Source organism: Myotis yumanensis, unplaced genomic scaffold (genome assembly GCF_028538775.1).
Source record: "Myotis yumanensis isolate MYYU_CA2020_CCGP unplaced genomic scaffold, mMyoYum1.0.hap1 SCAF_2, whole genome shotgun sequence".
Taxonomy (NCBI): domain Eukaryota; kingdom Metazoa; phylum Chordata; class Mammalia; order Chiroptera; family Vespertilionidae; genus Myotis; species Myotis yumanensis.
The window spans coordinates 65764297-65836385 of record NW_027223753.1 but is presented as its reverse complement, the minus strand read 5'-3'; the positions used below and the strand labels follow the sequence as shown (position 1 = coordinate 65836385).

Below are 72089 nucleotides of genomic sequence, written 5' to 3'. Positions count from 1 at the left end.
GGCTTCCTTTGTGGTCTAATGGGGTGGTCAATTTTCAAATTCAATTGTTAGATGCTATATTTTATATAAGTCTTTTAGACAAAGCTTACTAGGTTTGGTTTTCAAATCTATATTCTTATTCATTTTTGTCTGCAAATTTAGCAATTGCCAAAAGAGTTGTGTTAAAATAGCCACCAATGAAATCATATTTAGCAGTTTCTTAATCTACTTCTTTCAATTTCTGCTTTATATATTTTTAGACTGTGTTAATAGACACATTTAGAAGTTTACATCTTCCAGATATATTAAACCTTCTCAAATAATGATCTTTTTAATATCTCATTATACTTTAATGTTAAAGTATATTTTGAAATACTTGAATTATCTCATTATAATATGCTAACGCTTTTTATTAGTATTCCTTCTATTTTATCCTTTTATTTCAAGTACTTTTTAGTCTTATATTTTAGACATTTTTTTTCTAATATATATACATGGATGATTTTTAAAATTCTAACATCTAATATTTGTCTTTTATTTCCAATATTTGTCTTTTAAATGAAGTGTTTATTTTATTTAAATGTATTGTGGCTACCAGTTTCTCAATTTTATTTTGTACATTTTGTTCAATATTATTTTTGATAGACCTTTATCTTGGGAAATCTCTTGAGATGTCATTTCTTGGGGCTTTCATCTATATAGGATATTTATTACTTACTATTTAGAGCTTATAAACCATAATATCTCTTAAAATACTTTGTGCATTTGCCCCCCACCTTTTTTTTTGCCAAGGTATGTAGAGTGAATATATATAGACTACAATCCTGAGTGAGGGTTGGTTTATGAATTAACAGGAAAAACATTTCCCTCTACCAAAATATAAAGTTGGTTTTTGTTAGTCTTTATTTTTTGTTGTGTTGTTTTGTGCGTTTTTTTCCTGTTCTCCTATAAAACATGTTTTGAGTGAAGACCTTTATGCTTTTGGTATTATGTGATGCTATCCTACCAGATTCCCCAAGAGGTGGTCTCTAACATTTGCCACTTATTTTTGCCCCTCAAATTCATCAAAACCAAACTTCACATGCCCAAGGAATAGCATTGCTTCTCAGTTATTTTGGTTTTGTTTGTTTTTGTTTAGGACTTCAAAGCCCTTACTACTCTGGATTCTTGTTCTTGCTCATGTTTGGTGCTTGAGGAATTCCTTCACCTGTTTTCCAACTCAGTTAAACATTTCTTTTTTAATTTTACCATATATTTACATATAATTTTTCTAGCAGGATAATTATTTAAGATATCTAGTTTCTCACACTGATAATTCTGAAAGTTCTTTCTCCTTCTTTATTAAGTATTTATATTAAATTTGAATATTGAAAAAATATAAAGTTCATTAACTCATAAAATTTTAGTTCTAATTCATGACAGAACTACCCAAAGAGGGTAGTAGATGTGAGAGTATCCATAGATTATGAAATTAAAAGTAATCTGTTGTAAGTTTATTAGTCTGCAAACATACAGTGTTAGAAGAGAGAAACACAGGGAAATGAAGGTAGAAGCCAGATATTCACGCATGTATTCATTCAGTCAGCAGATAGTCATTCTGTACTTGCTCTAGGTTAGAAATTGGGCTGGGCACTGAGGGAAGAATTGGGCACAAGACAGATAGCATGCTCACCTTCACAGCATTTCATGTTTGATTTACATAACAAGCTGAAGGGGTCTGAATGGAGAAAAGCCAACACGTGAACAAGAGCAGGTGAGCACTAATAGGAAAGCCATAGACTTTAAGAGGAATGGCTGTTCAAGTAAAAGAAGGCTAAGGAAATATCAGTCTTGCACATGGCAGTGACATTGCATGCTAATCCTACACTCTTCAAAGGCAAATAAGATCTCTCAAAGAGATCATGATGTCTATGTAAAGATGAGCATTTAGAGAAATGGCTTTACTAGGTCTTCAGAGTTTTTAAATATCTGTAATAGGACTTTTGCATCTGTTGTGTATGCCAAATTACAATAGATAAAGTATTGTGAAATAGTAATGAATGAACTAGAACTAAGATCCCAGATGTCACTTTTGTTTTAGGTAGACAAAAAGTCTTGCATTGAACTTGAATCGTATGTGGGTATTACACATCTCTTATCATTGGTCACTTTTTAGATGTCAAAGAATCTCCTTTTTTCACATTTTGTGCTACCAGAACTGTAATCCAATAATAATTTTCCTGGGAAGTGCTTCTCCCATGCCACGAGGGAGCAATTGCTTTGCTGCACTGCACTTAAAGGAGTTTAAACTAAAAAGACACAAATTTCACTTTCCTATCTAGTAGGGTTGTGAATATGCTAAGAAAAAACATTAATTTAAATTATTGAATTTTTACTCCTTTGAGACATCAACATAATTGCAGAGGGGGCACCTTGAATTTTTTATATACTTATTTATTAATAAAGAAGAACTTTCTATTCATACGCCAAAAGACTGGTCCAGTGGAACAAAACAATAATGCAATGAAACCTCTGGTTCATTAAATTGGAATGCCACGATTGAATTACTAATTTACATTGTTTTTAATTTCGTGTTTTAAAATATACTGTTTTAAAATATAGGAGGAAACCTTTCCCTGGGAGCCAACTTACCTCCAACTCTGACTAGGAAAGTTTTATCTGTCCCTGGGGAACCAGGAAGTAGGGGAATCCATGCAGTTTCACAGGAGCATACCATGAAACATTCACAGACATGTTCTTACATTGCAGGAGGCTTACTAAACATAGCCAGTCACTGAAGAATACACATAGCATTCTAAGGCTTTTCAAAGGCATTTTCATAAAGAAAAAGATAGATTTTGAAAATCTGACTTTAGTGGTGTCTCAGATATGTTTGCCCAGAATGTATACTCTGAGACAGGGCATATGTGAATGATTTATAGGGGATCAGCACTTTGGAATGAAGGGAAGGGAAGGGAAGGGAAGGGAAGGGAAGGGAAGGGAAGGGAAGAGGGAAGGAGAGGGGAGGAGGAGGGGAGGGGAGGGGAGGAAGAGAGGAAGAGGAGGGAAACAAGGAAGGGAGGATGAGGGGGTGGGGGAGGGGGAAAGGGAGGGGAGGGTGAGAGGTCAGGAATGGGAGGATGATGGGATTGATGGAGAGGCCAGCTGTACTGCACTCTCAGAGAAGGCCTCAAGTAAGCTCCTGGCCGCTCTAGAACTGGACTGACCTTCAGAGTTGGGAAAAATCACCCTTTGACCTCTGGGTGGACTGACCCTGAAATGCAGACTGTCCCTGGGAATGGGCATGAGCTGGGGTGAGGTAAGAATGCAATCGTGGCCATTTCAGAGGAGGGCTGCAGCTGAGGACTGTCCACTGGTAGTGCTGACAGCACCCACACAGTAACAAGTGTTTCAGTCCTGAAGGTAGATCTGGGTGCTGCATCATAGGATCCACAGTTAAAAAGAATTTAAACAAAATCAGACAAAATTTGTCCAAAATTAATGAAGGAAAAATATCTGACTTGCGAGATTTTAGACCATTAAACATTATCCTTCATTCATTTAGCAACCAAGCCTTTAGTACTCAACCATGTGCAGACATTTTAACCGATGCTGTGGAACTGTGGGCATGAATCAATCACAGCAGGAAGGAAGCACTGAGCATCCACCACAGGCCAAGTGTTTTATGTAGGTTTTTCATCCAATCTTCACATAACCCTTATGAAGTGGATATTAATTCTGAAAAGGAAATGGAGCTTTTATGAGTGTTAAAAATTTGTCCAGAACCCCAAAGTAAGTAGGTGGCAGATCAGGGAGGCAGTGCATTCTGCGTGAGTCCAAAGCAAAGGCCCTTTCCAGAGGAAAGCATTGTGCTGTCACCAGGTCAGGTCTGACGGCCATGACAAAATAAAGCTAAGCACACTCCATGCACAGGCAAAGTGCCCAGAGACATGGAGGAAGAGACGACCAATTCTCCCTGGGAGACTGTCATGGGAGTACCTGGAAGACCGAGTAGGGTTCTCCTGGTTGGAGTAAAAGGGATAAGGGGATGGTAAATGAAGGAGACTCATGATGATTAGAGACATAAACTAATTCATTCTTCACACGGGATTCATTATAATCGTTCTGAAACTAAACCACATCCTGCTTAAAACACTCATTCTACACCTCAGTCCTTCATCTTTCAGCTAGAGGTCCTTAATGTGTCACACAAGACATAAGGCCATTAACATAATCCCGTCCTTGCTCCCTTTGCAGCCCCCAGCTTTTAACTTTCCTGGGTTTAAAATCTATACTTCACTCAGGCTGAACTACTGCCATTTCCCTCGGGCCTTGCTTTGTGTCTTCTTTGCTGTATCTCTGTCACTGCCCATCTCTCTTTTTGTTTCTTTCTCAGACTCTCTCAACACCTCTCTCTTTGAGTTGTCACTGCTTACTCTTGGGATACTCTCCACCTCACTGCTTGTCACCTGGCTAATCCACATGTCTCTCTGGGAAGACTTATCTGGGTTTGGTGCTTCCTACGTGTCCCCCACAGCACCCTGTGCCCAGTCACCATCACAGTGTTTCTCATGCTCTATTGACACAGTAGGTCAATGGTGCCTGCTCCTCACTAGACTGCTAGCTAGAGGGAAGGAACCATGTCATATTTATATTCTACTACTTGCCTCAAGCACAGCATCTAGTGCATGGTAAGTATTTAATTGTATTATGAAGAAGGAAGGAAGGGAGGTAGAGAGGGAAAAAGGAAGGAAAGAAAGAAAGAAATTGGTCAGTTAAACAAAGAGAGAATTATATCTGGTAATTCAGATTTATAAAATATCTCTTGTAACTGGCTATTGTGCGGTTTATTAATAGCTTTTAGATTAAAAATACAAATATAGGTCATTCCAATTTCAGAATATTTTAAAGGGAATGCTAAAACGTACCTCTTAGACTAAAGAATGTTTGGTAGTAATTTTGAGAGAGAAAAATAAAAAGTTTTAATATATTCAGTCCTTCATAATGTGTGTGTTGCTATGGTCTTGACATTTTATATCCCTAATAAAAAGTAGATATTTTTAGATTTTCTCTTTGTTGTCATTTTTTAACTTTCTATGTCATTCAAATCTACCTTCTCCCCCATAATTTGGTAACTCTTCAATTATAAAACTATTATATGCTTATTATAGAAATTTTAGAAACTATAGAAATATATAAAGCAAAAACTCACCCCAAATGTTTCTACAGATTTTTCAATTATAAATTTTTCTCCCCCTTTTCCTTCTATTTCTTCTGTACTTTAAAACAAAACTGAGTTATATATTAAATTTTACATTCTGCTTTTTCCTCCAGAAAGCTAATAAAAACTACTCCCCAAGTCATTAAAAATTTCTCAAAAGAGGATTTTTAGTTGGTGTGAGTTATTTAATTTCATAAGCACATCATAATATATTTAACAATTCCCTTGTGCTAGGACATTTAGTTAGATTCTATTTTTTTATAGAAATATAACTAAAAAATAAATTCAGTATAGCTTGGATAATGATTTTACTGGCAGTTGTACCAGCCTCTCTATTTTAGCTGCAGTTATTTTGACTACTATTAATTAAAAAAAAAAAAAAGCTTCTCTTTACTATCCTGAAACTTATTTCCAGTTAAGGAAATTCTGAGACTAATATGATATTCCTTACAAGAAAAAAAATACATTTATTTATTTATCAGACATCAATTTCTATTCTGTTACTTAGGTCTAAAACTATAGAGGCCTTCAGAGAGAGGACTTTTGAGAGCTTATAGTTTGCTGTGGCAACCAGTCGTGCATACGAATATACTGGTGGAAGACTGTGGGCTCAAAGTCATGAGAGCTCGGACTATTAATATTATAGGATGTCTGAAGGGAGAGAGCTTTTCTATTGAGGTGATATAAAAGGCTCTAAAGTAATTACAACATTCTAGAATAACTTGCTTGTCATTTGTTTATGTATGTACAGATGTCAAAAGGTAAAATATAATTATTTTGTTCCAAATTCTCAATTAGCCAATTTAAAAGCCATAATTAATAACTAGTAATATTCATTCAAAAATACTACTCAGAAAATAAATTTTAGTTCTCAAAGATTATACCAGTTTTAAAAAAAATAAATTGTAAGAGAAATTATGACTTGAAGATGTCTATAAGGAAAATGGGTACTTTATAAAATATACAATGGTTTATAATATTAAAGTTTATCTCTCTACCATATTTAATTTCTGAAAAGTTGTTAGGTTTTATATGCATTTTTTAAAATATCATGTAATGATTCAAATTTCTCCACTGATATATAAAGGAACATATTTCTCCAAGAAGAGAAATTCTCCTACTTTTGCAAATGTTTGTATATTTAGTTTACTTTGGAGTTGCCCTTTGTTTGTCTTCATCTCAGGTAAGAGCTCACTTTTTCATTTCTCTTAAGGTCCAACTCATTGTTAGGTTGTCGAGTTGGAAGGAAGTGTCAGTGCCTGCGCTTTCCTCCTTCAAGTGTGCCCTGGTTTTAGTTTTGGAGGTCATGCTCCTGGAACACACTAATTTGCCTCTCATGTCATGACCACTTAAAAAAAGCCACCCGTGCTGCATAATACATAGGCTCTCTCAGGAGGAGGTCCCATACCTTAACTACTTCTGAAGGTTTAAAGAGGGTCCCAGGTCTGAGTGCCACTCTGAACTCAGTGTCCATGGTATTTTCATGAATTACCTTTTCACGCCTTGTTGGCTGGAACACCAAAAGTTTATTTCCATAAGATGATAACTATAAATGCGAAGAGGATGCCAACTATAAAATATGAACCAGATTTCTAAATAATACAGCATACACTTTTCATTACCCTTTTAGCTCTGTTATTTCCATCTTCTGCTTGCATGGGGGAAAGCAGGCTGGATGCTAATGTGTTTTATATTCATCTTTCTGGAACATATAATTTTTAAGGTAGTCTTCTTACTAAGAACAATTTCTTCTAAGAGGATCCTGTTCAGAAAGAGAGACCAAAATGAAGAGTCATACTGCTGAGGTAAGAAACACAGCTGTTCTTCTTGCCATGATTTGTTCAAAGACGAGCTCCATTAATGGTAAGCAAATGATTTATAACCCATGAGTTCACATGTGAAAGTCATTGTGCTCTGCGTAATTGGCTGTAGGTACAGTAGAGCTAATGTGCTATACCTGTGAGCATTGCTCATACAGGGTTAATACTTGGGGTCATCATTAGGCAGATAGACATCATGGCATACAGTTCTCTCTCTTGCCTGTTTTACCAAAGAATATTATTTTAAAATTTTTATGTCCTTGACCCCATTTCTCTTCTATAACCATAATTTCCACCCAAATATCTTGTTTCTTGGCTTTACTATTTTCTTATACTGTCCTATGTTTTCCAAAGCTAAGAGTAAGTAGTTTGATTGCTCTCATCAATCAGCTCCCCTCAGAACTCTGAACAGATTCATCCTCAGCCATTCTAGCATCCAGGAGATTGTAATGCATCTGTGAGACATAGCTTACAGTGGTTAACAGACACCAACGAAAGGGTGGCCAGGCAAGGAAGAGGGGGGAGCCATCTTTACACAGCAAACCCTAGGTTTCTGCACAAAGAAATGACCCCATGTTGGACTTTCAGAAATAAAATAATCACTCACAGATGAAACAACTGTAATAATTAATCCACATAAGAATTTCCTCATCGGTAAATTAATCATATTCAACATTGATTAAAACCAAGAAGAATCACATGAGATTCACAAAACACATGGTGACCATTTCAGTCAATAACATACACACTGCAACCAAATTATTTGTAAGCAAGATATGTTTAACACTGAGTAGTGATGATATTTGGTGGCCTGACAAGAGGAAAGGATGTTAGTTTAGTGTTTCCTGGGGTGAAAAGGTTTTTTCTTTCATTTTGTTTTTAAACATATAACTTGCCTCTGTTTACCATTCTATTCAGAAATGTGAAAATATGTATATTTTAAGAGGTTTTGAGGAGTGGTAAATAAAACAACAGGTTGTTGCAAGTTTCTAGAAGAGCATTATATGCCCATGTCTTTTTACAGTTTATTTAAACCTGGATTCTGTTCCCTCTTAATTAACTGAGTGCATTTTCACCAGAATAAAATAATGTTGTTATAAGCACTGCTCCTCCTTTATATGGAAAATTTATGGGTAGGCCACTATCCCAAACACCAGAGAAGTGAACAGATCTACCTTTAGAGCAACAGTTCTCAACCCATGGATTGCGACCCCTTGGGCAGTTGAACAACCCTTTCACAGGGGTCGCCTAAGACCATCCTGCATATCAGATATTTACATTACGATTCATAACAGTAGCAACATTACAGTTATGAAGTAGCAACGAAAATAATTTTATGGTTGGGTCACAACATGAGGAACTATATTTAAAGGGCCAGAAGGTTGAGAACCACTGCTTTAGAGGAAATTGAACCTGACATGTCTTGGAAAACACCACACACAGTCTTTTACAATGTAGTGGTGGGATCCACAAAACTTATGATTTGAAAATCTAAGGAGTGACTCCATTATCCTATCTAATAAAAGGGAATATGCAAATTAACCATCACTTCAGTCACAAAGATGGTGGTGCCCATAGCCACAAGATGGTGGCGCCCAGTTCTTTCAGCCCTGCCAGAGTCCTCCAGTCCCGGGGGGGTGGCTGCTGAGAGCGGGCAGCATGAGTAGCCTGGTGGAATGCTTGCTTCATCACCATGGTGATGAGGCAAGTGTTCCACCCTGGCCACAGAGGGCTTCTGGTACCGAATGCTTGCATTGTTGCAGGCCAGGCTGAGGGATCCCCCCTACCCCATGCATGAATTTCGTACACCAGCCTCTAGTAATGGTATAAAGCACATTACTTTTGATAGAAGGACTCTGAAATCTGCAATTCTCTTCACTGGTGCTCTTCCCTATGCTATGCTGTACAGAACATGTGCAGTACTATTCTGAGTTTTCCGGAAGTGAAACAACTTTATGGAAATCATATGCAAAATGTTTCTCAAGTTTTTTGCAGTTTACTTTTTTATGAGTCTGTTAAAAATTTAAGAGGAGCCTTGTTGACATTTTATATGCTTATTTTTCTTTCAAAACAAAATTGGAGGATTTTTAATTTTTCATATCTAAGATGATAAAAGGTGAAATAACATCATAATTCTTGTTCAATTTGATATTTGGTTGTTTTCTTTTCTTTTATGAGTTTTATTTATCTTGTAACCAGTTTTGAATGTCTCATCTAAAAAAAAAGTTTATTTCACTTTTTCTGCTTTGGGGAATTTGCCTAGACTTACATGTCCAGAGAGAAAACCTGATATAAAAAAATATCTAAATTCTTAAAATACTACCTCTGAAAATTTTCATAAATGATGCAAATATTTTAAATAGTATCAATAAAGTATTTTAAGTACCCCAATAAGTGATTTTGGTGAATGCTTTGAAAATAAAGAAATGAACATAGTGTCTTGAATATATTTGAATATTACATTAATATTGTTTCCCTCCCAATGTATTTATGAAATGGAATACTTTTAATGGAAGAATATGGCTACAGCCACTTATTACTTTGTATAATGTTTTATTCATCAAAATGACACTAAGATTTTTATACTTCACCAAATACTTTACTAATCCAAGTACTTCAAAGTCCCTTTGTGATCTCTAAAGAGAGAAACGTTATGACATTTGTAGATACAACAATTCATTAGGTTTAACACAACTTTTAGTTCTTTAATTAAATATTGACTTGAACTGCCAGCTTCTACTTCAAGTGAAAGAGTGATCTTTTATCAGCAAATGGTTGGACTGATTGACTGCATTTACTCAACCAACTTCACATAATTGAGTGCCTCCTATATGCAACTCAACACTTTGGCACTTTGTGTATACATAGTGATGTGGCAGGAGTTGGAAATAAATGTTTTATTTGATTTTGTTATTATTACAAAAATAAGAATTAAAATGCCATCAAAAAAGGCTGATAAAGGTTTCTAGTCAAGATGGCAAAATAGGTAAATACAGTACTTACATCTTCCTACAGCCACATCAAAATTACAACTACACTACAGAACAACCATCATTCAGAACTGTCTGAAATATAGCTGAACAGGAGTCCTACAACTAAGGATATAAAGAAGAGCCACACTGAGACTGTTAAGAAGGCCAGAGACATGCAAAACAGGCTGCTCCCACGCCCACATCTGGCAGATAAAAATCAGGAGGGGTATCTCAGCTTTGGAAGTTTCCTCTAAAGAGTGAGGGATCTGAGCCCTACACCAGGCCCCTAGCCCAGGGTTTCAGTGCCAAGAAAAGAAGTTCCCATAACTTTTGGTTGTAAAAACCAGTGAGGATTGTGGCTAAGACTAAGGGCTGCTGGAGTACCAAGCATTCCTCTTAGAAGGCCCATGCATGGACTTACTTGGACTCACTCTCTCTGAGCTCCAACACTGGAGCAACAGTTGAAAAGCACCAGGGACATACGTGGAGGAACTGAATTATCTGGCATCAGAGTGAGAGCTGGCTGGGAGGGAGGCAGCTTTCTCTGAGACTAAAGTGCTGGCAGAGGTCACCATTCCTTTTCTGAGCCTTTCTACCATAGAGCCAGCAGGCAAGTATCGTATTTGAGTCTCCATAGCATGGCTAACACTATTTGCCCCACCCTGGTGATTCCATGAGGCCCTACCCCACCCAACTTCAGGGCCCACCCAATCTGTTTTCAGTGACTTGTCCATACAAATGGCTTCTCTTGGATCATGCTCCAGACTTTCCTAAAATCTCTCAAACAAGCAACATCTGGCCTCAGCATGCCCCATACCTGTCACTAAGTGGCCCCAGGTCTGGCACTAGCAATATCCAACCTTGGTTCACATCTTGAGCTCTCCTGGGCATCTCCAAACCCAGCACAAGTATAGTTATCTGCAGATCACTTTATAGTTCATGCTGGGAGGCCCTGGAAGAAGAAATGCAGCAGGTGACCATGGCCTGCATCTCCTGGGAAACCCCAGAGCCAGCACACCCTGTGAACAGCTTCAGACCATGTCTCCCCAAGCAACATACTCAAGGAGAGGACTCAGCAGACACCAGAGCCCCACTGAAGTAAGTCCTACTCCATGGGGTGGGTCCTTGCACAGCTGATCCTCCACAATGGTCACAGCCACTCCTTGTAGCCCAAAGGCCTGCGGTAAATACCTCCCATTGATCTGTCAATATCAATCAAGGCTCAACTGTAATAGGAGGGTATACACATCCCGGGGGAGTAGCGATCTGGAGTGCCTAGCTTAAGTGGGGGGGCTGTGCCACTGGACCCTACAGTGCACCTACCACATAACAGGCCACTCTACCAAGCCTGGGATATGTAGCAATTCTACCTAATGCATAGAAACAAATACAGGAAGGCTGCCAAAATGAGGAGACAGAGAAACATTTCCTAAATGAAAGAACAAAGCAAGAAAAGAACTAAACAAAATAGAGATAAGCAATCTACTAAATGCAGAGTTCAAAACACTGATTATAAGGATGTCCAATGAACTTAGAGGAAGGATAGATAAACTTAGTGAAAACTGCAATAACATTAAAAAGGACATGGTAACCTTAAAAAAATCAATCAGAAATGAAAGATACACTAACTAAAATGAAGAATACATTACAGGAAGTCAACGGTGGAGTAGATGAAGCAGAGGATTAAGTCACAGATTTGGAAGATAAAAAAACAGCCCTGGTCAGAGTGTCTCAGTTGGCTGGAGCATCTTGCTATGCACTGGAAGGAAGGCTGTGAGTTCTATTCCAAGTCATGGCACATACGTAGGTTGTGGTTTGATCCCCATTCGGGGCACATTCAAGAGGCAACCAATCAATATATCTCTCTCACATCAATGTTTCTCTCTCTCTCTCTCTCTCTCTCTCTCTCTCTTTCTCTCCCTCTCTCCCTCTCTCTCTCTGAAATGAATTTAAAAAAATAAAGCAGCCTGGCCAGTGTTGCCCAGTGGTTGAGTGTTGACCTATGAACCAAGAGATCACAGTTTGATTCTCAATCAGGACACATGCCCAGGTTGTGGGCTTGATCCCCAATAGGGGGCATGCAGGAGGCAGAAGATCGATGATTCTCTCTCATCATTGATGTTTCTATCTCTCTCTTCCTCTCCCTCTCTGAAATCAATAAAAATATATTTTTAAAAAATAATTTTAAAAAAGGCAAAAAATACCCATCAGAACAGCAAAAAATGAGGATAGTGCAAGAAGCCTCTAGGACAGCTTCAAGTGTACCAATATTCACATCATGGGGTGCTGAAAGGAGAAGAATGAGAAATAAATTGAAAAGCTATTTTAAAATATATTGGCAAAAAACTTCCCTAACCTGATGGAAAAAAAAATAGACATATAAGTCCAGGAAGCATGGAGAGTCCCAAATAAGGTGAACCCAAAGAGGCTCACATCAAGACACATCATAATCAAAATGCAAAAGTTTAAAGACAAAGACAGAACCATAAAAAAAGCAAGAGAAAAGCAGTTAGCCACAAGAAAGCTCATAAGACTGTTAGCTGTTTTTGCAACAGAAACTTTGCAGGCCAGAAATGATTAGAAAGAAATATTCCAAGTGATGAAAAGCAAGAAACTACAACCAAGATTGCTCTACCCAGCAAAGCTGTCATTTAGGATTGAAGGACATATAAAAAGGTCCCCTGAGAAGAAAAAGCTAAAGAAGTTCATCACCACCAAACCAGTATTACATGAAATGAATAATAAAAAGGATAAAAAATATGAACAATAAAAAGGCAATAAATACATATCTATCAACAATTGAATTAAAAAAATAAATGAGCAGGCAGAACAGAAACAGATTCATAGATACAGAGAACATTTTGACTGTTGCCAGGTGGGAGGGGGGTTGAGGGCATCGGTGAAAAAGGTGAAGGGATTAAGAAATACAAATTGGCAGTTACAGAATAGTCATGGGGATGTAAACTATAGCATAGGGAATACTACTATAGTCAATAATATTCTAATAACTATATATGGTGTCAGATGGGTATGAGATTTATCAGGATGATCACTTAGTAAGCTATAAAATGTCTAATCACTGAGTTGTACACCTGAAACTAATATGATATTGTATGTCAACTGTAATTGAAAAATAAAAAATGATATTTAAAAAGGCTGATGAGCTCTTCCTAAATAGGCAAGCATGTACAGCTGTGGGAGGAGGAGATAGAATGGTGGCATTTTTAAAAATGGGCATGTGGTTTTACAGATTGATTCATGAAAAATAAAAACAAGGATGAACTATTGAGTCAACAAATTATTATTATAGTTATTTTTATGAAATGATCTTGCTCTGCTTTTGAATTAAGTTGCAAATTTCAGTCACTCATTAACATTCCTTCTTTGAAATGCCTTTAATATGGTTATATATTAATTCTATTGCTGCTAGTTTCCTGAAATAGAAGATTGACTTGACCTGTGGCTGGTGCTAGAGAGATTGTGTCCTGTGTCACATCAGTAAAGTAACACTGAGTTTAACCCTCATAGAGGAAAGACTAGCACAGGCAAAACAACATCATTGCTATTTTTCTAACTTCCAGCACTTCATTAACTATGGCACCTCATAGGGGTTATATAACTGTGAGCATAACTTTGTAAAGTTTATAAACATAACAGAGAGCCTTCTCACGGGTGTCCTGGGCCAGGCCGCATGCGTCGCTCCTTGAGGTCACCCAAAGTTCCTTCTCCAGACACAGCTTACCCTTTAGTTGCAAACGGAGGCAGGCTGCCCACATTGGCTGTCCCAGCGCTAACCCCTCAGAGATCGTACTCGGCAGCCCTGTACTTCTGCCAGCATGTCGCCAGAGGAAGATTGATTGCCTCTTAATAATGTTTCTCGTAAGTTTCACCAATCTGGGTCTTTTTCCAGTTCCCAGGTTCTTAGCACTTGACCCCCACAATGGGGCATTCCTTGAGGCCCTGGCCTGACAAGACCGTGGAGAGAAAACCGGAATTTTAGTCAGCAGTGCCGTCAGAATCTTGGACCTTCCTCTAGGTCTATGAGCACCCACTATTGTAGACAATCACAACTACCTGCTGCAGGACACTGCAGCCGCACCTCCAAGCTTGGGTAAGGCTTAAAAAATGTCCCCTACGTTCACCATGCCCAGCCATTAGGCAGAGTGTCGTGATAAGCCAAGGCTGCTCCTTAATCATCATGACTTTCCCGGTTTTTAACATCCCTTACTATGGAAACACACACATACAGAATTTTAAGATTATAAGAAGTAGAGACCACCAGGGATTTCTTCTTAGGAATTATCCCTCCCAGGGCCTTGATGTTAAGATTTCATATCCTGGACTACAGTCTTAGCCACAATCATTTTTTGGCATTGTTATTACATGATCCTAAAATATGAAATATTAAAGTGTAGTGGGTGCTAATGCATGTCTGTGTGTGTACGCACTGATGAGTAGAAAGTCCTAGCCCTTTATAAGTGTGGGGCCACCCTAGCTGGCTTGGCTCAGTGGATAGAGTGTCGGCCTGCAGACTCAAGGGTCCTGGGTTCAATTCTGGTCAAGGACATGTGCAACGGGTTACAGGCTCGATCCCCAGTGGGGGGTGTGCAGGAGGCAGCCAATCAATGATTCTCTTTTTCATCATTGATGTTTCTATCTCTCTCTCTCTCCCTCTCCCTTCCTCTCTGAAATTATATATATATATATATATATATATATATATATATATATATGGCCAGTGGATAGGACCACCACCCACCTTACAGGATAATCATTCTACATTAAGCTATTACTCTTTGACATTACATTTTAGGGTTATTATTTGAACCAGTTGATTCAAATGGCCACAACTGTGCTTTAAAGAACTTCCCTGGGTTCCCTTCTTACTTCATCCTTTTAATTTTGGAATCATTAGGAATGGTTCCTCCCCCCCAAATTTCTGTGCTATTTAATGAAACATGGTAAATGATGTTTCCCTTTTAAATCTCTTTTTCCCTCTCAACATTATTTTATAGGCCATTTATAAACAAACACATATACAGATCACCCTACCTCCCTTTGTCCAAACCCAGCCTGCTGATAGCCCTGTTTGATTGAAGGGAAATGGTTTATTCCTTCAACAGCCTTTAAAACAGGGAATCTTCTTAATTAAAAACTCACCCTGCCTGAGATCCTCTAGGAAAATTTCTTCCAAAAAGAATGTGGGAACCTAGGAGCCAAGGGCTTTGGTAGTAATCAGACTGGAGTTTGAATCCTGGATCCGGCATTTAATTACTCAGTGGCCCTGGACAAGTTACTTAATCCTTTAAGCTTCAATTGCATCAATAAAATGAAGGTCATATGAATTACTTGACTTAAGGATTTAGCAAGTTAAGATATGTGTAATAATACTTAGAAATGGACAGCATGCAGTAAGTGCTTAATAAGTAGCAGTAAGGATTTGGAGGACCATTTCAAACTTTTATTCCCCAAACTTTTATTCCTATACAATCATACTTTACTCATTGTCTATTTTTTCCCTTTTTTTAACAGCAAAAATATCTTTTTTTAACCCACCCCCGTGTTCCACTTACCATCTCCTTTCCTATGCCCATCTCTACAGTCCAGAATCTGTTAGTTCAGATGTGATTTAAGAAGACTTTTAGTCACAGGCATCTCCTCTGCCACTTCCTCTTTCCATCTTCTGACACTGCCCCAAAGAGAAGGAGCAACAACTGCATCGAAGAAACTCTCTGTTGGTTTTATCTTTCCACCTGGGCCCCACGTGCAGGCTGAGTTATTTTCGCTCAATGTGGCGTAGAGACATGAACCCTAAAAAGAAAACGGGAAACATTTATTTTCACATGAAATAATGTTTCTTTGTCATGAAAATTAAGGAAGAGATGATGAACTCTTCAGATTCTTTTTTAGTGGGTTTCCAAGTGATGGTTGCTCCTTCTGACAGTCAGCTCTGTAGCTGTTGCCCAAGCAGCATTGTGCTACTTACTTATAGAACAATGAATATCCAATTAAAATGCAGTCTTTAAAGGTATAAATAGGCAGAAAAGGCCACTTAGAAACAAAAAAGTCAGCAAAAATGCCATGGTATAAAGTTGTATCCTTAGAGTCTTTCCTCTCATAATGCTTTTGATAACAAACCATGAAGTTAAAGTAAAACCTGCTCAGCAGCAAAGAGTTCTGTTTTTCTATACTGACACTGTGACCTACAATACCACAAGTAGTCACAGAGTGAAACAGAGTCAGAGTTATAACCCAGAATTACTTATTCTTTCACACAATAAGCACTTTTGAGCACCTAAGCTCTGCAAAGCATTAAGAGACATTCAGGTGAACATTGGTGAAGAAAATGGTCATAGTTTTACTTCATGGAGCTTAGAGTTGACGAGTCAGACAACAAACCATCAGCAAACAAGTGACATAATGATATACATACATACAGTGATAAATTCCACCAAAGAGAGAGGTTGGTGTGGGCAACATACTTAGATCGGATGTTCCAAAAAGGCCTCTCTGAGCAGGGGCTGGGTCAGCCAATGACTGTAAAATAACGGGTCAGCCCGGGGGAGAGTCAGAGGAACAGAGATCTAGGTAGAGGAGAAACCAAGTACAAAGGCTTTGAGACAGAACAGACTTGGTGTGTAAACAGACAGGAAGGAAGAGGATACAGTAATCTGACAGATTTACCTCCAAATCTTGGCTTTGCTGTATATTTGTTGAGCAAGTTATTTTGAAGTAGTGAATATTATGGTTAGAAGTCTGAACTATAGAGTCAAGTCAACAGGGATCACTTGGCTTAACCACTTTTCAGATGTGTGTTCTTTAATTACTTAACTTCTCTGTTACTTAATTTCCTTCTCTGTAAAATTGGGTTAATAATACCTAGTTTATTAAATTTTTGTGAAGATTATATAAGGTTAAATGTAATCATGTAGAAGAGGAGTTATTGCATAGGAAGCGAGGATAATAAATGTTAATTACTCCTATTATTCTTCTTATAATTATATTATTCTAATTATAATTAGAGGGCTGGTGTACAAAATTCGTGCACGGGAGGGGGGTCCCCTCAACCCAGCCTGCATCCTCTCCAATCTGGGACCCCTCGAGAAATGTCTGACTGCCTAAACCGGCAGACGGACATCCCCCTCACTATCCGGGACCACTGGCTCCTAACTGCTCACCTGCCTGCCTGCCTCATCACCCCTAACTGCCCCCCATGCCAGTCTGATCACCCCTAACCACCTCTGCTGGCCAGCTTAATTGCCCCCAACTGCCACCCCCTGTCAGCCTGGTCAGCTCAACTGCCTACCCCTGCCATCCTGGTTGCCCCTTACTGCCCCCCCTGCTGGCCTGTTTGCCCCTAACTGCCCCCACCCCGCGAGCCTGGTCACCCCTAATTGCCCCTCTCTGCTGGCCTGGTCACCACTAACTGCCCCCCCTGCTGGCCTGGTCACCCCTTACTGCCCCCCTGCTGGTCTGGTCGCCTCCAACTGCCCCCCCTGCCAGCCTGGTCACTCCCAACTGCCCCCCTTGCCAGCCTGGTCACCCCCAGCTGCCCCCCCCCCCCCATCGGCCTGGCTGCCCCACGCAGCCTGCTGTTCAGTCATTTGGTCATCCCTCACTAACCCCCCTGCAGGCCTGGTCACCCCACACAGCCTGCTGTTTGGTCATCTGTCCAGTCGTTTTGGTTGTGACGGCCCCTGGCTTTTTATATATTAGGATGATGCTAGTATTATTATTACTCTCTGAGCCTCACAGGGTTAAAATTGAGATATTGCTAAAATAAAGCCTAACTGGTAGGAATTTGTTGAGAGTAATATAAGATAATATAGGTAAAGTTATTAGCATATATTGCCTAGTACATATCACTCAAGGCTCTGATAGCTATTACTACTGTGTCATTGTTTTTAATTAATAGTAGTATTGGCTATAAGTTAAAACTAGTATCAAATCTATACATTTTCTAAATGTACTGAACCCAAAATATTCTTAGAGTATTGAAATATTCTTAGAACTGAGCTTTAGCCAACATTCCATTTGGTTCAAGTCCATAGTCTATACATAAAAAAACACATTCGTTACAATCAACTTTTCATATTTGTTTTTTTTTTTTTTTTTTTAATATATTTTATTGATTTTTTACAGAGAGGAAGGGAGAGAGATAGAGAGTTAGAAACATCGATGAGAGAGAAACATCGACCAGCTGCCTCCTGCACATCTCCCACTGGGGATGTGCCCGCAACCCAGGTACATGCCCCTGACCGGAATCGAACCCGGGACCCTTGAGTCCGCAGGCAGACGCTCTATCCACTGAGCCAAACCGGTTTTGGCAACTTTTCATATTTGTTGCAATGCCATCCTCACTTGTCTCCTATAAGTGCTACTTTTACCACTCAAGGACCTAAATGCATACCTAAATGTGCTTGTTCGTATTTGTCACTTAACTTGTTAATACCTTTCCTTTTGGCTTCAGAGGGAGAAGAGAGAACAGTTAGATATGGCCCATTTCCAAACTTCAACCATCTCAATCTCATCAACTTGTATCATAAATAAGGGAGTAAAGGAGTCATTGGTGCAAGGTAAGAGCTGAAGTTTGTTTCACCATCATACACCAGTCAATTTAATTGAAATTCATCTTTTGTTTTGTGTTAGATATAGTTAACAAATAACCAAATAAGATTTTCCCTTTTCCGAACTCTTATCTCTCACATCAACTCTCTGTATATATTTGATGAAAGAAGGTATTAAAGCTCACCAGAATGATGTGAGGAGACATAGAAGTCAGGGTGGAGGTGTGAGTTTTTAAAGAGTGGGTTTCTTTTCTTTTTTTTTAAGTTTCTTTTTGCTGATTTTTAGAGAGAGAGAATGGGAGAGCGATAGAGAGGTAGAAACATCAATGAGAAACATCAATTGGCTGCCTCCTGCATACCCTCTATTGGGAATCGATTCTGCAACCCGGGCACTTACTCTAACCAGGAATCAAACTGGGACTTTTTGATTCCTGGGTTGACCCTCAACCACTGAGCCTCATTGGCTGGGCAGGAGTGGATTTCTTATGGCTGAAATGCTTGCATTTCAGGATTTATGGCTTTTCAGGCTTCACATTATTTAAAAATGCATTTCTAGGACACTTTAATGAAACTGCAAAAGTCCCTGATTCTAAGACACACTTATTGGTAATTTTTCCCATTAAATAAAGCAAGGGGACACCTACGATTTATTTCCTTAGAACTCATGCATTCACTTTCTCACCAATGTAATGAAAGGAGCTCTGGAACTGAAATCAGAAAACCCAGCTGACTAAACCTACTAACTATGAAACCTTGGACAAGTTGCTTAAATTCCTCAAAATGTTTATTTCTCTATGTCCAGAGTGGTAGAGTTGAATTATATGATCTCCAAGTTTATTTCCATCCATAAAGCTTTAAGCCTTCGATTGTAATCAATTCTATGAGCTCTCTCAGTTATTATGTCCTGAATTTTGATGAAATACATATTTCTAAGTACTGAATAGAGGCCAACTCTTATGAATGGAAGGGTACTGTGAAAGCAATAGTCTTTGTAATAACATCATTGTTTCATCAAGCATAAGTCAAACCCAAACCTTAACTTGCCAATAACTGCTGGCTGCTCTCAATGTATGCATGTGTACATAGCACACCTGTGTTAAGCACCTTCCCCATTGAGCATGATTATTTCAGGGTACGATTCCCTTAAAGTGGGTCTAGGGCAGGGGTGATGAAAACGCTACCACCATCTTTCACTATGCTTGTATGCTTGGGAGGGGTCTTTAGGTTACAATTTGTCAAAAAATATATAAGGTGGTTTAGAGTCCTTTTTTTTTCTTTGTCTTCTGACTACCCCACTCAATTTATAATCTCTTTGTCATTTGAAGTGAAAAGCACATAGAGAATAAAAGCAAAATCACCTTTTATACTAAAGCATTAAGCTTATCCAAGGATAACGTTCACATTTTTTGCCTTTCAGGATAACATGTAGGTACTGAAACTGTTTACTTTCCTTTTTTTCAACCCTCTTGCTGCAGGGATGGGGCACGGGATTTAATTAGTGTGCCATTGAGTTCATTCAGCAAGAAATGTAGAGAAGTGGCAACAGCTGAACAATATTCTTTATCAATGTGCTGGGGAAGAAGAGGCTGTCTGCGGAGCATTCTTTTCATACTTTGTAGCTCTAAAAGTAGCCAGTTAATTAGATTCCATGGTTACTGCTATTGTAATATCTGCTTATTTGAAGTGCAAAGATAATCATCAATTGTACACTCTTGACTACACTATTAATGGCTTTAATACCCACATTGTGTTTACATTTTGCATTGCAACGAACACTTAGCTATTGTGGTTTTTAACATGTAGTAATTCAGTGAATACTGTCTCCATGCAATGCCCTTGCCATCTCATTCTGCAGCATTAAGTGTTGTTTTTCTAGTGAGGTCTTGAAATGTGGGGCATTATGTATGAGTTATGCTAATTTGTTAGGGCAATGAATACATTAATTTCATTAGTAAATGGCCTCAAAGCAATAATTACCAGTGTAGGTGTGTCAGAAGCGATCATGCTCAGTTTTGCTAGTTAATTACTAAGATTTTGTTCTGAGGGGCCCAGATTTGACATCCAGCTTCAATTTAGCCATAAATAAAGTCCTGAAGTATGTAGGGATGAAGAAAGGAAGCCAAGAACTTGTTTTGCACTTACATACTTCCACTTTTTGTCCAGTGTAACTGCCAATAAGATGCCAAAATAATTAATGTCAGTAATATAAAGTTTTAGTATACCCTAAAAAAGCACATTTTGTTAAAAATAGCGATTACGTTTTCTTGATACCCTTCTTTGCTTACATAACTGGATTTTAAATGATCCACAAAATAGTGTGTAACTTGCTAAGATGAATTCCACTTAGAGTTGTTGTCTGCAGTTCATTTTCAAAGCTAAAGTCACTTTATTTTTTTTGAAATAAATGGAATTTTCCTCTAATGGATTAATTGGCTCCCCGAGCCTGCTATATTATTATACTACTTGAACCATTTGCTGCTAAGCAGTAATAGTAGACCCCATATTCCAGTATTAATTTCCACAAAAATCTGACATTCTTTTTATAATCATACACCTGTTGGAGCCATTTAATGCGTATCCATTTGCTAAAACGATGAGTGGAGGTCGTTTAAAACTGAGCAATCACTGGAGCTGTTTGTGGAATGTTGGAATACTAAACGAGGCTCGGTGTCCTGGTGTTCTGCTCTAATGGGAAAATAATACTCTCCCAAATTGGTTGAGGAAAGGAATACAGTGGAGTTTGAAAAGCAGATGACACATATGTGTCCAGAAAGAACATGTGAGCCACGAGAAGGAAAGGGGCAAAGCAAATGCAGGCAAAAGGATAGAAGACGAAGCCATTAAGAAGAAAATACAGGAAAGAAGCTGGAAGGAGGCTTCTTGCTGTCAGGAGTTTTTGTTTGTTTGGGGCAGTACTTTTTATTTATTTTATTTTTATTGTTGACATTATTACAGATGTCCCCCATTACCTCTCTTTGTCTCCTCCCACCCACACCCTCCTCTCCTCCATCTGGTCCTAACCCCCCATTGTTGTCTGTGACCATGGGCTGGTAAAAAAAAAAAAAAAAAAAAAAGCATGAGTCATCTCTACAAGTGATTGTTGTGGAATCAAATACCAACCACGATCCTAAACATAATAATGGAGGTGAGGAGGAGCTGGACTGCTAAGAAATTGATTCTCTTCTAGATTCTTTCTGTCTCATAGGAGATGTCTGGTGCTTCTGTTCCCCTATCCAATTTCCACACAGTGACTCTGCCACACAGCCTCCTGATTCTACCCCAGCCTTTGACTTTGATTGTATAACAATTTTTTTTGCAGGGGAGGCATATCCAGATTTCAACTAGATTATTGAAATCTGTACCTGGGCTGCCATGTGCAACAAACCATTCTTCGCTCAGGATTTAGAAAAGACAAATATTGTTTTACTCCAAAGCAAGTTTTTATTTACCTGCAAAAACAACTGACATTAAATACTATTAATTTTGCCGGAGCCGGTTTGGCTCAGTGGATAGAGCGTCGGCCTGCGGACTGAAGGGTCCCAGGTTCGATTCCGGTCGGGGGCATGTGCCTGGGTTGTGGGCACATCCCCAGTGGGAGATGTGCAGGAGGCAGCTGGTCGGTGTTTCTCTCTCGTCGATGTTTCTGACTCTCTGTCTCTCTCCCTTCCTCTCTGTGAAAAATCAATAAAATATATTTAAAAAAAAAATACTATTAATTTTAACAGATCACAGCAGTTTGGACAAAGATCAAACAGTCTGTCAATTTGGTGATGATGATCCTCAATGTTAAGGATTAGTTGAAAAGATCTTTCCCTTCTTTCTGAAGTTAATACAGGAGTCCAGACTTTAGAAGTGAGTCTGATTTAGACTAGCAGAGTCTAGACATTATTTAAGGATATTTGCTTAACATGAATTTATCTTGAGTAGGATCCTTGGTGGTGATCTTGACTTGTTTAGCTAATGCCTACATTCAAAACACATTCACAGACATGAATTGCTGTCTTTGTGAAATGCACACAGGAAAAGTTAGAGGTCAAGGATTGAAGACTTTAAATTAAGAGGTAAAGCTTTACTTACTCATTTAAAAGGAGAGGTTAGGGGCATTAAATCTCAGTTACAGAGATGAAGAACTGGGGCTTCTACAACACACAGCTCCAGAGTTGCCCCATTCACATCATATTCTGAATGAGAGCCAACACCAGGATGGTGCAGGGCACAGCCTGTGTGGCCAGACACAGCAACCTCCTCAGGACACGAAAGTCAGGAATGAGTAAAATCTGGGTTTCTCTAAGCTCTGCCATTACTCCCGGTATTGCCACAGAGAAGTCACATACTCTCCCTGAGCCACAGTCTTCTCATTTGGTAAAATGGCAATAATAAAATATTACTTGCTTCATAGAGGTGTCATGAAAGTTGAATGACCTAAAACATGTTTACAAGCCTGTCACATGTCCAGAACCCAATTAATTTAGTATCGTTATTATTATTACTATTAATAGCAGTATTTATTATTATTATTATTGTTGGGTTATGCCAGAGCACCATAAAAACTGAAAGCCTAGCCCTAGCTGGTTTGGCTCAGTGGATAGAGCGTCGGTCTGTGGACTGAAGGGTCCCGGGTTCAATTCTGGTCAAGGGCACATGCCAAGGTTACAGGCTGGATCCCCAGTAGGGGGCGTGCAGGTGGCAGCCAGTCAATGATTCTTTCTCAACATCGATGTTTCTTTCTCTCTCTCCCTTTCCCTTCCTCTCTGAAATCTATATATATATATATTTTTTTTTTTATTTTTTTTTTAACAAAAACAACAAAAAAACTGGAAGTCTAACCGTGGAGGCACACCACCCTTGCCCAGTTCTCAATGTCAGTTCAGATAATGAGACTTTGTTTATATTAACTCAATTGCAGATTTCCAGGCTTCTGAGCCTTTTTAACTTAATGCCCTACTACAATGATTTGAAATATTCACTCAGCTCCTTAAAGGGCCTTCCATTGTTTGCCAATATTCCTTTTCTTTCATTTTTTCTTGTGCTTTTTCCTCCCATTTTTCCCCCAATTCCTCCACCACCGTCCCTACTCTCTCTGTTTCCTCAACTACTGTCAACATTTGCCAGGTCAATCCCAGCGCTCCTGTTTGTCCCTAGGTCCTGAACAGCACATGTGAGCAGAGACCTGACCTGCACAGAAATCTCTGCACAGTGAAGATGAAGCCAACTGATTTTAAGGAGAAATACCCAAAAGGAATTAAACTTGAATATTATTCCCTGGAACCTCTTTCTTCTAGCCTGTCACAAGGTACTTACAACTGTTACTACAAATTTTGTGTGCTGCTATGCACCATCAATTGTGCTAAGCCTTTACATAATTTTATTATTTAATAATCACTAACTTATAGGTATAAATATTATTGCTCCTTTAGGGATGATAAAACCAAGACTTGGAGAGAGTTTGAGCTACTTGCCCAAGTTCCTACAGCTGGTACGTATTGAAATATTTATTTAAACCCAGATATGACTACAAAGCCTTCTCTTAACCACCACCTTCTACTCCTTTTCCACTATATTTTATAGATTCTTACTGTTTGAGTCAAATGCATTATTCAAACATAAGCCTGGGAACATTGCATAGGAGAAAAAATAAGGAGAGCTCTACCACTATGCATAACCTGTTTATCTCCTCACAGCTCAGAATGTTGACGTTAGTCCTTTTTTGTTGTTGTTGTTTGGTGTGTGTTTTTTAGTGGAGGCATATAATTCATGTGAAAAATACCACAAACTGCAAACTAATGCTACAGTGATGGTAGAGTTACCCACGTAGTTGGGAGGCATGCTTATTCATTACACGCTTGTTGTCACCTGGGGTTTATCTGCTAATCCAACCAGGCTCTGTTTTCAAGCACTAAGGCAGTGGTTCTCAACCTTCCTAATGCCGTGACTCTTTAATACAGTTCCTCATGTTGTGGTGACCCCCAACCATAAAATTATTTTTGTTGCTACTTCATAACTGTAATTTTGCTACTGTTATGAATCATAATGTAAATATCTGATATGCAGGATGTATTTTCATTGTTACAAATTGAACATAATTAAAGCATAGTGATTAATCACAAAAACAATATGTAATTATATATTGTGAAATATTTATTTCTAATTATAAATAAATGAAATTTTGTCTTGAAGCATGGTGTAGCATGGGTAACAGTCTTAATATCACAACAGTAGACTACATTGCTACATTTTGCGACAGTATGCGTAAAAAGCCAACGGCAGTGCAAAGGTTGAGATTGCTTCTTTCTCACCAGATCAGAAATTCTCGGGGCAGTCTTTGCAAGAGCACAACGAAGATCATCTTCCACAACAAGTCTACTTCTGTATTTAGACTTGATAACCAACAAGCTGGAAAACCCTGTTTCACAAAGATATGTTGTTGGAAATGGAAGAAGAAGGCACAGCACTGTCTCAGACAGAACAGGATATGACTGCAAACACTTGATCCAGAATTTTGTAACTGGCACTGTAGAGAAATCAGTTCAATGAACTCCTCTTGTGCTGTCTCAGGAACATCTTCAACTTTGACTGTGAATGGGCTTCTGGCAAGTGCAAATGGGGTGTCAGGTAGATTTGGAAAGTACGATGAAATTTCGTCTGCAAACATGTGCAAGTGTTCTTTCACAGAAATTATTATCGTAATCCTTTTGTCTGGTTCAATGTCATGTTCCTCAAAGAAAGCAGATAAGGTAGGCAACATGTAAATTTTATTTTCATCCAATTTTTTTTTGCCAAAGCTGAAGTTTCATTTGGAATGATAGGATCTTTTCAGACAAATCGAGGCATGTTGCATTTGGTCCTTGCAGTGATAAATTTAACTCATTCAAGATGGCAAAGATGTCAACCAAGTAAGCTGTTTTCTGCAGTTCACTTTTATCGCCAAAAAGTGCTTCGAACTGCGGTCTTGCTTTCTGATTAAAAAACGTTTTGAGTTCATCACGAAGCTCAAAAACACGTTTTAAAAATTTTCCTCTCGACAACCATCTCGCTTCAGTGTGAAATAGCAGAGCACTGTTCAGTGCATCCAACTCATTGCACAGTTGCGAAAACAGTCGACTGTTTAAAGTGCTCACCTTTACAAAATTGACACAACTTATGACGCTTTTCATTACTTCTTGTAACTCTTGTGGCAGCGTCTTCATTGCTAATATTTACTGATGAATCATACAGTGAGTTCCGATGACTTTTGGTGACTCATTCAGTACCAAACGTTGAAATCTAGATCGACATCCTAGCATAGCTGGAGCACCATCTGTGCAAACACTACAACCCTTTTTTCAAGAGATCTTATGCTCTTTCAGAAAAGAACCAACTGTGTCAAATACATCACATGCAGTAGTTGTCATTTCAAGAGGTTTGCAAAAAAGAAACTCATCTTTAAAGTCGCCATCACTAATATACCTCATGTAAACCAGTAACTGTGAACAGTTTGTAACGTCTGTAGATTCATCAAGCTGGATACTAAATATTGGAAGTGGAGCAGATTTAATTTCCTGGATTACCTGATCAAGAATATCATCAGACATGTCATCTACTCTTCTATGGACAGTGTCATTAGATAAGGAAATTGCACTCAATTTCTTAACAAATTCGTCTCTGATCATAACTCGAACAATGTCTTTGGCCACTGGCAACAGTAAATCCTCAGCAATGGTGTGCGGTTTCATAGCTCTGGCAATTCTGAGTGCCACCAAATATGAAGCTTCAACGGCTGCTACGTTTTGTTTATGGTACTTGCCACCAGTGTCAAGTCTGGCTTTCTTAAGTCCATCAGCTTTGCTTCTAAAATAGTTGGGATCCTTGCTGGCAAAGCTCAGATGCTTGCTATGAAAATGGCATTTTAGTTTGTTTGGCTTCATAGATTCGGCTGATAGAACTTCACAACAAATAACACATTGCGGTTTCTCAATTCCTGCTGTAATTATTGAGGTAAAACCATACCGTAAAAAATCCTCACTATATTTTCTTTTCTTAACGTTCTTCTCTACACAATCCATTGTCATGGGATGGTTTGCTAATGAAAATAATATATAACAATAGCTTTAATAATACAAAAGATGATACATGGCATAGTTGAGTCAATACAGTTCATTAAAGTCTCCTATGATTTACCATTCTGTGTTGTTTTTATTACATACCTGTTACTATCACAAGGGGGCAGTATTCACATCAACCACAGCTGAATATAAAAAGACCGATCAGCATCCAGATTAAGTTCCCATGGTACAGATAATTTTTTTGCAGTAGTTGATGATTTTACAGTACATGATTTTTTACATTTACCCAGTAATTATAATTCATGAAGTGTCGTTTTACCTCCAATACTGCTGCTTTCAACACAGTAGCTGCTTTTAACAGAGTAGCTGCTTTCAACACAGCAGCTGCTTTCTACACAGTAGCTGCTCTCTACACATGTGTGACTGGTCTGCATAAGTACATTATGGCGCCAACCCTGTCACATACACCTGTATTTGTAAGGACTGTATGTGATGGGGTTGGCGTGATGATGTCATCACGCCGGGTACTCGTATGTGGGCATATCTGCATGTAGGCAGACCCGCCTGGAGATGGATAGAGAAGAGGTGTCTCGGTTCCTAAGACCAGGGGTCCTCAAACTATGGCCCGCGGGCCACATGTGGCCTGCCGAAAACATTTATCTGGCCTGCTGGGTATTTTTGCCGCCGCTGCCTGTTGCTTAGTAGCCAACTCGTCCCGGGCCCGCAGTGCGCATGTGTGGAATGTGCGCCGTACTCTCTGACTCCCCTCCTTCTCTCTGTCTCTCAACTCCTCCTCTCAGTCTCGGGTATGATTGGACGAGTCACGAGCTTGCCTGTGCAGAGCCTGCTGCTGCCTGAGGACCAAGGTAAGAACAAGTTAGGATTTTTTTTTTTTGAAGTTAGAAGGTCTATTTTTTTTTTATTTTTTTTATTTTGTAGTTAGTAGGGCTTTTTTTTTGAAGTTAGGAGAGGCTTTTTTTTTGAAGTTTTGTTTTTTTACTTCAAAATAAGATATGTGCAGTGTGCATAGGAATTTGTTCATAGTTTTTTTTTTAAACTATAGTCCGGCCCTCCAACAGTCTGAGGGACAGTGAACTGGCCCCCTGTTTAAAAAGTTTGAGGACCCCTGCCTAAGACCATCGAAAATATGTGTTTTCCGATGGTCTTAGGCGACCCCTATGAAAGGGTAGTTTGACCCCCAAAGGGTTCGAGACCTATAAATTGAGAACCGTTTCACTAAAGGGATAGGATGGTGCTAACTGGTAGAGTCCCGACAATTCCAAAAGATCCATTCCGTTAACATTGTTGCACTTAAAACCATATCACATGCCTCCCAGCAGCCACCTCCAGTCAGGGTGTTCGGTGGTTGCCAATATGTGGGCTCTAGGCTCCTGGGAAATGGAGGAGTTAATGCTGGAGGTGAGTGAAGCTAAAACCAAGGATTATGTCAAATAGCATTATCTTTCATACAGTTGCATTTATTATTTTTAAATGTCTAGAGTGGTGGATATTACTGATAATACAGATTTTAAAGCACAGATATGGAGGATCATGAGATTTTTTAACAAAATGAAGTGGATTTTCCCAAGCGAAAGATGGAGAACCACTGAATACCATATTTTGGCCTCAAGAATTTTAAAACTTAAGCAGGACAGAAACACAGGTACCAAGGGGTAGCCTGTCTCTCTTTAATGAAAGGAGGTGTACATTGATTCCTCAAAGCCCTGAAACAAATGGTAGACTTCTACAACTTTATGTGGAAAGAACAGGCTCAGGTTTATAAGGGGGGGAAAGCAAGTAGATGTTTCTGTCATCCATCTTGCAAAGTCTGCTGATGTCATTGCCCTTCTCTTTAAAGCACATTGGATTTACTAAGAGAAAATATAAAATACCTCCAGAGTTAAACCAAATTCCAGGGAGAAAATGCAACAGAAGTCTTTGCCTTCATGTCTTATCTACACACGCACTATTAGCAGCAGCCTGCTGTCTGTTGTGCTTTGTGCGATGCTCCAATGAGTGGAGTTGGAAAGAGCTGGATGGAGAGATTGAGGGTCCACTGAGTACCTCTTGCTCATTAGACCCTGGAAATGGAAACACAGCACGGTCTCATAAGAGACACCCATAAAGCCCAGCCCAGAGAAACCATATTACCTCAGATTAATCCACATCCCAGGATCATCTTTCCCTGCCTTGTTCCAGCATATCTTAAAACTGTCCCAACCCCTGAAGCAGTAGCCAGTGCCTACCTGAGCATATAGAATCTCATGGATTCTCAGAGAGCCGTTCATCCTGCCAGGATGCCCACACTGTTTGCAGAGATCTCCAAGCTGTCGTGTTAAAGTGGCCCACAGACCCTGCCAGGCAGAAAAGCTGCCTGCGGGGAAGGCAACACAGTTGTCTTTCTGGCCCCACTACACAGCCAAGAAAAGCAATGCTTTGCAAGGGAACCTAGAAGATGAATCTAGAACTTGTTAAACTGTTGGCCTCTCTGCTTATTCCCTGGGATTTAGGTGAAATTTGAACTTCAGAATTTGAAATTAATATTTATGGCACAATTTAATACTCATTTAGTAATGTAAAGAATCTGATTGAAAGATGTGGTTTAGACATAAGCCCCACCAGAAACTCATTTACTAACAGAATCCAATGCTAAGTAAAATAAACAGCTTTGCTTCTACTGACATTTTATAACCACCTTAAGGGAAAGGTGGAGAGGGGAATTGGGTTTCCATGCGGATTTAATTCAAGAACTTCCCGAGAAAGTGCTTGAAGGCAATACAGTAGTGAGCCAACTTTCTTCTGTTAAGTCACACACAAAAAATAGATTGTACCAAATAGAGGGGATCAACCACAGCTGCAAAGAGGAAATTTAGAATTATCATCATACTAGTATCAGAAGGTCCTTTATGGTTATAGCTTCATAAAAGTTCACAGTTAGAGTATTTGCTGCCAACTAATAAAAAAGTAATGAAAAATTTTGCAGATTTTTTGTGTAGACAGCAGTTACCTAATCCCCAAATCCTGATGAATTCATATATTCAAAATATTTAAAAGGCAAAATACACCCAAGAATTTATTTGTGATCCCTTTAAAGGCATAGGTCTTAACCTCATTAAGAGATAAGAAACAACTATATTGCTTGGCTGTACATCAATATGTGTTTGAAAATAAATTCCAATTCCTTTATTGCCCAAACATTCAAAAAACCATAATTAAGCAATATCACTCCGGAGTGAATGTTATTAGGTAAAAATGAAGGCCTTGTCCCTTTAATGCTCCTTGAGATGTGTTATTACCCAGGAACCCCAAGCTTCCATGTCTTTTTGTGACTATAAGGAGGTCTCTTTTACATTTATTTTTTTAATGAATTCTAACAAGAGAGTTTTGGTATTTATTGTACTCAACACATCCATCCATTTAGGACAAAATAGTTCCTATTGGATGGGCAAAAGGAAGCAAAGGAAAAGCTCTTGAAAATATTTGTTCTGCTATTTTTGGTGCTGAGTTCTTTCCCCCTAGTGTATATTTTATTACGAAATTGCAGACACCTTCTGTGTGTTTCATAAGTGTCTCCACGTATCCCTTCCTGTTCACATCACTCTCTGAGCCCTGCGCCATCAGCTGGCCCAGTCTGTCTAGTAAGGTTGAGCCTCAAACAGATTTCCCCTAACCTTTACTTTTCATTAGAGAGCACAAAGCGGGAGGCAGTGGGAGGAGGGGAATTAAAATTGGAGGTGTTTCAAGCGTCTGTACTCCATTATGCCACTATATGAAAAAGCCATATAGTTTAAAATGAAAGGTGAAGTATGGTGCTTGTGATCTGGCATTAAAATTCATTGCTGTGCAGAGCTCATAAAAATCTGTATACAAATGTTGCTGTTATTATTTATGAATAATAATTGTATGATAATGCTTCCTCTTTCGTTAATTATTTGTGTAGAGGCCTAAGTACATTTAGCTATTATCATTATTTATAAAATCTGTACATCTATTGAGCGTCATGTGCCACTCACTGTCTCAACATACTTTACGTACATTATCTCAGTTAACCTTTACAATAACTAATATGTGTAAAATGAGTTATAGTTACTAACGTATCCTAAGTCATCGAGCTAGTGAGTAGAGTTGAGATTCTTACCCAGGTCAGTCAGATCAAAAGCCCAATATCTTAACTAGTTCACTCCATAAATCATTGCCATCCCTAGACCCATGTTAAATAAGTAAAGAGTCGCCTTCTACAGGACTGAAAGAAAACAATTAACTTATAAATGTCTCGTGGTTATGCAGCAGTGGACCAGGGAAAGGAAAGCAGACATTTCTGAATATGGCTCACTGCCTTGACCGCAAAACCACGCAGTCTCAACTCTTTGATGATCCTTTCTTTCGGAGTGGTTATTAACATTGGAAAGCTTGAACGACCATGATGGAAGTCTAGATTAGCACCAATTGCATTTTTTTATTAACAAAAATATAAGCTTACCCATGAGAGCGACTGCCTGGGAGGTATGAAAGAAATATCCAGACAGAGGATCAAAATAAAACAAACTCAATTTAAAAGCCCCCCCTCTCACCATAAATTCAGTGTGCCAGAGGTCAGCTCAGACCCCTGCGTGCAAATGAAGCAGAGTACATCTCTTGCTTAACACAGATGTTTTACCCTCCTCTGACAACCGCTTTTTTTTGTAACAGGATTCTATTATATATAAAATGGAAATGCTACCAGCTTGGAGTTTTTACAAATTTTCAGATCTTTCGAACTTTTTTTCCCAGTGAGCATGTGAATCAAGTAGTAACAGGACAGCGCCCCACCCCCGCCCCCAACCCAGCCCTCCGCCGCCCCCGTCCCCCTCCTCCCCACCCCCCGCCGCCACACACACACTCCAAAACAGAGGAAACAAAAAGCTCTCCAGAGCACCTCCTGGTCCCCACCCCGCCGTTCCCTCCTGTCCTGCCAAGATCGATTTCAGGAGGGCAAACCACCTAAGTACCCCTGGACTAGCCCATTGTTCTGATTTTGCAGGCATATCATTTTTCACCTGAGCACAGTTGCCAAGCCAGGCAAGATGCCCCGGTGAAAAACCCACGTCCCACCGTCTGCAGCCGCCCGGCGTGTCCCCTCAGTCCCAGCCATTCGATCATCTCGCGTGGAATCGCCTGGAGCTGTTTGTTGAACTGCTGCATGTTACTCTTTGACTGAGAAAGAGACAAATGTTCCATATTATCTTTAATTTCCATAAAATTGTTTTAATCTTTGCTTTATAATAAATGTATAACAGTGCCCTCGGGGGATCTCTGTTTTGTATTATAGGTGTCTCCATGGGAGTTATGTGCAAGATAGAAGGGCTCAGTGTTTGCCTTTCACCCAAAGGACTAGAAAGATACTTTGAAACAAAAGATTCCTCTGGGACTCATCCATAAGTATAAAATGGAAAATTTCCTTTCCCCAGTGTGCCTCCATCCAATCTCCCCATCCTGGAGACATGAATATTAGCCAAATCAGATCAGGAACATAAGCAGCAGGAGCTGAAAGATACGTGCCCTCTTTCTCACTGTCCCAGCTTTTGGTATTTTATAGAGTAGAGATAGAGATAGAGATAGAGATAGAGATAGAGATAGAGATAGAGAATATAAATATATATACTTATATATATCATAATTACATAATACATAAACATCATCATAAAATGTAATTAAACTAAAAGCCTTCGTCAAAGTGTCAGTTTTAAATGTTTTAGCTCCCCTGGTTCTTAATATACCAGCTTGATGAAAAAGGAAAAAGGGAGGGTGTGGAATGGGGACAGCCCCATGAATACATTTTTTGACATTTTGTTTATTATCATTTTATCTAGGCTAGTGGTAAATGGATGGACTTGTCAGCAGAAATCTCTTGGTGAAGTAAATAAAGAATCTTAACAGGCAAGGAGAATAGAACTAAAGGCAAATTGCTCACAAACAGATCTAATTTATTGGTTTCTGTTTCACTGAGATTCTGTTCTAGATTCTGACTTTCCCAGAAGAAACAGCTGAAGGAAGACATGAGTCCATAGGCAGAGCAAGTGCTCTGTCTGGTAGGAAAGGGAACATGTGGCCTCACCCCAGCTTTCCCTGAAAGTTAAGCTGCCTTTTTGCTGCTGTGGTATCTCCATGTAAAGCTAAAGCCTGGACGATCGCTTCTATTTTGTTTTCTGGTCTCTGTTAATAAGCCGAGGCTGCATTCATGAAAGAAATATATTGAATGTGGTCACACCAGTTATAATATGGCTATTTGGGTTTAAGCATAATAAAGATACCAACAAGGGCTCCTCAGTTATTAATATTTTTTCCAGGTTAAAAGGCAGCAATAAATCATAAAGAGCATTTCCAAGCAGTAGCACTTTTATAGAAAATTGCTTGCTATTTAAACAAAATATTTGCTCTTCATCACAGGAAAATATGTGGATGCTTCTGAATAAGGAGCTATTTTACCCACTCTCTGCCTCCTATAATTAGCCCCATCTGACTTGAAATTTTTTTTTTATTTTCTTGCCTGGACCACAGCAAAATGTGGGGTTCAAATTTGCTTTGGCCAAATGGGCAGTGCTGTCATTAGTAGCCTATGTTTTTCCATGGAATGGAGGGCTCTGAATTTAAATATTTGTTATTCTGCATCCATTCTTCTGAATGGGCTGGAGACCTCCATGTAGCTCTCCCCTGGGCATGGGTTTAAAAAGATAAACAAGGGAGTTTTGATCCAATAGATGTGGGTAGGAATTTCTCCCCACCCCTTGTCAATATAGAATCTCCTTCACTTATGTCCTTAGGAAAATACCTCTCATGAACCCTGAGCCCAGAGGTCTGCACTGGATGGGGCCATTTATCTTCAAAAGTTGGCTTATTTACATCTCCGGGTGGGAGTTGGGAGGAGAAGGTCACACAGATATTAACCTATCTTTCTTCACTCCTGGATTAGACATGCAGGTTAGCAGGAAGTAATGGATATTTTTGACTCTTGCATAGTGCTCATTTGACCTTCTCCACTTCATTATAGTCTCTTAAAGAAGCCAACAAATTTGACTGACTGCATCTCAATGATCACATAGCTAGATGGTTTCTTGTTTATTCATTTATACTGGAAAGAAAACATAATCATGAAGATCTATTTAAGCATTCCCTTTGGCCCAAAATAATCGTGTAGGTGGCAGATGGGATCAGGGCCATAGGTGAAAAACAAACTAACCCACCTTTTTCTGGGCAGCTTGAGGTGTCAATTTCATATTCTGAGTTAAACGTGTTTTCTTCCCTCTTGAAAATGACTTCCTAAAAAGAGTTCCTGGCATTCCAAGTAATGATTGTAAATCTACCAAGTTAATTTATGAACCAATAAAGTCCTGTCAAGTCTCCTTCTCATCTTCTTGAAAACAGGTCTGCAGAGAGGAAAAAAAAAAGACCAGCTAGTTACTAAAGAAATAGCTATCTTCTTGCTTCTCACATATTCTTCTTAATACTTGCTTTAGAGTCAGCTTCTGTGCACTGTGGAATATGGAAATCTCTCCAAACACAGAAGGTATTTGGGGCGATAATGGTCTACATTGTTAGATAGTAAGGCTTTAAGGAAATTAACAATAAATGCATCCTTATTATATCCAAACTGCCATCAGATTAAATTCAAAACTCTAAATGAAAAGCTGAGGCATTTGGTTCCTTAGATACATAACATAAAATCAAGAGACAGTATTTAGGATGTTCCCCCTCCCTTTTCTCAATAAACACCTTGCAAATTTGTCTGAAATTTTCAAATTTTGCATTAATTGAGGCTTCTTGCCTGTTCAATTGAGTTTTGGTGTGAAAATATATCAAATCATAACCCACAAAAAGCTGCTCTCTCAAGCCACATTTCACGACATGATTTCATCAGATGGTCTTAATTTTCTGCATGACACTATCTTTCAAGCTGACATAAGACTGGGCTGTGATATTTTCATACTCAAGACAGAACTATGCAGCTTAACTATGTTTTTGCTTGTGTGGGAATTTGGGGCACTTTTACTTTGAGGAATCAAACAAAACCTTCCCAAAATAAAAATAAAAAGGTTTCCTTTACTCTTTGAGTGACTTTGTTCTTGCCTTTTAACTTAAGAAACACTCTGAGCTATTTTAAATGATGCTGTAGTATTCGAATCAGTTGTCTCAATACATATGAGGTGTATTTATCTCTTGAAGTCCCTGAAATCCAGACCAATTAGTCAAGGAGACTTGACTATTTTACTTGGCTAGTATCCATATAATTGTAGATGTGCAAAAAGAGAGAGATGTTTTTATGAACAGAGAGATTTAATATTTTAATCTTGAAATTCAGACTAAATTTATCACTAACCTTGGAGTTGGAGCCCTTGACTCCTTTACATGCCAGCTCTCACTGGGCTAGTCACCTAGCTTTGTGTCAATGTCACTTTTCATTAAGCACATAATTCTGTATGGAGTGTCCACAACATGTTAGATGCTTTTTGGATATATAAATTTGTAACTTTGGGTATATAAATTTGAAAATATTCATCTACTAGTCTAGAAATACAGAAGATTAGAATTGAAAAGGAATCTTAAAGTTGTCTAACCTATTATAGATATGAGGGAAATGAGACCAGGTTGTGTCAATGATCCATTCAGGATGTGATGCAGGAGTGGTGGGGAAGAACTGGAATTCAATTCTCCTCTCAGTTCCATCCTCTTCCTAATACTTACTGAAGTTTCATAAATGAAAGCTCTTTTTTATTTGTCTCATTGGCTGCTTCTTCATTTTAATAAAAAGGAGGTAATGCACTGGATTGCTTCAGATAAGCATAGGTCCCATCAGAGTCTTGGCATGGTAAGCACACAATAAGAATTGTAGCTCCTGCATATCGCATTTAAAATGCTCCTGTCAAGGTCACCAATGAGCTCTGTATTTCCAAGTCCACTGATGCATTTTACTTCATCTCTCATTAACATCTGACATAGTTCATCAGTCTCTACTTGAAAGATATTCTTCAAGTGGCTGCTAGGATACCACCTGTATGGCCTCTCTCTCGTTGGCCATGCCTTCTGCATCTCCTTTTTGATTCTCCTCTCTTCCTGACCTCTGATCCCAAGGTGCTACAGGATCACCATTCAGAGTTCTTCCCTTCATTTTCTAAACTCACTCACCCTGTGAGTTTATCGAGCCAGCCCCACAGCACTTAGTACTATGTACATGCTGACAATGTCCTGGCATATATCTTCAGACCTAACCTCTTCTCTGATCTTCAGATTATAGGTCAAACTGCCTACTCATTATCACCACTTAGATATTTAATATACATTGTATCAGTTAAGAAAGCATTCTGCTAGGAATAATTAGCCAATGTCACCCCAATAAATATTTTTTTTAAAGAAAGCATTTTGCTTAGAATAACAGAAAGCTTGGTTAACATGACAGACTTATGTCACTCAGTCCAGGGAAGACATTCTTACTCTATGGTGACATTAAGAACCCATTCTTCTTACCTCTTTCGTCTTTATGATGCATATTTGGTTCTCATCATCATGGATAGCTGCTGCAATTCAGTGTCCTTTCTACATTCCAGGAAGAAGATGGGAAGGACAAAAAGTATAAGAGTTAAGCCAGAAACTTCTACCTCTATCTTACTGGCCAGAACTCTATCAGATGGAGGTTAGGAATTGGAAAATTTCATTTTTTTTTCAGTTTCCACTCCAAAGGAAAGAAGGCACAGGGGAATGAAAGAGTGTTGACTGAGGTGAAGTACATTATCTGCAACGGCACTTCACACTCCAGATGTGCTCCACATCTAAGTAAGTTGCTCCTGCATTCTTCATACTCTAAAACCTTTTGTCATCATCATTGACCTCTCTCTTCCTCTCATAGCACACATCAAATTCAACAGCAAAACTTTTTAGGTTGACCTCTCAAATATATCTAGTATCCAAGCATTTTGTACCGCCTCTTCCATTCGCCCCTTAGTCTAAGCCTCTGTCATCTCCTGCTTGGATTAGTAGAGACCTTTGTAACTGGTCTCCTTGTATCCTTGCTTTCCCAATGTAGGTTATTCTTCACTCAGAGACCAAGTATCCTTTAAAACCTAACACATGTCACCTCTAGCTCAGAACCCTCCCATGACTTACTCAGAACCCACCTTACTCGATATCAAATTCCAGCTCCTCACATATGACCTGCCGTGACCTCCTTGACCTTGCCCCAGCTCCCTTTGGATCTCCCTCTGCTACAGCCACATCCAACTTCCTTGTGGTTTTTCCAGCGTATCACTGCATTCTCCTGATCTGGGCTTTTGTCTAAAATATTCCACTCCTACATGTCTGCAGGCCTTACACCCCCCCCCCCCCCCCCCGCCGCCCGCTTTCTTTAAGTCCCTGATTAAACCTGATGCTATCATAGAGGCTTTCCCTGAAGTCTTTATATAAAGTAGCAATCCCACCCAACTCCATGTCTTTTTGTCTCTTTACATTGCTTTAATTTTCTTTTGGACCACAAGATAGATAGATAGATAGATAGATAGATAGATAGATAGATTTGTATGGGCTTGTGAATTTTAAATTCCCTCAACTAGAATATACTTGCTAAGATGTTGGGGACTTTGTTTCATGAGTTGCCTGACCATGGTAGCCACTCAGTATACACAGAGCTAATTAATGCTTACGGGTGTCAAAACAATGTGAGATACATCATATGCACTATTTGATTTAATCCTCACAACCCCATGAGGTAGGTTTTATTACCAACAATAAAACAGAGGTTCAGGGAAGCTTGCAACTTACCCAAGATCTCACAGTTTATAAGTGGCAGAACTGGACTTGACTCCATATGTATCTGACTCCAAAGCCCAAGCTCTTAACCCCACCTTTCATTGCCTTTCAATAAATATTGAAAGAATGATTGATATATTTACAGAAAAACAAAAGTCTAACTGGATTTTTCTTGTTCCCTGGAGCTTTTCACAGTTTAATTCCATTTGCATTGGATGCTCAATTGTAGCCTTTTTTTTCTTCTGTTTTCTAATTTTTAGAAGGAACATTTCACAAGCCTCAAGAATCCTCTAAAAGGAGCCTTCTGGAATGAGTCCACACTTCTACCCACCATGGAGGCCTGGTCTTATAACAGTTTGGATATTCTCTTTATATCTTTTTAAAGATAATAAAATAGTATTAGCACTACCTAATCTAATGGACTAGGGTGGAGGTAATGGAGACATCTTTGTAGGATTGACTGTTTTCTTTGGATTCTCATTTTGTAATTTAACTGGATGCCTAGCATTTCTTCTGGTGAGAAATTTGAAGGAAATTTTAAACAAGGCTGAAGAATCTACTCCTTAGGAAAGTTGAAAAATAGAAATGATAAATTATGCAAATTAGCATGGGATCTAGGCTGCAAAGAAATTAAGCTAGCTTAGCTTTATTTAACAAATGTTTTTATTAAAATAGAAAGTCAATTCCACTGGTCTTTGATACATATTTTCTGTGACTGGTACGTTATTGAGAAAAATTGTGAAGAAATTTGGCATGCATGAACTGAATTCTGTCTACAGCATGGGACAGAACATTTGATAATCCAAACTGGTGTATTTGTCTGTGTGCATATATACATGTGCAGGTAGCCTGTATTATAAGTGGAGAAGGTTTATCTGGGTCAGCCAAACGGGGTCACCTGCTTCTGGTCAGAACTTCAATTGGTTAAGACTTTGTTTATCTGGACTATCAAATATAAGCTGCTCCCTATCAGAAAGCCAGACTAATGAACATGATTGGTTCACCCTGTTCTGGTATCATAACAATAGGTGAATTAATTTTTAACTCATTTTATTTAAAAAGGAAATGAAAAGTTTAAAAGTTAGAAAGACCATGAAGAAACTATAGGTGGACTGAATCTTCAACCTCAGTAGATAAACACATATAGCAAATCCCATAAAAGAGTAAACATAGTTCCTAGGTGCCTTTGACATTATCTAACCAGCCCCCAGGTCATGAGTTGGTCAATTGGTTAGTAGATGCAGGTATTCTTACCCAAATCTCACAGCTCACTTCTGATACTTGACATTGACTTGCTAATTCCTTTCTTTTTTCATACAGGAATGGCTGAGAGGTTACTATGAATCAGGTCATATTTTAAGTAGTTTAAATATATATTAGCAAAATTTAGACCTTTGTAGAAGGGGTTATTATAATCTTTTAGCACATAGTAGAGGTTCAGAAAATATTGAGAAAATTAAAGCAGAGAGACTAGGTCACTTAGCTAGGACATGGCAGAGCCTCATTCAAACCCAGGCAGTCTGGCTCTAGAGCCTGGGTTTGTCACCACTGTGCAGTCCTGTGCCTGCAAATGGCAGGGAACTCTGCTGATTAGCCAGCAACTGGTACCTGCTAGGTCATTAAAGTGTAGAAGGTCTGCTCCAGCTACGCAGAGTTCCTCACCTGCTATGATTGCTGAAATGCCATTTCGAAAGAAGTTCTAGACAGGAGTCCCGAGACCCAGTTTCAAGTAACAGCTCCATCACAAGCCAGCAGCATGACACTGGACAAGTTAGTGCCTCTCAACTGTAAAATGGGGGAGATGGACACTAAATGATTTTAAGGTCCCTTTTAGCTATAACATTTTATGAGTCTTCTTCCTCTATTATCTGTTCCTATTTCTATCATACTTTAAAAGTTAGAGCAATTGGTTTTTTGAACAAATCCGTGCACTACAAAGCTATGGATGATGCTTTGAAATACTTTGCAGTGATATTGAAGCGACTGCCTGTGTCATGTCCATGACTACTTCCAGGGACTCAATGTCTAGAGTAGGAGACAAACAAAAACTAATGATGCTCCAGTGTCATGAAAGGACTGGCACAGCCTTCTTATTCCAGAATGATTTGTACAAGAGGAAGCCACTTAAAGAGAATCCACTTGGCAATAGTGAAAAAAAATTGTACTGTGATTTCATATTGAAAAAGAATCTAAAATATATGAAAATAAGTATACAATTTATCTCATAATAACACAGTTTATATTACATTTTCAACTAGTTTTAATTTCTAAGATGAACTAACAATGAATTACATTTTAAGTTTTGGGGTAATATTTTTCCAAAAAATTTTATGATAGCCTGATTGGACAAACTTTATTTCAAATTTGATATGCTATATTATCATTAAAAAATATATTTTTGCAATATTCAGGAATCTTTGGTTTTCCTAGAAGCTTCTAATAATCCTTAAATATTAAAATCATTCTCATTTATAACTTCATTTACTCTTTTTGCTCATTTTTTAAAATTAACTGGCTGATTTCTATAAGATTCTCATTTGTTACTGTTTTTGCTGGTCACTCAGAGAGTTACACATCATCATCATCATCAATTTTATTTTTTCAAGATTTTCTACTTTGCTCCATAATATAATTGTTGTGTTTACATTCTGTGGTACAACATTTGACAATGAAATGCTGACCAATAGAAACTTTGGCTTGTTGGGAAGAGACAGATCCTGAGCCAAGCTAGATAAATAAGGATGTTTGTGTGAGAACTAATTGCAATTGCTCAGTACATTAGAGAATATTTTCATATTGTGTCAACTTTTGCTTCCCTATGCTACCTCATAACTGTAAGAACTCAGACACAAACACTTAGATATCAATGATTTCCAGTATAACACAGGTAATTATGATAACCATCCTATACTAGTATAATAAAAAGCTAATAGGCAAATAGACTGAATGTTGGAACAACCAGAACAACTGAACAACCAAACAACTGAACAATTGGTCACTATGACATGCGCTGACCACCAGGGGGTGTGTCTGGAACATGGTGGGCGTTGGCTGTCATGGGATGGTAGAGCAGGTGAGCAGGGGCACCAGACTAAGGTGGGGCAAGCATCTGGTGGTTACTGAAAATTCTTTGCTCCCATGCACCACGGTCCCACCCGATGCTTGCACCCGCTGCTGGTACTGGCCTCAATTGCTCCGCGCCATCAACAGGTACAAGCAGGGCCAGCACCTTTAGCACATGGGAGCAGCAGAGGCGGGAGCAGGAGTGCCAGCAGACAGGAGACTGGGGGCCATGGCAGGAGGGACTGGGCGGGGTCGCGGAGGATGGGCCAAGACCCGCCCCTATGCCTACCACAGCCTCGAGGCCCACAGTTCCTTTCAATGTGCATGAATTTGTGCACTAGGCCCCTAGTATTTGGTAAGATTTACAGATACATACCCCTCTCATTGATCTACTTTCATTTGAATACTTAATTGTGCTCCTACACATATTCATAAGGCTAAGGTCTCTTTTGTCAAGAAAGTAATACTTCATTTCAATGGCTAAATGCCTTGTACATTCACTTTTGGGGGAGCTACTAGAAAACTTTGTCTTAGATATTCCATGCTGCAGAATAAACCTCAGAGAGCTTCTTTGTTATTCACCACCAACCTAAAAATAGCTCAGTCATTTTTATTACATATTTAAATAGAATATTTATTTAAACTATAATTAAGGTTAATGACATTTTTTTAAGGGAAAGGTATTTCTTTATCCTTCTAACAATGATGTGAGTGCCAGATGTTTGCCTACTGTTGATACTATTACAGCAGCATAATTCATTTAGAAAATGCCTAGCATGTTGTAAGAGCTCAATAAATATTAACAAATTAAGTAGAGCAAGGAACATATCCTCATATTCCTCAATTGTCCTCTCCTGGGCTCCAAACCCAGAACAGTAGAAGAGGTGGAAAATGGAGAGGACAGTGAGAATGCTAATGGAGAAAGAGACATCAGGAGACAGATACTAAAATAATGGAGAAAAAGCACCAAAAACTTTCTTCACTAACTCACCAAGACACAGATACTCTCTCTCCCTCTATTTGCTCCTATCCCTAACATGCTGCTATTGTTGGAATGATCACCCTGTGAAAGGAGTTTTTAGGGGTAAAATAGGCAGGTTTACATTATAATTTGTGTTTAGATGTGTCTTTCCCATTAGGCCCTGAGAACTTTCATTCAGTGAGTAGGTCATGTTCTTCCCTCTACCCTTGGCACCTAGCAAAGTGCCTGACATGTCATTAGTACTTGGTAAATCTCTGTTGAATGAAAGAATGAACACTGGTGGATAAGTATGGATAGCTTTTAGAACTGCATTTTGTAGGTAAAGCAAACTGTGCACTATAGGACTGGGCTTGGATCAATGTGTGTGATTGTCAGAGTTCTGGAGCAAAGACTAAGACCACTCAACAACCTGTCTTTCCCTTTTGGAAACACTCACTCACTATCTACTACTTCAGAGCATTTGCAAAACTATAGCCTGGGTCATGGCCTCTTGATCTCCAACTCTTTCAGAAACCTTTATTTTTATTTTAGTTCTCTTTCTCTGCTCCCGATGTTTCCTAGTATTTTACAACCATCCTGTGACATCTTGCCTCTGTGTGGCCTACAAGGCTTTGTAATGGCATCAGCTAAGTATAGTCAGGCCCAGAGGCAGAAAACATGGGTCCAGACGCCCTCAGGGAGTGCCTTTTAGCAGTAAAAGTCCCCGAGGTGGAGCCTGAGAGTAGGACTTCCGCATTTCTACCCTTCTCTTGACCAGAACCTAGTAGTTAAAATCATTTCTGAACAAGGACAGCAGAGAGAGAAAAGGGCCAGGTAACAATATTGGTGGATGCTGTACAAAGTGACAGGGAACTGAAGAAAATACGTCTACGTTTGTGTCCTGACTGGATGAGCAGCAAGGAGGGAAGGGAAGTGAAAGGTTCCCAGCAAAGACATTTTAGTCAATTTTCTCCCCAAATAAACAATTCTACTGTTAATAAAAAGAGGTTTCTTTTGATGATGATGAGCTAAAGTGCACATTCTCTGCAGTAAAGTACCTTTTAAAGCAAGTTTGAGGGGTTAGAAGGGTCTAAAAAAATTTATAACTAGCTGCCTTCTGCTTTTATGCCCTGCTAGCATCACCATCCTCCAAATCCTTCCCTCTCCCCAACCCAAGGGAAGAGCAAATTCTCATTGGTCCAGATTAGTGCCAAGTGATGACTTTTTTGGCATCCATACCAAAGTCAGCTCAGCCTACCAGTTCCATTTCAGGTTCACAGATCCTGGGGTGATGTTTTGGCTACTGACTTAAATGTGTTAATTTTTTAACACTCACCAGGTCGCCTTTTGAAGTTAACACCCGTTTAGGGAAAGTAAGGGAAATTCACACCTCTTCAAAGGCAACTGTTTTCAGAAGACTTATAAAAGCTTAGTGTATGTTGATCCGTGTTGAAGCTCATCGCTTGGAAAAGCATAAAACATTCACTCTGGAATTCTTTTTTTGAAGATCACATAGATAAAGAATGAGTTTATTCATCTGTTAAAAATATTTATTAAAGACACAGCATAAGATGTTCCCGTGCTGGGAATTATAGGGATACCGAAGTTATGTCTCTCCTCAAAGAAAGATGAGGTCTCAGGAGAGTCATTGCACTTCTCAGTGCACGTCCTGTCTTCTCCACTAGATTTCTGCAGGCAGATGCCTCTTTAGCGCCTGTAATTTACTTATGTATTTCTTTACATCTCTATCCCTCACTCAGAGCCTTGTCTGGAGAACCTATTTGATAAATGTTCATTGATTGTCACTCCAAAGTCCTGGGAAATTTAGAAAATTTGCTTTTCATCTTTGTCTTCATATTCATTCTGGTCCACCAGTCAAAAGGTATCATGCAGGCCAACCAGCACATGAAAAGATGCCCAAAAATCAGCGGTCATTAGGGAAATGTAAGTCAAAACCACAGTGAGATACCATCTGACATCCATTAGGATAGCCACTATCAAAAACGAGGAAAAAACAGAAAATTAGTGTTGAGGAGAATGTGAAGAAATTGGAACCCTTGTGCACTGCTGGCGAGAATTTAAAATGGTGCAGCTCCTATGAAAAATAGTATGACAGTTCTTCAAAATATTAAAAATAGAGTTACCATTTGATCTAGCAATTCTACTTCTTAGAATATATCCAAAAAAGTGGAAGCAGGAACTCAAACAGATATTTATACACCTGTTTTCATTACAGCATGGTTCACATTAGCCTAACTGTTAAACTACAGCAGGAAGGTAGGGGAAGGTTGAGGGGGTAAGAGATCAACCGAAGTATGCATATAAGCACAACCAACAGATGCAAGGCATTGGGGGTGGGGGTGAGGGCAAGTGCCAGGGGGGTAGGGAAGGCGAGGTGGGGTCAATGGGGGGGGGGGGGGAAGGAGACATATGTACTGCTATTTGTAATACCTTAAACAATAAAATAAAATTTTTTAAAAAAGATAGAAGCAATTCAGTTGTCCATCAATAGATGAGTGGCTAAACAAGACATGGTATATGTATACAATATTATTCAGCTTTAAAAAGAAGGGAAATTGTAACACATACTACAACATGGGTGAGCCTTGAGGACATTATGCTGAGTAAAATAAGCCAGTTACAAAAAGACAATAATGTAGGATTCCATTTATATGAGCTACTTAGAGTAGTCAAATTCATAGAAACAGAAAGTACAATGGTGTTTGCCAGTGGCTAGGGGGAGAGGGAAATAGAGAATTGTTTTAATGGGTATAGAGTTTCAGTTTTGCAAGGCGAAAATAATTCTGGGGATTGATTGCACAATGTTGTAAAGTGCTTAATGCTACTGAACTGTACATTTAAAAAGGGTTAAGCTGAAAAATGTTATGTGTATTTTACCACAATTAAAATAAGATATCATTTGAAATAATAAGTGAATCAGTTATGTAGGTGAAATGCAGAAGGATGCCCTAATTCCCTTAGTATTCTTAAATGTGAATGATGTAGGTCACAAATAAAATATCACTCTGATTTTTATGAGCTGCAATATTGGAATTGTATCAATTTCAGAGTCCATTAACTTTTGATAACCAGGGTGGTTAGTGCTATATAATAGAATCTGTGTGTATAGATGTGTGCAGGTGTATGAACACACCCGGCCCCACCCCACCCTGTGTGCATTAAATATGGTGGTGCTTACAGGAAGGAAAGGCACATGTTAAATGCTAAGGGGGTAATAACAATTCTTCTGTAGAGGGAAGAACTGGGAACTGATGCAATTTAAATGCATCATGGCAAATATTTAGTAGTAAAATGTTCATTTTATCAGGAATAGATCTTTAAAATGAGGCCTTAAGAAAATGCTGTTCTTGTTTCTAGTATTGCTCCATCCATGTGCATTTTTCAGTTCGTTCTCAGCCATATAAGTGCAGTTTTGTAACCCTGACATAAAAAATTTATTGTAAATAATATAGCTGGGAATTTGGAGAGTATATGCTATTAGGAAAGAACTTTTTTCCTTTTCATTTTTTTTAAGGAAAAAAATCCCTAAACACTGTGATGAAATGTTTTATGTCTACTACCCGCAGTAGGAAGATGTGGAATTAGGACAGCTATAAAATATAAAGACTCTAGACCTGCATATGATTATTCATATTAAATTAAAGTAAATTTACTTTATATTGCTCTCTGAGTTTCTCACTTGCAAAACAAGATTTTCCCCCTTTAGTCTTTTCAGCTTCACAAATCCAAGTGTCTGAGAAGATTTGGGGACTCAAGGCTAGTTTGGATTGCTTTTATTCTTTTAAAATGTTAAATTAATCTTTATTAAAAGTAATTAAAGCCAAATAACCCAATTAGATTGGCTTTTCTAGTCATTGTCTGTCAGCAGGGGAAAAAAGGCAGAAATTCAAAATATCTACATATTATATAAAACTCCTTTTTGGATAAAAAGTTGCAAAGAACAGGTTTTCATAAAAGACTATGGTTTGGTTCTTCAATAGAAAAAATATATATACACATATGTACATATTGCATAAGTCTGTGTATTTATACAAATGTATGTAATCTTCTCTTTTATTGATAGAAACCAAAATTAGATATTAATGCCACATATCCCATGAGTTGCAGGTGTTTTTCCAGGAGCCCCTCAGTGTCTCCTTTTTTTCAAACCCATACCTAACCAGTTGCTAATCAGTCACTATCCCATTTGGCTTTTTCTTGCCTATTACTGTCTTCTTAATTTTGGATTTAATTATTTCTCCACTCAGATTAGTGGAGTCATATCTCTGACTCTGGAATTCCTCCAAATATACATTTTACTGGTGCAAAATTAATCTTCATTCAATCAGCCAGTCTTCACCATGCGCTTCTCTATCTCATGAAATTCCAGTGGTCTCCTTGCTCTTCTACATTTAGTCCAGCCCCTTGCTTTGTCTTTGAAGTCCTCCGCAATCTGGACCTAGCCAGTCTCTCCAGGTTTATCTTCCATGTGAACCCTCACATCCAACCACACTTGGCTTTTTGTAGTTTCAGAATACTTTCTCCTGTGCTTCTGCTATTTTTTCTGTGTGGAACCCAAGGAACAATTTATTGCTTATTGAAATTCCATCTTTCTTCAGTACCCCAAACCAACTGCCATTCTTTTCAAGTAGCTTTTCCTTATCATGTTAAGTAAAAATGATGCCTCTTTTCTCTGAATTCCTGAATCAGACTTCTCCTTCTCCTGCATGGAACTGATACTTAAGATGTTTTATTCCTTAACTTTTGTATATAACGCCTTAGCTCCCACATTTTTTCCAGGAGCTGTGCTTCATCTATTTTCACCTTTCTGTAGGACCTAGTGCTCTGTGTTTTACATAATTATTTATTGATGGAATATATTTGGCTTACTCAATTCCATAGTCAATTGAGTAAATTTGTTGAGTTAATTTAATTCATTAAATTCTCAGTAGAGAAGAAATTTCATGGATTATTATACCATGAATTCGGGAAGCATTTATTGGGATATTTCCTTTGTTACAGGTAAGCCGTAGGTATTGGGAGATGAGGAGGCTCAGACCAATAAACCTCAGGCCAGCAAAGGAACTGAGTCAGGAAACCAATGCATGAGAATGGCTGCCAGTATGCAATCTTCACTCAAGCTGAAGACAAGCCTCTGCACTCATAGAGCCACAGTGAAGAGGAAAATAAAATGCAGCTTTTGCAATTCTTTTGAACATGACAATACTCTATTCAAAACAGAACATAAATCTTTATAGTTCCTATTTTCCCCAGGATTCTTTCTCTCTTCCTGAAGTCTGATTTCAAACTCTCCTTCCTTTTTACTGATCTGTTCTTTCTTTCTGGCAGTTTTTAGAATTTGCTTTTTGTCTTTTATGTTCTTAACTGTTAACTATGTCCAAGTGTAAGGTTTTCCCCTCAGCATCATTTTGTTTAGCAAAACATGAGTCTTTTAAAGAAGATGTATTTTATCTCCATTTCTAGTCAATTCTCAGATACTTCAAGAAATGTTTTCTCTCCCACTCTACCTCTCCTTATGGGCCTTCTATTATCATATATTGATATTTCTTCTTCTATCCTCTATATCTTGTAACTTTTTTTATGCCTTGCTTTTGCTTCCCTTTTGTCTTCTGAGAGAAACTTTTGACCAGATCCTACAACTCACTAATTTATTTTTGAATCAAATCTACTTATTGAAATAATTAATAAGTCAAATTTTATTTATTTAAAATATTTATTAGAATTAAATAAAGTTATTTTTATTGAGACTTGATCTGCCATAGTGCTTCTGGACCTCATACAGTTGACTAGTTTTCAGAAGGAGAATACTGGCTACACCTTTGCCTTTCCACTTTCCAAATCAGCCAGACCTCCATGTCACACTGTCACTCTGGCTGGAAATGGTACCAATGTTTTTTCTGCCTCCTGGTGATTTGGGGCTGGGACATAGGTACTAAAAAGCCTTAGTGAGTATATAAGTCGGGCTTTGGTGTGAGAAGTAGAACCACTAGGCCAGACAGATGGAGATATAGACATAGATAGAAATATATGTAATGAATAGGCATATAAATATAATTTTGTATTTACACACATGTATATCTATCTCTATGCTACATCTATATCTATATGACTCAATGAGATAGAGACAAAGAAATTTATTACAGGGATTTTTTTTTTTCTTACCCAGTTGTGTGAGCAAACTAAGCAGTTTCTGTAATGTTGCTTTTTTAAATTTGATGCTAGGGCCTGAAGGCCTAGGAGCAAGGGGTTGAGAAGAGCAAGTGGATGTGACGTGAGGAGAGCAAGAATAAGAAGAACCCACCAATGTGAGTTGTAACCCACATACTGGTTCTCTGCATGAGAATCCACGTCAGTTCTTAGTGCCTACGATCTGGATGAGAGTCATGTCTTGCAGAATAAGTTAGTTTCCTCTTAACACCTGGCCCAGAAGTTGATAGAACTCAGGGAGAATTCAGGGAAAGATAGAGCAGTTGCAGGCCAAGCTGCTTCCCACACCAGTGAAGTCAGTCAACAAATGAGGGAAAAGGTACATGAGCTGCAAAATCACCTGGTGACCGTGCCCTGCCCTTTTGAGACTATAAAACAATGTGACTACTGCTTCACTCCCACCCTCCAACTGTCAAGCAAAAAAAGTCTCTTGCGGCACACCTTAATCCATAGCACACAGGGAAAGGTCATCTGGGAAATGTAATTCAGCCTTGCCAAATATCTATGTTTCTTCATCCTCTCATCATATTCCACCTGTCAGCCCCATTAAATTAAATGTTAGAATGTCCTGCCTATGCCAAGGAAAATGTATAAACTCTTATAGAAATGAATATATCCTAAAACTATTCCTCAGAGTTTCTACTTTACATTGATTCTTCAAGATTCCACAAATCAATTTCAACCAACAGACAAAAAAACACACATAGTATATCAACTAGGGTCCTGGCAGAAACAGATGGCACCCTCAAATTAGGTAGATTTGAAGACAATTTGCAAAGGGACTACTTAAAAAGCAGTGGGCAGGTTATAAGACATCCACAGGGATAGTGCAGTGCTCTGGGGCCAGGGGCAGTGGTACTCTTGCCATACCCTTGCTCAAAGGAATGGGGGAAGTCATTTACAAGGACTCTGATGGAGACAGTCACATAGAGAGAAGGGCCTGCAGAAAATCAGGGACCTTTCATAGAGTGATACGGCCAGAAGAACATCTATTTTGAGATATGTCTCTCTCCTCCTTCCCTCTGACCTACCACCTGAGCTTCCCATTTACCATACACCACAAAAGCCAGAGGGCAAAAGAATCAATTCTCACTCTCCCAGGGCAGAGAGTAGCATGGAGGAGAATGGAAAATATATGAGAAAGAGTAAATGGACAAGATTCAGCAAAACCATCATCATTTTCATCATTATCCACACAGAAACTAGAAAGACCTAAAAATTACTTGGTCCATCTCTGTTATTTTGGAAGTGAAGAGGAGCAATGTGTTGATTTATTAGAATTTAAGATTCTTTGAGGTTAGAGATAGCTTGCTCATGTCATGTACCTAATACTTAGTACAATGTTTGGCTCATAGTAGATGCTCAATAAATGTTAATTTAACTGATTTGATTGAACACATAAGAGAGAGACACAATTTAAACACTAGAATTCCAATTTTATGCCACCATCTCTAAATATCATCTTGATTTTCAAATATCAGAAATGCTAGAAATTAAACGATTTAACTTTCATTGTTTACTCCCACCCCTACCATAAGTGATAAAATTCAGAAATCAGGAAAGAACATGAAAGGGCCTGGGTGATTTACCAAATGTGTAATTACCCTCAATTAATCTGAATAGGCTGCAATGCTCTCACTTCTGTTGAATCTTTTAGTATTGAGCATAAGTTCTTTCTCATGTCTTCACAATTGCACAATAGCCAAGCAAGTGCTGAAGCCTTCTTACATTTGGAAAATGACTCCATTTTTCTAACACAAGTTTCTCTTTTAAACTATTTGTAAATGATTTATTGTAGTAGCAAATCAGATCATGATAAGATAAAGGTTTTTAGAGGTCATTAAAGAGTTTTGGAGGAAGTTCCTACAAAGATGCTAGTCTTACATGGCCTGAGTGATAAGGCAACTTAACAATTTATGTCAAAGTTTGCAAAGTGTGTTTGATAAACAGTTTGCTCTGCAGGCATCAATCATACTTGCTCTCCGTGGTGTGTTGTATTTTTCATGAAGTGAACTTCAGTGACTTTGCCCATCTCGAGGTTTTCGAGATTGTGGTTTGCTAAAGAGGGCTTCTCATCTCCCCCCTGCACAGCTGCATTTCAAATCTCATAATGGAGCCGCCATAATGCAGGTTGCCAACATGGGAACCCTCAGTAGGATTGATAAGGAAAGTCTGAGGAAGCTGGTATCATCGGAAGGGAAGATTCAAACGGCCCTTGGATCAGAGAAAATAGAGATACTGGGGAAGAGAAAAAGATAAAGTATGCATGTGAATGCACACTTATACATGCACAGCATTTCTAGGTGGTATAAGGATCAAATGGAGATGATAATATTCCGTAAATACAAAGTGAGGCCTTATATAGGGAGGCATTCTTGATACAAGGTAGAGAGCTGATTTCCAATACCAGCTCTGGTTTTTGCTATGCGTCCTCATCTGGAAAATGAGCATAATAATACCTGCACCATCTACTTTGTAAGGTTGTTCAGAGATCAGATAGGGAAGCATAGGAATTCTCTTTGCAAACTAAATCACCAGGCAAATATGGGTTATCACTATAAATGTTGGCTCAAGAGAGAGGCTATTGTTATTGTTCTTCCATAATTTAAAAAATAAAATACCCGAGACCACAGGACAACTTGGTTAACACACATTCATTTGGCTTTCTGAAATCTTACCATTTTAGAAGCATTCATAACTGCTTCGAAATCACTTCTCAAAATTGCCCTGAGCTGAAATAATATTTCTGAGTGCATGTTAAAAGCCTATAAATGCTTCTGTTCCTGAACAAAGTGAAATCAGGTTACGCTAATAGAAGTATTAATTAATTTGCTCTAATTTTATTCAGCAGAATTAGCATTACTGAAGAGTCTTTCCCATTCTTGAGTACCCTAAAGTGCGTGAGGCTTTAGAGATGGGGGCTCAAGCTGCAGCACCTACCGGTGAGGATGAACGTGCAGACGATTATTCTCCAATTTGGAAACCTGAGCCGTTACTGGGAAGTGCTGTGGGGTGTGTTATAATGAAAATACCAATCCACATTAGCCATGGTTGCCATAAGCAAAAATCTTAATATCTTGGCCAAACCTACTTAAGGTTCATGTAATAAACCCGCATTCCTAATTTTATTAGTGATGTGCCAACTTAAACACTTTGCTGGCCTTTAGACAGATTTATAGCTTGACTGTGCTGAATTAGTGGTGACTGACAAGAGGACATTGTTTTATAGGATGCTATTTAGATAAAAACCTGCAGGGTGTTTCTGTAATGTTGTCACTTCAAGTCCAAACAGGAAAAAAGAAATGTGTATTAAGGAAGACTCTTCATTAGCTTTTATGAGTTTAATCTAGTGTAGTCAAATGCTTCCTTATAAGGCAAGACATTTTAATGTACAGAGACAACCTTATCTCTCTTCCAGGTTTCAGAATAAAACAATCTCTTAGACTTAGTGCATCCAAAAAAAAAAATTCGATGAGTTAATCTTTATGAAGCACTTAGAGCAACAGCGCCTGGCACATAGCAAACACTTTCTGTGTTTGTTAAATAAGTTAAATAAATAAAATTGAAATCTGTTTTTCTCATTCTACAGTTTATAGCTATATGTTTATTTTTTAAAATCACATTTAGCCACTCTTTCCCTTCTTACCAGCATTTTCTTGCTAGTGGGGTTTTCCAAATTGTTAGTTATAATTTCTCCCCGTGGTTTTTAAAACTTAGATACCACCTGGTACAAGGAGGAAGATCAGACCCTGCTATGTATTCAAGGTCATCAGAGCTAACATTCCTGCTGGGTTTTCATACTGAAAGTAATCTGCCTCCGAGTTATGGGAGATCATATTAGCTTCGGGTGGTTTGGGTGAAGATGTGAAGGTTTGGGCCTCATTGTACATCACTGTTAACAGCTGAATGATTTCATGAACACAGACCTTGGCAGCCCTCTTGGTTTGGTTACTGGGAAACAAGTCTTCTTTAGAAACTAATGCCAAGGCCTATAAATGTGTTTTCCCCATGACCTACACAGGTCATTGGCCTGAATGTCAAATTCATTAATCCAAATCCTGACCCCTCTCTCTTTTCTCATTAAAAAAAGATTCCCTGAACTCACTCTTCTTTTCTAGGACAAAGATAAAGATAACTATGTACAAAGCTGACTTTATATCTCTAAATCAGAGCTTCTAAAGAGCATCTTACAATCTGTGTTAAACTCTTTAAAAACAAGCCAAAGAAAAGAAACCAGCCAATAATTGTGATATTGTTCTCACATTTAACAAAATATGCTCCCATGACCTATATATCATTAGCAGATCCCAACAAATGTAGAGGTAAACTCTAAAATGTATCTTTGATTTCACTTGAGCATTCCTAGACACTTTGGGTCCAGGTGGGAATTTATTGGAATGCTGTAATATCTTTCACTGACATTTTCAAATTGTATCTAAGGAACTCAAAATATCCACAAAGTATGCACTATTTCTCCCAGCTCTTCACTAGCTGTACTTATTATCTTCATTTGCCCAAGTATAAACCCAACAGTTAAAGAACTTGTGCAAGGTCACTAGGAAATGAGTGGCCCCCCGAGATTCTAACCTCTGCTTTTTATGGGGTTCATTCCCACAAACATGGCGCCTCCCCTGTGGGCTCACAGCCACTTTGGTAATCCAGGTACAAGGAATAAACATTAGGCATCATCTGCTCTAACGCTCATTCTCAATGCACCTAACATTTTTGTTGAAAGTCTGCTTATAAAGTGCAGACTGTCTGGATCTGTATCCCGCCTATTCCTCAAATAAGTGATGATTACTCAGAGGCTCACTTCTCTCACCTATAAAATAAAATAAAGTGAATAGTAGTATCTCCGTCATTAGGTTAGTTTGAGGATTACATGGGAAATTAAATGTGAAGTTCTTAAAACAGTGCCTAGCACACAATAAGTGTTTAATAAATGCTAGCTTAAGCATTATTATTATTATTAATCTCTTTCTTTGAAATGAAGAAAAATTCAAGTTAGATCAGGCCTGACTTCTGCTCTGTTTTATCTGTGTGGTTACCTTCTAGACATGTACAACAATGAGCTTAGCATGTACAAACACAGGTACAGGGGGTGAAGTCCTGAAAACTGTCACTGATTCTGATATCCCTGCCTCTGTACTGACTGTTCGCTCCAGCACTCAGGTATAAATATATGTTTGTGTGTGTGTGTGTGTGTGTGTGTGTGCACATGTTTCTGTGTGTATCCATGTGTGCATAAATGTATGTAGCATGTGTATATTTCCTATGATGGAACTAAGTGATAAAAATGAATGTGAGTTGCCAGGGCTGACTGGCAGACCCTGAGCAACCAATGAATGATTACTCTGACACACGTTTCTGTGAAAGAGAGGGATAAGGGACTGCTTGGCTATAGTAACCAAACAGCCCCATTCGCCTGCCTCCTTAGGCTTTTATTGTAACAATAGCTTCAACTAAAATTAACTATTAGATACTATCAGTAGGGTAGGCATCCTTGAGAAGAAACATGTGTCTGTAGTGTCCTTTAATCAAGGTTGTCTAAAGACTAAGCATAAAGATTCCAATAAACTCCTGGGGGCTCAGACTTGTTTAGAAAAGTCAAGGAAGGGGCAGCCACCTTTAGCCAACTCCTCTCCCATGCCTCCCCACAGTGAATGAGTGAATAACAACCTGGCACTAAAGTATTGTTTCATTGGTACTGTATTATACTCCCTACAATACTGCTCTTATTTCCCAACTTTTTGTTCTGAGTGTGTTCATATCTAACTCCTGGGTAGAAAGTTAACTATTTGAATTCTAGTGTGAAAAACAGTTCTCATCACTACACTAATGTTGAGGCTTCTTTCTCCCTTCTCTTCTTTTCCTTCTCTCCCCTCCTCTTCTCTAGGCCTTAGATGGCAGATGAGCCTTCTTCTCCCCTCCTCTGCCTCATTAACTGTGCTACTTGCTTTCTGGGGCTTGGATAAAGTCACATGGCTGAGATGCCACCTCTAATCCCATTTTCCATTTGTATGCTGGATTTTGCTAACCACTTTTTAAATAAAAATACAGCATGATTCTAATGTACTAAGGAGTTCCACGGATAACCATATAATTTCAAAATGATACTGATTTTGTTTATATGCGGCATAATCTTTTACAGTCCTTAGTCTTTATTTGAAGCATTGCAAAGTGGATTTTTATGAAAGGTATTATAAAAGACTCCTTGTTTCTTCATAACAGATCTGAACGTTAACTGATCAGAGTTCAGATAAATAGTCTTTACTCTCCATTAAAATATTAAAAAGCCTTTGGTAAGAAACTGGCATAAAGATCCTTCATTCTTGTTTAATGAACACTTGTTGGCAAGTATAACACTTTAATAGCTTTGCAGAATGAATTTTGTGCGTGCATCCTCCATTTCCCTGTCAGACACTTGTCCAGGTGCTGGAAATTTATTGGGGGAAGCATATTTTTACTCATTAGTTTTGTATTTGATTACAGAACAGTAAAATATGAACCACCAAGTCCCTGAGGCATAGCTGTGTACATTGAGATTAGTAATTGCATGTCACCGTGTTTTCCATTGGAATTTATATGGACAGAGAGGATAGGTGTTTCTTAAGTAGGTTTAAAAGCAGAGCAAATTTGTATTTAATCTATTTTTGCAGCTATAGTTTTCCTAATGGAGAAAAGGTTAGGCTATATCATATATTTTAAATGTAGTTTTAATTTATTTTTTTCTCTTCTATTTTTTTCCCTTCACAGTTGAAGTACATCAGATTGTCATGCTAACCACTGCTAAAAAAAATCAGTGCCTATAAGAGGACATGATATAAAACCTGTCAACAGAGACCAGTTTTGCCTACATTCCAGCAAGCACAATGAGGAGGGATGATTATAGGTGTAGACAAGCTTCGCCATTCAAAGAAGGAGCTTAAATACAAAACAGAAATTACAGGTTGATCTTCAAGATACATATTTCTTTTAATCTACAAAGTTTTAAAAAATTTTTTTAAATATCATTAGAAAAGATATTTTTAGTGCAGCTTGGACTAAACAGATTGTAGTTTTCCCCTTAAACAAGTTATAGGCTGGGAGACTTGTGGTTGTAATTTCTTTTAGTTATGCTTACAAAGAGAAATTATCATTTGTTGTCCTGCAGTATAATAGTAATAATAAAAGAGGTGCATTAAATAAGTGATTTTGCTATAGATTGTGCTATGATTAAGTAGTGCCAATCATGTCATGTGCTCTTTACTATAAAGATGCTCATAAATGCAATTTCCAAAACAGAATCTAATGAGGTACTTAATGGTAACAAAACTGGCACATTTGACAATTAATGTTCCTTACCAATTTTTTGCTGATGTGGCATAGTGATAAACAGGGACACAAGTTAACTAAACATATTCTTGAGCCACTAGTTAAAATAAGAGCACAAAAAGAACTTCAGTAATGTTTCAGTAATGTTGTTTACTACCCAGTGAATGAACACTTGATGGTATCCTTCTAGGATCAGCGAGAAAACATAGACAAAGAGTATCTATTCTGAGAAGCAGAAACCTATCTGCACATGAAGGGTACGAGAGGGTTTCTGTAACTTATCTCCTCATACTGTATCCCATTGACAGAAATTAAGATACTTCACTCCCAAGATTCTTAGCTCCCAAAAAGTAAATACTGTTAGGTTGCAGAAGGAGGAAAGCACGAGGCCAGAATGGTGAGGGATTATGAATTTATTTGATCATCCACATACCAGGTGGCTTAGCCAGGATGGCTCCAGCACCCCAGTGACGGGAGTCAGCGGTTTTTATTTATTTTTTTTTAATTTTTTTTTATTGCTAAAAGTATTACAAAGGGTATTACATATGTGTCCTTCCCCCTCCCCCCCCCCCCCGGCCCTTGACAATCCCCTGGCCTCCCTTACCCCCCAGTGTCTTATGTCCATTAGTTATGCTTATATGCATGCATACAAGTCCTTCGGTTGATCTCTTACCCCCCTCCTTCCTGCCCCCCAACCCTCCCTGGCCTTCCCGCTGCAGTTTGACAATCAGTTTGAGGCAGCTCTGCCTCTGTATCTATTATTGTTCAAAAGTTTGTAATGGTCTTTATTATCCATGAATGAGTGAGATCATGTGGTATTTTTCCTTCATTGACTGGCTTATTTCACTTAGCATAATGCTCTCCAGTTCCATCCATGCTGTTGCAAATGGTAAGAGTTCCTTCTTTTTTACAGCAGCATAGTATTCCATCGTGTAGATGTACGAGTTTTCTAATCCATTCATCTACTGCTGGGCACTTAGGCTGTTTCCAGATCTTAGCTATGGTGAATTGTGCTGCTATGAACATATGGGTGCACATTTCCTTTCTGATTGAGTCAGCGGTTTTTAAAGGACTTTTGGTGGGCTTTTTCTGGGTGGAGAATTTTCTCTGTGCAGGTCCAGATTCTGGGAAGTCCAGAGGGAAGAGATAATGGTCTTAGCAAGTGGATTGTGGTCTAGACAAGTGGAATGTCCACTGTGAAGTGATCTAAAGGTCAGTTCCCAGGGGAAGGGGTATTGATTTAGTTGTTCTATAAAAGTTAACAAATACAATATTTGAGCACTTACTATGTGCTAGGCACTTCATTCCATGTTTTTTTTTATTGCATCCCTATGACAATTCCATACACAAATTCTATTATACAAATAATTGTCCTGGTTTTAAAGAATAGGTTACTGAGGTTCGAAAAGTTAAGGCTTTCACATAGTGTATTAGCAAGAGAGGCCATTTAGAAGAAAGTTTGTGGTATCCAAAGCCTGCAGTCTTACTGAGTACATGAAACAAGTTTGAATCCATGATCTACTTTTTAATTTGTAGCTATGTGAGACGCCCTCTTTCGTCCTAAGTTTTCTTATCTATAGCATGAGGATAATAATACTTTAGAGTGTTTAAGGATTAGAAATGATTTCTTTAATGCAGCTTGAGCTATGACTCAAAGACCTTAAATGATCATGAAGTAGTAGTTCTTCCCCCTAGCCCCTTCTCCTACATTCCCCCCCGCCCGCCCCCCCCCCCCCGCCCCCACCAAACACAGGGCTGCCAAAGAATTCAGAGGAAGTGAAATTGGAAGACAGATACTCCTGTCTGCAAAACTTAGGACTTTTCCAATATTCCACTTTATCTTTTAAAACATGAGTTAAAGGTAATTCTTTATCTCACAGCACACAAAGCAAGTTTAAATTGTAATTGAGAGATACCTGAGTCTTTAAATGTGACATGTTTTTACAAGTGTCTTTAATAAAAGTATGCTAAAGAACTAGTCAACCTCATGACTCCAAACTTGGCTTTGTGTGACCTTTTTCAACCGTTTGTAATAATATTGAATGAAATTCTGTTGCTCAAAACACACGCAGAAATTGATTTTTTCTTTTCCTTCAGTCACTAGTAATGGAATCTGATTTGGGGTGTGTGGGTGTGTGCACAGTTCTTGACATTATATTGAGTGGTTGACTTGAAACCCTTTTTTAATGGAGAACAATGTAGATTAAAATTAAAATGCATAAAAGGTTGGAAAAAATAACCTAAAATCTTTACTAGATATTACTCTTTCAAAGGAAGGAAAGATTAAATAGTGTAATTGAAAAACTACCACTTCTAGTTTTTTCTTAAATTACATCAATGTTTCATGGCAGATGGATCATGTTTATTTTTATTGTTGTTGTTTGTAAATTCCCAATGACTTCAAAAGGGCCATGCCTACTAAGAATAGTGTGCATTTCACAGCTGAGATTTAAGGGATTTAAGGGGCTCAGAAAAGCTAAGAGATAATTGAAGACTCACAGGGGAGGCATTGAAGGGATCAGAACAGCAAAGGGAGGCTCAAGGAGGATTGTAGGAGCTCCAAAGGAGCTATGAGTGGATCTGTGTAACAAACAGAAGTCAAAGGAGCTCCTAATGGCAGAGGAATGATTAGAGAGATATTAGAATGTCATGAGGACAACAAGAAAGAGGATATAAGTATGGCTAACTACCCCCGGAATGCTACATTCAGCCTAGGCAACTTCACCTATCCCTATTAGACTAAACCCAGTGCCAGACCATAAATCCAACTGTCTGCTGAACATCTCTGGGTTGGCTAATAAGGCACTTTACACTCAGCATGCCCCAGATTAAATTCATCATCTCTCCTCCCTGGCTCATAACTTAGGTGTCAGAGTAGCTCAAAGAATCTCTCCAAGTCATACCCTCCATTTATAAGCTCCTGGTTCTTAGATGGCATTCTGGTACTTGGCTTCTCTCTCTGCTTAGCTAGTTTGGATTGATACCTTGGTTTCAGTGCCTGCCTATACTTCACGTTCACATTTATTCTATGCTCTGCAGTCCCATGGGTCATCCCTGGGTCTTACCGAGCCCACATCCCTAGGGTAATCCACTAACTCGCTTTCTGCTTGTCTGAGAGGAATGTTATCCCTTTATCTAATCTAGAAATTGAAACTTGTTTTAGATTCCTTCTTCCTCCATACTCTCTCTGCCTAATAAGCCACCAGGTCTTATCAATTCTACTTCAGAAGTCTTTCTCCCATTCCTTTATGTCACTCTTATCTTTTTCCCCACTCTCATTTACTTGAATTCATTATTTCATCAACCTTTAACTGGAACATTTAAAAGTCTCCTTTTCCTATCTGGTTTTCCCCTCTGCACTATCAACCCCCGTCGCCCACTCTTTTTTCCTAAATCAAAGTTCTCAAATATAAATAAAGGTATATAAAATTAATTATTCCAATTAAAACCTGTCAGTGTCTCCCCATTACCTTTAAGACAAAGTCCAACCTCTTTAACATGGCTTCTAAATTCTTTCTAAATTCACCCCCTTACTTCTTCAACATCACTTTCTGCCATTCCTCATGTCTCATGTCATTCTCGAGCCATAGTAAACTACTTGCAAGATAATGCCATGTCATTCTTCCACACCTTTGCTATTCTCCATTTTTGAAATGCTTTAATGCTTTTCTCTCAGTCCCCTCCCATCCCACTGTCAACTGGATGAACAACTCTTGTTCATGACTCAGCTCGAGTGTCACCCAATTGAGAAAGCCTTCCATGAGACTCTTCAATTCAATCTCTGTAAACATGGCTAGACACTCCCAAATTGTATTACCATGGAAGGAAAGGGGCCACAAATGCCCAAACCTTGCAAGTAGATCCACAGATTAGAGTGAGAACAGTTTGGGAGTGGGGGGCCCTAGCCAGTTTTACTCAGTAGATAGAGTGTCAGTTGTGAACCAAATGGTCCCAGATTCCATTCAGGTCAAGGGCAAGTACCTTGGTTGCAGGTTCCTCCCTGGCCCGGGCCCTGGTCAGAGCTCATGAAGGAGGCAACCAATCGATGTGTTCCTCTCACATCAATGTTTTGAGAGAGAGAGAGAGAGAGAGAGAGAGAGAGAGAGAGAGAAATGGAGACATATATTAAAGAGTGGCCTGATACTGTGCAGGAGTGCCTCCACACTGTGACCGAAGACCTCAGCTTAGGGACTGAGTGAGGCCAGACCCCAGTGGGGAAAGTGCATTGTAGCCTTGCTATGGGGAGGGCTGTGCAGCCAGTGCCAGGCAGAACCTGACACCTTCCACACTCCAGCTGATATTAATTCTGTCAGAGTGGCAGCTTTTCTTGACATTTGGCCTAATTTTTTCCTTTAATTGTATTCAATGCAATTTGAAGAGCAATTACTACACCATTATGCCTTACTTTTGTTCCACCTTTTCTTACTCTTCTCTAGAAAATCTCTCTCCTTGATATTTGCAGACTGCCTGTGTTTGTAAATTGTCAACACATCCATGTTAATTGTTGCTTAGTCAGCCCTCTTTCCAGTTTATCTCCTTAACCTTTCTCTGTATTCCAGGCCATTTGTTACATAAGCATTTCCCTTGCCCAGGCATACTCTCAACTTTCTGACATGAAAACATCCTCATTCAAATGGGGAACTCAGGAGGCGGCTCGTGTCCTATATATCACTGTTGGCCAACACGGGGCAAACCACTGCAGAAACATAGTTTCTCATCCTCTCTGCAAGGGGCAGCTCCATCTGTTCCTCTGGGGGGAAAAAACCTTCAGTTTCCTTTCTCAAATTATAATGACCTCCTTGTCTTGGATGGTAGTAAGCAATCAAATCCCAGGCCTGAAGACTTTTTTTTTATTTTATAGCTTAGTAGCTACAGGCAGCAACTTTAAAGACAGAGCGAGTCCAGATTTGGAGTCTATTTTTGCTGCGCAAACTTGGGCAAGTTTCTTAACTTCCACAAGCTTCAGTTTTCCTGCCTGTAAAATGGGAATGGTGCAGAACTCAAAAAGCTGCAGTAAGAAGAAAATAAATGTGAACACAATACAATGTCACATACAAAGTAATCATTCAACAAATGTGTGAATCGTTGCTATACATACAGAAACTCTCCGACCCTGATTCTGCATTAGGACATATTTTTTCTTTAAATTTTTTATTTTTATTTTTGGTGGGGAGGGGGGGCGCAGGGGGTTATAAAGGCTGACATTTCCTGAGATTTAGCAGTTGGCCAGGCTTTGTGGGTTTTATTTTCCCAAATTCATTGTGTTCTCTTCTACCCATACCAGCAACAGATTTATCTGCCAGTTTAGCCCACTTTTTAGAAAATTACCTGATGTGAAATTCTAGGAGGTTCCTGTCACCATTCAGTTAAAATCCTTATTGATCCACATCATCTCTGGATGGAGACTCATAATTAAATGTACTTGGTGAGTGCCACCCCATCCTCCTCCTCAACTCATACCAGAAACATGTTGAAAGGGCATTACAGGTGAAAATGTAAAGACAAATTCTCATTGCCCAGAAGTGTTTTGAGCATTGATACCAACATGGCTCATGCACATCCATCATCTTGTTTCTTTTCATCTTCACACTAAGCCTATAGGGTGGTCCTGATCGTTTGGCATTGTCAGTGGGTAAGAGTGGCGGCTGCCAGCCCCGATCGCCCCTGAGGGCTTCTCCACCTCCCCCTGCTCCTGAGGGGCAATCAGGACAGCAGCCACCGCTCGAACCGGCTGACAGCATGAAACTATTGGGGCTGGCGCCAGTAGCAGGTGCAAGCAGGGCTGGTGCTGTCAGTGCATGGGAGCGGCAGTGGGAGTGGGGCTGCCAGCAGATGGGGGATCAGGGTCCACAGCAGGAGGGGCTGAGCAGGGGCTCAGAGGATGGGCCAAAACTTGACCCCATACCCACCGCAGCCTTGTGGCCCACAGTTCCTTTCAAGGTGCACGAATTTGTGCACTGGGCCCCTAGTTATTGTATAATTCTTTCCAATGTAGCCACATGAAACTATAATTTGTAGAAGTGGCTCATTTTCTATAGCCAGTGTGATAAAAGTCAATCTAATGAAGCACAGGGTTGACCCCCAGCTTTAATTATCAATTTAGTATTTATGGTTCAAACTCTGATACTCTAACTTCTTTACTGAAATTTGAAAGCTCTTGCCCTCTTCACCAGTCTACAGAGATTATGTTAAACTCTAGTAAATGCAAATACTTTTTGTGATGTGTCAGATATATTTGTGAAGTAACTGAAATAATTCCAACAAGTGACACAAACAGGTTGGTGTAGCCTGGGTGAGCTTAATAGAGCTAAATACAAGATTCATAGTATGTCCTTCCTTTTTCTGTGGCCCAGTCCCTTCACCTCTTGTCATGGGTGATATTCAGTGGGCAGTTACTGTCACATGTCATTCACGATTACAGAGGATTTTCAGCCCAAACCCCTTGGAAGGGCTCTCAGGAGACTATCGCCATTCTGAGATTCCATACCCACCTCTTGTGCGATTCATCTCCACTTGAAACTGAACAGAATCCCATTAATTATCACTTCAGGTAGTAAATCAGTTTCTCATATGTGAAAAGAATGCTGCAACCCGAGTCCCTCTTTTTGTCTGGATTGCCAGAGGGTTATTACAGATGGTATTGAACTCATAAGAATAATTTTAGCATTGCTGCAACAACAAAGCATTTTGTAAATGCATAACCTTGTTTTTCTTAAAAAGCCCTGAATAACTGTGAAGTCACATTGCTGGTTTAAGTGCAATAGCTCTTCTCTCTCTCTCTCTGCTTCCTTCAACTTTCAAAGCATTTATTCAGTCCCTGGCTTTAAAGTCAAGGCAATGTGCTGATTGACTGTGCTGACATAATTGTGTTAATGACAAGACACGACGGCTACATTGTTAGATAGGTCACTTATCATCACTATTTATTTAGTTCCCTCTGCCAAGTCTGAATTATACTTTTTATACATTGTGGTTAGAGTCAGTCATTTAAAGTGCTTCAGTGTTGAAACAACATTTTTTTACAAGTCTTTTAGCTGTAGTTCAGGAGAAAAAAGTCTTCTACAGCATCATTAAACAGGGTTCAAAGTAAGTCCTTGCTGAAAGATGTGAAGTTTGAGCTCTTAGGAAATGAAATCTTTGATCTCCAAAATGATTAGTGAAAACATTTTTGTACACAAGCCCATTTTTATCTCATGTTAAGAAAAATAATACAATTTAATCTACATTATACTTTTCATTCTGATGCCTCAAGTCAACCTCTGTCGCTAGTGTCTAGAAATGCCCTTTGCTCTTTACTAAAGGAAGAAACTGGAGACAGACGGATCTGTCAAGCATCAGAGCTCTTTGGCAGAATACAGAAGGACCTTACTTACATGGTGCCACCATACTTTGAAAGGATGATATTTTAGAAATATGACATTCTCAAGATTTTTTTTTCAGGTGAAAGTTAGTAGAGTTAATATGGAAAAAATGAAGAAATAAACATGGGTCATTAGACTGAGCTTTTGACTCAATAGTCCATTCCAAGGCCATTCCATAGCAATAGGCCTTCGGAATAAGAAAGGGGAATAAATGCTAAAACACAGGTTTAACAAACTGTAGACAGGCCTGACCAAAATGGATGTAAAAGTGGAGTTGGTTAAAATGAATGCTCAAATTGTCTTTCAAGTTCATAGAACTGGCTTTCGTTCTAATCTCATCTTTAATTTCGTTTGGTTTAGATGCATTTTAAAGCAACATTTCATTATTTACTAGGTGCCAGACACTATTTTAGGCTCTTGGATATAGTAGTGAACAAAACCAAGTTCTTATCCTCATGAAACGTTCATTCTATGGATGAGATACTTGAGCATGCTTGCAGGTGAAGGCTCTGAGCTCAGGCTAGACTTTCTCTAGGATATGTGTAGGGATGTAATTGGGGGGTCATATGTCACGCTCATCTTTGGTTTTACTAACTTTACCGAACTGGGCTCCAACATGATCATATCGTTTTATATGTATGAGAGCTCCTCCTCATCTCACCAACCCTTGGTATTTTTATACTTTTAGATTTTGCAAATCTGATGGGTGAGAAATGTTACACCATTATAAATTAAACTTGCACTTCATGCAAGTTGCTTTGTGGTTCAGTCACTCAGCTTGTTGTTGGTTGTTGGCCACTGTTTCCTCTTTTGCCTATTCATGTCACCAGCTCAATGTTTGTTTTTCACTTGCTCATTTTTAAATTGTGATGCTTGTCTTTTTCCTCACTGATTTGTTGGAAGTTTTCATGTGTTCAGGATCATAATACTTGCATATTATGTATAACAAATGATTTTACCTGGTCTGCTTTCTTTCCTCTTTATTTTATCAGTTGTGAGACAGAAGTTTTTAATGCTGACAAATGTTTCCACTTTTTCCTTTAGCTTTTCTATTAAATTGCCTTTTCTTACCCTCAGATCATGAAGACATTCTATAATTTTTTCTAAATGTTTTTAAGTTTTGCTTTTATATTTAAGCCTCTACTTCACCAGGAATGGACTTGTGTGTTTGGTATGAGGTAAGAGTTCAATGGATAACTGGTGTTAATATGACAGACCATAGTTTTATAGTGCCACTTCGGTCATACATTATAGTTCTGTATGTTCATAGATCTCTTCTGGATAGTTGGTCCAATTACCTCTGTCCTACTAAGCCAAACTGTCTATTCCTGACTCAATAACACAATGTATTAATTAATTTTTAAGTAGAATTATAATGATAATGCTTCTTGATATATAGCATAACATACTCATCTTATTCCAAATCATCTTAACCTTTTGCATTTCCATATTACTTTTATAATAACTTCTCAGATTATATTTTAAAAATCTTATTTAAATTTGATTAGACTTTCTAGATTAATTTGGGGAAAAAATTATATCATAAAGTCTACTTATTCATGAACATGTCCTTTCCGCACATTTAGATCCTTTTAAAGTTTTAAATCCTTCTTTAAGGTTTTCACTTCTCAAAATTTTTGTTGGAATTTATTTTCTAAATATTTGTCTAATTGTTCCTAATTTACAGGAATGCACCACATTTTGTATACTGATCATTTATCCTAAAACCTTGTTGAAGTCTCTTTGAATTCTTAAAATTTGCTAGTACATGCTTTTGTATTTTTAAAAAATATATCATTAATGAATTATAAATATTTTCTTTCCTTATTTTTAATTTATTTTTAAATTTGTTCATCTTATGTAATAGATTCATCTACGATCTCCAGCACAAAAATAAATGCAAGTAATGTTAATGTTCTACCTATCTTGTCTCTCAAATTTTCAAAACATTTCACCATTATGTATGATGTTTGCTGCAGATTTAGCAATATTATTTTTCATTAGAAAGAATTGTTTTCTATTTCTAGGTTCCTTAAGATTTTATAACAAAGAAGTGTTGAATTTTATAATACTTTTTTTTCTTCTGGGGAGTAATCTCATGTGGTTTTTCTCCATTAATTTTTTACAACAGTGGGTTGCCTACATAGGTTTCTTAATATTAAGCCAACCTTGCATTCCTGAGATATACTCAACTTGATCATGATGTATTTTTTAATACATTAATAGCTTGTTGGATATATTTTATTTACAATTTGCTTGATTTTACTTTCTTAAATTGTGGTAAAATACACATAAGATAAAATTGACTATTTTAATAATTTTAATGTGTACAGTTCAATATTGTTAAGTAAATTCATATTGTTGTACAGCCAATCTCCAGAAATTCTTCATCATGAAAAATGGAAACTCCATACTCAAATAACTACTTTCCATTCCCTCCCCTCCTGAGTCCTCAACAATTATCATTCTACTTTCTGTCTCAATGAATTTGACTATTCTAGGTCCCTTATATAAGTAGAGTCATAGATTATTTGTCCTTTTATGACAGTCTTATTTCATCTAGCATACTGTTCTCAAGGTTCATAGGTTTACTCATTTTGTTATGTGTCAGAATTTCCTTCCTTTTTAAGGCTGAATAATATTTCATTATACATATACTAGAGGCCTAGTGCATGAATTCATGCACAGGTGGGGTCCAGCCAGTCTGCCTCAATAGGGGCCAATCGGGCAGGGCCAACTGAGGGGAGGTGCCATGGGTGGTTGACTAGCCGGCCTTATCCCCTGGTCAAACTCCCAGTTGAACTCCCAGTAGAGGGGACAATTTGCATATTAGCCTTTTATTCTATAGGATATGTTTGCATTTACCCATTTTCTTTACCCATTCATCCATTGATGGACAGTTGAGTTGCTATTGTAACTATGCTGTTATGAATATGGTATACATATATATCATTTATTTCTGATTTATCATAAAGTCCTTGTCTGGTTTAGATATTAAGTTATAATAGCTTAATAAAATTAAGTAAGAACTATTTACTTTTGTTTTATTTCTAAAATGATTTATATTTTATTGGAACTATCTGTCCCTTAAATATTTAGTGGATATGATCTTTAAAATCATTTAGTTTAATTGTGGTGGAGTTTTTACTATTTATACAATTCATTTAATGTTTCTAGGTCTATTCAGATTTTTTTATTACTTTTTTTGTCAGTTGTGGTAAATTATAGTTTTCTAGAAATTTTTTTACATTATCTAATTTTCTGATATATTCACATAACATCTCACACAATTTTTATTAAATTTGTGCACTTTATACTTATGCTTTAGTTTTTATTTTTAATACTTCTTTTATATTTTCTTTATCTTATATTACATATTTTTCCTCTTCAACCAATTCTGTCATAGGTTTGATGATATTTTAGTCTCTTCAAAAAATCACTAGGATTTTAAAGTTTTTTCTCTTGTACCTCTTTATTTTATTAAATTCTGCTCCAATTTTTAACATTTTATTTCTTTTTATTAATTTTAGATATATTTTATACTGTACAAGGCATTAGTAGTATTATTTTCACAGTAAATATTAATTTTTATTTACCTGCATTATTTAACACTGGTCAATGATGTCTTCCTTTCTTTTCTTTTCTCTCTCTCTCTCTCTCTCTCTTTGCTTTTTGTTTTTGACATTGAGCTTTCTTTAAAGTAGGTTGTTCTGCTACTAGAAAAACTAGCAAAGAAACCATTTACACAACAGATTACAGTTTCAGCAGAGCAATTTGCCTCATGCAGGCTCAGACAAGGTGACCATGAAAGGAGTCTAAAAACCTGAATTTTATGCCGGACTCACACATGGCTGGCTATAGAATATGAAAAAAGTTTCTCAACTTGCCTATATCCATATTCTTTTATCTTTAAAATGAGGGGATGGGATTATGTACAGTTAATTCTAATTTTAGTTTTCTGTTATCCCAAGACATTTTTCTTTGCCAGTCCTACTATAATGGACTTTGCCATAATACTTATGTAGGGAAGTTCAAGGCAAGGAATGTTCATGTCTGCTTTAAATACTGTTCTCTCTTATTTTCCTTTATCTTAAAAACTTTGTGCTGAGATCTATTCCTAATGTTTCACTTATTAAAGTTAGGCATTATCAGCATTATCACTTATGAAGTAAAAGAGAACTATATTGTTATGCCTATGTCCACAGTCCAAAACCTAACTCACCCTGAGAACATTTAGATATGATTAACTTGGCAGAAAGAATATTTTTGAAGTTTTCTAATAAGTTCTCAAAATCAACTTTCCTATATTTTTCTCTTGGATGTATATTTCAGATACTCATTCCTCTTCTAAGTTCATCTAATGGTTTCTCGCTCATATCCCATCAAAAAGTTCTGCCTTTCCTAGACTTTACTGTGGAAAAAGCATCATTGATTTCAGCAATTGAGAGTGAACACTAGGGACAAAAGGGACAAGTCTTATCTACATGAAAAAAGGCTGGGGTTCTTCCGGAAGGATCTTCAGCATGCCTCACAGCCTTCTAAATCGTATTTCATACATTTGACTCTCGATATAAAAACATACATGTTCATAGTATAAAATTTGGAAAAATAGATGAAAGTGTATAAAAAGGAAAAGTAAAAAGTATCAGTAATTTTATGACACAGATATAATATCTGTTTATTCTATGGTGCATTTTATTTTATAGATGTACTAGAATTTATTCATTTCCCAGTTGATTAAAATTTAGGCCATTTCTAATTTTTAAATATTTTAAATATTTTAGATGTATATTATTGTCAACAGATCTTTATGTTCATAGCTAATTATCTTCTTACGATGTATTACTAGCCATGAAATTAGGTGTGCCTTTGACAAAGTAATTTATAGCTCTAGGTAAGGTTTCAAAATTCCCAAGAAAACTATTTTTTGTACTCCCTGCAATGATGTATAAGAATAGCCATTTTTCAGCAACTTCAACAGATTTGGTATTATAGCTTTCTTTGCTCTTTCCCAATTTTTAGAACAACAAATGCATCTATTAGTTTCATATGCATTTTTTTCACAACTTATTCTTGAAACAGAGAAGTTTATTGTGGAGAAAGGATTTAAGCAGAGACTGAACCCACTGAAATGCAGATACTTGCTCCATCTGAGCACATCCAGTTTCTTCACTTCTCCAGTTGAAAGGGTGGCTCACTTACTTGTATATAAAGTGCCATAGCTTATTCCCTATGTAGTTGGCCCACCAAATCCCAACAATCTATGTCATTGAGAGATCTGATTTGTGCAGACAAGATGAAGCTATTGATCACCTTCTGATGTCAATGATTTCCTTCTGACAGGGAAGGATTGTTCTGCCCTGCATGTAGAACACTAAAGTTCCTACACAAGTCTCATGTAGGAGACTCAAGTTCCTAGAATCTGAATTTACTGTACTGTTGTGTATTATTACATCGTGTAATGAAAATGAAAAAATCAATGCTGGACTTAATGCTCAGAGCAATGATGCTGTGTATTCATTAAACAGCATCAACTTTTCAAAAAATATCATAGTAAGTCAACACCCTCTTAGATGATTTATAACCTCAAGGCGTTCTAGAAACAAATATATTGTGGACAAGTGCTTGGCTTTCTTGCAGAAATTAATAGTTTATTCATAAACAAATTTTTATGCACCCTGATGATTTTTTTGTTTTGTTTTCTGTGCTAAGTGTTCTTAAAAAATCTTGCCGTGGTAAATGAAACTGCATTATAACTGTTAAGAAACTTCTACCAGCTTATGCAACATTCAGACAATGTTTACCAGACACAGGCAGTAGAATGTATTAGTGGGGAATGTAATGGCTCCAGTCCATTTTCTCCACTTAATAGCCATGATCCTGGGCAAGTTAGTTAACCTCTCAAGGCCTCAGTTTTCTCTGTAAAATGGGGATAATTTAAATCTTCCTTCAAGAAGTGCTACAAGGATTAAGTAAGATAATGTGTGTTTACAACAATGCCTGAAACCTAATAAGTACTCTGTAGACAGTATTGATTGATGTAATTCTTCCATAGATCAAACATTCTGCTCCACACAATATATATATACATATATATACATATATATATGACATGGTGACTAATTTCAACTAATTTACAACATAGCAGGGAAAATAAAATATGTATGCAAAGACTACAAATTCTTCAAGATTAAATGCATTAATGTCTTCATTAATCTCATCTTGTTCAAGGTAATCTTTCCCAGTGCAGCTTACATGAACTTCTCCTTATCATGTTCCACCAAGTTTTATAATTAATTATGTACATGTCTATTCTTTCCTACCAGATTCTGATCTCCTTGAAGCTGATTTATTTCATCCTTCTCCTCCATGCTTTGTCCGTTAGTTGGAACATAGTCAGTGCTCAGTAATGTTTGCTGAATGAATGAACGAACGAACAAGTAAATGACTAACAATACAAAGCAATATTTGGCAATTGCCGCAAGGGCATCACAATCAAAACCCTGCGGACATTCACCTTCATCTCCTTCCATGAAAACTGGAGCGGTCCAGGAAGATCCTCTCCTGATTTGCCTCATTAGGGATAGTTTTATGAAAAACACGGCATTGGAAGAGCTTCTTAAATGATTGAACAAGGCGCTCAGTCTCGCCTCACGGGGGTCTCAGCCCCTTTAATCAGCCTTTTCTAACCCTGTCTCTACAATGTGAAATTCAGGAACCATGTATTTCTTTGCTGGATACATGCCTTTTTAAATGTACAGAAATAGCCCAAGCATTGATTTTGACAACGTACTTCACCCCCACAGCACATGTCCTAGGAAACGGAGAGCTATACGACAGAGATACACATTATGTGTGCAAAGATAACTTCATAATGGTCTCTGGATTGTTAAAATTGGAGGAAACCAATGCCTTTTAGAGGAAAGTTACAGTAAATGTCACCATATGAATAAACATTGTAGTGACATGCTTAAGCCTGTTTTTACTTGTTATGATTATGTTGCCTGACTCTTACAGCAGAAGTACTTCTCTCTGATTTTCCTTCATATTAACATTTGCGACGAAGGGGCAGCATTCCCCTTTGCTCACATCAGCCAAAATGAACCCCTTTCACCCAGCAATATTTCAACAGTGAGCGACCAGCACAAACCCAGCTTGCTATGGACCTCAGCATGTTCCACCAGCTTTACCCCAGCCAACAGAACTGCCATTTGAAATCCATCTGCTACATTTCATGGACCTAAATTTTGACCTAGCGGGTAGTCGTTGAGTTCGAACTGAGCAGAAAGGAGCAGGGGTTCTAAAGGGAAACATTCTTCAGCGCTGCCCAGCGTTCCCTGAGACATGAAACACCTAAGACAGCACCGGGAGGCATATTTTTCTGTGCAGAAGCAGCAGAAAAGAGAACATGACTCCCCACCCTTTCTTTATATCCCAATGAGATTTGCTAGTTTAACCAGGGCTGCAGTACAAAAGCACTTGTGGTTCATGTTATATTAATAGTGTGGCCTGATTATCAAAAACCATTACTCTTGGTTATCTTGCAGCGGCTGTACCGAGCTGCTATAAGTCAGAGTGACTGCCCACACAGCGTTTGCTCCATGAGTATGATAACAGTATTCTTAATGCAAAAGTGCATTTGTAAAATTATTGCCTTTTAAAGATCAGATGTGTTATAAATGAGATGTGATCACGCAATTGCTTTTCCCTGTATAAAAAAAAATTAAATACATAAATTAAACATCAGTATCCTCCTTTGTCATGGCTTCACCGGGGTCAGTTTACTTGTGGTCAAACTCAGAGGGATGGCTTTCAAAGCAGATGCGCTGTGAGCTGAATCCTGGCCAGGGGCACAGCGGTGGTTTTTCCTCTTTGCTTTGATGTTGTCTTCTGTAGCATTGCTTTCTTTCTGGGCCTTGTGAATCCACCCTTTTTTTTATGCTGGTTGAGGGGTGCTTTGTTTAGTTTAGTTTTGTTTTTTAAATGCAGTCATGATAATGGATCTGAAACCTTCAAATCATTGTTTCCGGTTCTTTGCAGAACTCCATGTGGCTCTGAGTGGCTGCATTCACAGCTCCCTCATGCAAATGCCACGCCTGTGGTTGACTTTTTAACTTCGCCCTCCCTGACTATGACACTTTCACAGGCCCGGCTTTGTAAGAAAGAAGAAACAAAGATCAGGAAGGAAAGCAACTGTATTAAAGTAAAAGAACTCAGTTTTCATGCTCACTAATCTTCTCTGGGTTATATGTTTCATTAGACATGTTACACCGACTGGGAATAAGAGAGCTATGGCTTTACTTGTGAAAACGCAAGGGACTCTATTACTGTACATCTTTCAAGCTCCCAAGTTCCCTTATAAACAAACATGTGAGCGGTAAATATACAGGGCTCTGTCTTCCCTTATGTTTTTCCTATCTGAGCAACATTTTCGAAACCTTGATTGTTATAGACAGTTAAGCTTTTCAGCCCTAATTCATTAAAAAAATATATTCATGACAAGTTGTTTGAAATGTGGTCCCTTAAGCTTTTTCTGTCTTTTAGAAACTGTTTCATATCTCTATCTAAGAAGAAAAGCCAGCCAAGATTTACATTTTAATTTAGTTAACCAAATAGTTCAGACTGTGTTCTCCAAAGACAAAGACTGGTCTGTAAGTGGGCCGGATTTTCCTGTATTTTATTGCTGTAATTTGCATGAGAAACACCAGATCCTGTATAATTGTTGCTTTGTTGTTGTGATCCGAGTAGCTGTTTCCAATGTCAATAATTATAACTTGAAATGAAATTTAGTAGCAGTTAGGGGGTGGGGAGTGGAGGCGACTGCCAGCCAGTCAGAATTTCACATCAAACTAACCACAGTCTAGCCTTCTAATGCCATGCAAGTGGCAACCAGCTTCCAACACAACTCCATGCAAAGTAAACAGAACAAGCAAGTCACTTGAGCTTTGCCACACTATGCATCTTGTGTTATGACATTCTGTTTGGTGTCTAATGAAGAACTAGCATGTTTTATATATGATGGCTCCTAATTGCTTCATTACCCATGCAAATCATAAAGGCAAACTGTGTCTTATCATAAAATCTGTAACTAGGCCATTTAAAAGCCGGGCTCAGAAAAGCATTATTATGTCCATGCTTCTTTTGCTCCTGCATTCTTTTTTTTATGACTCTGTATTAAGTTGGAGCCTTTTCTCTGTGGTCATTTGTTCCTTTAGGTTAGTCTTCAGTTAAGATAAGCATGTAATGGATGAAGCGAGGGGCCGTGTCGAGATTGCTGCTGCTGCTGCTGCTGCTGTTGCTGCTGCTGCTCCTGGCCCAGCTGTGTCAGCAGACCCACCCCGCCCTTGGCCCCGGTGATCCCAACTTATCTGCGAAGAAGGACATTGTGAGGGGAGGCTGCAAAGTCAGGGACCTGCCCTAGAGCCATGTGCCTGCCTGGGCCCTTTGTCAACATGGGCAGATGCCACTGCTGGGACTCACTGCTGGGCCCACCTTGTTAAAGGGGACATGAAAGCAACAGGAGTGGAAAAAAAGAAAACGCAAGCGTAAGCTGGGTAGAGAACTGAACACCTTCTAAGACCCCCAGCTGAGTGGGGTTTAGTGATAGACAGTCACCTCTTTGTTACTGGAAATTTGGAACCTCCTGAGCTCCTTATTCCAGGTAATTAACACCTTAGCCTTGACTAAGGCTTCTTTCCACATTTTCCTAATAGCCAACTCATAGGTAATAGGCAGCGTTTTGTTGCTTTTCTTATCAAAGGGAAAAGGAAAGTCTTCCATGAAGGAATTTTGATAAATAAATAAATATA

At 38.4% G+C, this 72089-nt stretch overlaps 1 pseudogene; it reads right to left on the bottom strand.

Moving 5' to 3' along the window:
• Window positions 1-15584: 15584 nt before the first annotated feature.
• LOC139002427 (protein FAM200C-like) lies at window positions 15585-68858 on the bottom strand (annotated as a pseudogene).
• Window positions 68859-72089: the final 3231 nt, after the last annotated feature.